The sequence below is a fragment of the Delphinus delphis genome, chromosome 4 (genome assembly GCF_949987515.2).
Source record: "Delphinus delphis chromosome 4, mDelDel1.2, whole genome shotgun sequence".
Taxonomy (NCBI): domain Eukaryota; kingdom Metazoa; phylum Chordata; class Mammalia; order Artiodactyla; family Delphinidae; genus Delphinus; species Delphinus delphis.
This window is the reverse complement of record NC_082686.1, coordinates 86,001,221-86,073,309: the sequence shown is the minus strand read 5'-3', so window position 1 is coordinate 86,073,309 and position 72,089 is coordinate 86,001,221. Positions and strand designations below refer to the sequence as shown.

The following is a 72,089-nucleotide window of genomic DNA, read 5'->3' as shown; positions in this document are numbered from 1 at the left end:
CTATTTTAACCTCAAGTTATCAAATCATTTTTTCGCTCTTAAGCTGACTTCCTTCACCATCTTCTTTAGGCAACTCATCATCTAATTCTTATTCCCATTCCACCTTAATTAGGTTGCTAATGGTATTAAGATGTAATATAGCAGTTAAGGGCATAAACTTTAGAATCAGAAAAACTGACTTTAAATTCTAACTTGATCCTTTATTTGTTATATGGTCTTTGGTGAGTTAATTAACACCTCTGAGCTTTAGTTTTCTCTTTTGTGAAATGAATAATAATGGCCACCTCTAAGGGCTAATGAGAGGATTAAATGAAGCAATATATGTAAAGATGCTGAGTACACTGGCATGTAATGAGTGCTCAGTTACTATCAATAAACTCTAGAAGAGTATTACTGTTAGAATCAATATTTTAATTTAAGTATGAGACAATTATTTGAAATCATTATGGGCATTTTGTGCTTCCTTTTAAACTACTCATCACGATTCATTGTTGGATCATGGAATCAATTCAGTGGATCATTATTAACATTTTAAAAACTATAAAACAGAGTAATAAGGAATAGACCAAGGTACTTTGTACTAAGAAGGATTTATTTAAATGTTTGAGAAAGATTGGCCTAAATGTTGATGGGAGGGAAGCATGCTATTTGAAGTTTCGTAGTGTTTCTCTCCTTTTAAGTAAAAGAACAGTTATGGAAAAATAAAGATGATATAAATAATTGTATATGTTTCTCAAATTCTTTGCTACAATAATAAATTATAATGAAAGTCTAGGGTCAAGTCCATGTTTACAATAGGTTAACTCCTACTTTTCAGGACTACCAAAGTCCAAAAAGGAACTTTTTGGAGTTCATTGCATCCTAGCTCATCTTTTATACCTAGGAATAAAATTCTGAAGTATTAAAAACAAGTTTAGTTTATAAAAATGTCTTTAACAATATTTTTATATTTTAAAAGAATCAGGGAATTCCCTGGCTGTCCAGTTGTTAGGACTCCGTGCTTCCACTGCCTGGGACCTGGGTTTGATCCCTGATCGGGGAACTAAGATCCCACAAGCCCTGCAGTCTGGCTAAAAATTAAAAATTAAAAAAATAAAAAATGAAAGAATCAGATATATTTTTATTACCCAGACCTTGGTTTTTAAATACAATTCCCTAGTGAAAGGAACCAGGTTTCCTTGGAGAAATAGCTGGTTTTCCACAACCATCTGGGGGAATGGAAAGTATAAGAAGAACCTAGAAAAATTTGTGCAAGAAAATACAGATTGCTCAAATATTGATGAGCCACATTAAAAGAACTCACAAGCCAGTTTGAAGAGGTTCCCATTGGTTAAATCTAGGACAAATTATGAATCAAAAAAATATTGGAAAAATATTATCCTTAGGCTGGGATACAGAAAATATAAAATAAGCGTGAAACATCTTATAGTAATATATTTTGATAAAACTATGTGCTCTCCAGCCTGAGTTTCTGGTCTTACGAGAGCCACATCTTTGTTTATTCTACCTTTAATGGATTCCCATTGTCCTTAATATAAAATTTACAGCTCGGTGCTCTGTGACCGCCTGGAGGGGTGGGATAGGGAGGGTGGGAGGAAGGGAAACGCAGGAGGGAAGAGATATGGGAACATATGTATATGTATAACTGATTCACTTTGTTATAAAGCAGAAACTAACACACCATTGTAAAGCAATTATATCCCAATAAAGATGTTAAAAAAAAATTTAAATCCCTTGGTTGTTTGCCAGGGATCTCTAGCCAAGTTCATCTTTTGCCACATCTCCCCTGTGCTCTGTGCTCCAGTCATTCTCCCCTTTAGAAGCCTTCACACAATCTTTTTTTCTCTGACTAGTATACTGTCCCCTTTACTACTGTCCCCCTTCTACCTAGTTAAATCTGGAAAAAACTTTTTCAGATTTCAGCACAGTGGTGCTCCTTCAGAGAGGTGAATTGACTATATAGGGTAACCACAATAGAATTGGGCCTGCCATAGAGAGTTCGCTTGCCTTCTGGTCCAATATGCTTTCACAGTTTTCTTTCATATTAAATTACTTTATGAATTTAACTCCAAATAAATGCAGGAAAAAAAAGCAACATTCCAATAACCCTAACAAATTAAACTTTTTTCATTTGTTTAAGCTCGTCTTATTCTTATCTATTTGTGCATGTACATTTTACATAGTTGTCATAATTGTGCAGATCAACTTTTATATTCTGCTTTAGTTTTTATTCACATATTTTAAGCATTTTCCATGATGTTTCATAGGTTAGGTATTTATTTTTATTATTCTTATCTCCTGCATTCATTCATCATTAGAACCCACAATATTTTGAGTACTAGGCATGCTAATGTGCAGAAGCAGAAGTAAATCATTGCTCTAGGGGAGTTTATGTCTAGTTTACATTAGTCAGACATTTTGCTTTCTATCTTTTATTAATATTATTATTATTAGTCTATATTAATAAGATAATATATTCTCCCGTGCTTTGTGAATTAGGCTAAGTAGCCTCTTTTCCCAAATAGTCCCATTGATAAATTGCACTGACTGTTACTCTAATTTCTCCTCATAAACTTTCCCTAGGAAATCTCATCTGCTTTCCTGACCTTAAATGCTAAACATTCACCGGAGTCTCCCCAAACTTAATCTCTACTCTATACTTCTACTAAAATCTTCACTGAATGTTTTGAAGACACCTCAAATGCAATTATTTCTCCAACAGAACTCCTTATCTCCCTCCACAAATCTTCCATTATGTTCTAAATTAATGGTATCATTAGGTACCCAATTGTCCAAGTAAAAACTTAAATTTATCCTTGAGTCTCTCCTCATTTCTCATCATATATCTAGCTACTAGGTCCCATTTCTTCAACATTTTAAACATCTCAATTTTATCTCTTTTTCTCCACTCTCATCACTTTAGTTCATGTTCTACTTATCTCTCCTCTATGCTTACAATAGACTTTTAAATGGTTTCTGCTTTCTCTGCTGCGGTTTTTAAATCTTTCTTCCTCTTTACTGATAAAAATTCTCTTTCTAAACCCCAAATGTGGTCAAGTGATCTCCCTACTTCTAAACTTGCAATGGTTTGTTCATTATCTGACACCATCACCATAATTTGTTGAGTACCTGGTATATATATCCTAGGCCTTCTTCTAAGTACTTTATATATATTATTTCATTTAATCCTCACATCAGCCTTTTTGGAGTGGTCACTATTTTCATCCCAGTTTTATGAATGAGAAGACCAGGGCACAGAGAATTTAAATAATTTTCCCAAGTTTACAGCAGTAAGTGGCAAAGCCAGCAGTTTGAATCTGGAGTCATTGCTCTTAATATTACATTACAGCTGCCTTTCAGAAATACAATAATCCCAAACCTCTTAATGTGGCTTACATTATTCTTCCCAGTTGGATCCAAAACCCATCCATCCATTCATTAATATTTATTAAGTACCAAATGTAATTGGAAATTTAAAAAAAAAACTTCCTTCAAAGAGTTTATGTGTTGGTGGAAAATAATATGAGGAAAATATTAAAGGGAAAATTTTGCAATTAAGTAGTATAACTCAATGAAATAGAAATAGTCTTAATTCTATGTGAACAGAGTGAAAAGCTTCAACTGGGCTGAATTTTCCTTCTTCATACTTTGGTCATTATTCTTGGTTTTGGGGTTTGGAATGAGTCCGTGGGTTTGGAATGAGTCCTTCCTTGACTATATGACAAACTATAGTTTCTTCAAGATGCCACTAAATTGGGCTTCCCTGGTGGCCCAGTGGTTGGGACTCCGTGCTTCCAATGCAGGGGGCACGGTTTCAATCCCTGGTGGGGGAAGTTCCACATGCCGTGAGGTGTGGCCAAAAAAAAAAAAAGAAAAAAGATGCCACTAAATTGTCTCTGCCCTATTGGAACATACTGGATTCTCAGCACAGAATTGGCATTCCTCCTTCGTCCATCTTACATGGTACAGAGTAATACTAGATAGTCTGTTGAATTCTCATTGCTTATTTATGGGGCTGTCCCCCACCTCAACCCCAGACTCTAAACAAAGATCAGTCTTATTTTTCTTTGTATTCCTTTTTATTACATCTAGCACTGGGTATATACTATCAATAATTGTTTAAACCATAAAAAAAAATGACAGCAGTCAATACTGTTTACTACGTGCCTGGTTTTCTTTTAACATGGATAAATGGATAGATGAATGAATGAATAAATGAGAGAAATAGTCTGGAGAGAGGCTGACTGGTTAAAGCCGTGCTTCACCGATTCTCAGAGTCACCACTAGCTTCTGCTCTCTTTGCATTGTAGTAGGCAGAATTCCAAGATGGCCTTCATGATTCTTGCTCCCTGGTTATTCATGTTCTGTGTAGCTTGAACCTGTAACTTGCTGCTAACCAATAGAATATGGCAAAGGTATAGATTTGCAGATGCAATTAAGGTTTTGTATAAATTGACTTCAATTAATCAAGAGATATTATCCTGGGTGGGCCTAACCTAATCAGGTGAGCCCTTTAAAAGAGAGTCTGAGACTATGAGGGTTAATTTTATGTGTCAACTTGGCTAACCTATGGTGCCCAGTTGTTCAGTCAAACACCAGTCTAGATGTGGCTGTGAACGTTTTTTAAAGATGTGATTAACATTTAAATGTTAGTAGATTTTGAGTAAAGCAGATTACTCTCTGAGATGTGTTTTTTCCAACACGAACAATTCTCCAATTCTCAGTGGACAGTGACTGGGTGTCCTACGAATTTAACTCAGTTCTGACACTACCTGGAGGTAGCATCGGATCCCATAGGTTAAAGGTTCAGTCCCACAAGTCTGCCCTCACTTCAGATGCCAATCTCAAAGTCCAGGTTGTCACCTGTGCTTCTGACCAACCTATAAATTGGAGAGTCCCACAACCCCCTCCTCAAGTTTGATTAATTCACTAGAGCAGCTCACAGAAACATTTACTTATGTTTACTAGTTTATTATAAAGGATATTAAAAAGGGTACAGATGAATAGTCACGTGAAGAGGTACAAAGCGTAAGGTCTGGGAAGGTCCCAACTGCAGGAGCTTCTGTCCTTAGGGAACTAGGATTCTCCACACTCCCAGTGATTTCAGACACACGCAACAGTAAGTGGCAGCTTGCAGCAAGCAGCCCTGAGCAGTAGCTGGAAGCAAGATCTTAGTTCCCAGTCTGGGAGTCCTAACTGCTAGACCACAGAGGTCAGCGGCTAGGACCTAAACCCCCAGTTCTTGCCTGCCTTGTCGGGAAAGAATTCAGGTGAGGAGGCAGAAGCTAAAGAGAAAAGTAAAAAGTTTATTGGAAAAGCAGAGTACATGCAGAAAGAGGTACAGGCGAACTCAGAGAGAGAGTCTCGCCTTTGGAAAGTTTCAATCCTTCATAAGGGGGCAGTTGTCCAGGTCTTTGTCTTCCTTCTGGGCAATCATCTTGCTTTGTCCCCCCTGGCTAATTTGTCTCAGGACCCTCCCCTTAGGTGCACACACACCTCTCAGCCAAGATGGATCTCGATGCAAAGGAGTCTGGGGGAGTCAAGACTCATGGCCTGGTGTTGTTCCCTGACTTTTGAGCCCCAAGGAGCCTTTCTGTGCACGTGTAGTGTTTCCCTTGCCCCAAGGAGGGGAGAAGCGGAGATCCCTTGATCCTTTACTCAAACAAGGTTTTTCCCCTCTTTGTTCTTGCCATGACTGTTACCTTAAGGCATCCACAATAGATGAAGTTTGGCTATTTACCCCTGTCCCTGTGGTAGCTTCCATTTCACAGAGTAAACAGGAGGCTGATTTTAAATGTCTTAACCTGGAGCCCATCTAACTCCTGTCTCAGGAAATGTAAATAGGAGACTAGTTTTTAAGTGTCTGGCCTGAAGCCCCCTTTTTCCTGCCCTATGAAATGTAAACTGGAGGCCAGGTGTAAATGCTTAACCTGCAGCCCATCTATCTCCTGCCTCACCAGCAGGCAGATGTGTTCACCAACCAGGATAACCATCAAATGTCTCTGTTCAAGAATTTTTACAGTTTTAATTTCCAGCCTCCCTGTTCCTCCTTTCTCTTTCCCAGAGGTCAGGGGTGGGGCTGAAAATTCCAACCCTCTGTTCAGATCCCTTTGTCTTTCTGGCAACCAGCCCCATCCTGAGGCTATCTAGGAGCCCCACCCTAAGTCAACTCATTAGCAAATACGCTGGTGTTACATCTCCTTAATGAATAACCAAAGACATTCAAACCACTCAAGTTGATGTGGCAGTCTTGAGTCTGAGGGCAGCCTGGAGACAGAATTCCTTCCTTTTGGGGAAACCTCAGTCTTTTAAGACCTCAACTGATTGGAGGAGATCCACCCACAGGAGGGAGGGTGTGGTATAATACATATTGTGAAAGAAATTATGCTGTTTTAAGCCTCTAAATCTGTGGTAATTTGTTTTTTATGAAGCAAGAGAAAAATAATACAAATTTTAAATAACTTACCATGCTCAAGTAAGGATCCTGGTGATTGATATTTTGATTATTGTGGTTTTTTTTTTTTTTGGAGGGACATGTCATTTCATTTCAAAAATTACAGTTTTTAAAAAATTATAAAAGGTAATACAGGCACTTGAAAAAATATATATAAAAGAAGCCAATTCCCCCTCCTCTCACAAATAAACAGTTCTGCAGCTTATTTCTCTTAATGAGATATGTGGAAGTTTTCCATCTTTGCGCATATAGATGTACTACTTATTTCAAAGGTTCCCAAACATTCTTGGTTCATTGCATTCTCAGTAACTCAGTAGTCACTACACTGCCCAAATAAATACCTAATGATTCTGTTTATTAAGTAGTTAGATCTAAAAACTTAAGAAGCATTTATGTCATAACAACTCAACATATATGTGAAAAATAAATAAGTATAAGCTAGTAGAAAGAATACTTTAATCTCATTCTTAAATAATCCAATTTCTAGCTAATGGGATGTGCCTATCCATTGGTCACTACACACCTCTCTTGGAATCACAGAGAACATTACCACCCTCATTTCCTGTTTCATATTGATTTTTGCTTTATTGTTACATTAATTGCTAAAAGCCCATGCTTGCAAAGATGCGAAATCACCAAATGGAATGTAGCATGACTTAATGTTGAAACTGAAGTACCTTGAAATAGCAGTGTGCACAATGTCCAACAGGTGTCAAGCATCACTGTGTTTACCTAAAAAATATAAAATATCTTCAGGCACTCCTGTGAATTCACTGCCATGTCCTGGTGCCTTTTGTTGCTCAATTTGGGAACTCTGGCTGTATCCCATTCCTTTTAATGGGTGCATGTTAATCAATTTTATGGATTAAGTTGTTTTAATTACTGTTCTATTAAGGGTTAACTAAGGTTTTGCTGGCTTTTATTTCTTTTCCTCTTTCATTTATTTTTTTCTTAATTGTTTTTGTGAGTTCCTTCCATCTATGAAAATTCCTTTATGAACAATCCTGCAACCTTATTGAGTACATCTGTAGAATAAATTCCTATAAATTGAATTGCTGGCTTAAATGTTATGATTAATTTAAATATTAATACCATTAAAAATATGTTTCTGAAGAGGTTTAACCAATTTACATATTTGTGTATCGACATGGCATTTTCCAAATTTTTTCTAACACTTGTTTCATGAATCTTTTAAACCTTTATCATTCAAAGAGGGAAAAAGTGGTATCTAAATGACTTTTTTTTCCTTTGCCCACGCTGCAGGCTTGTGGGATCTTAGTTCCCCAACCAGGGATTGAACCTGGGCCCTCAGCAGTGAAAGCACAGAGCCCTAACCACTGGACCGCCAGGGAATTCCGAAATGATGTTTCAATATGTATTTCTCTGTTGGGAGTTTTAGTTGTGAGCATTTTTACTATGTTTTTATTTATATTTAGTTTTATGTCAACTGCTCATGTTCTTTGTCCATTTTTCTGTGGGATTATTTATGTTTCCTTATGACTTATAAGAGATCTTGGGAATTCGCTGGCAGTCAAGTGGTCAGGACTCCACGCTTTCACCACCGAGGGCCTGGGTTCAATCCCTGGTGGGGGAACTAAGATCCTGCAAGCGGCGTGGCCAAAAAAGAAAAAAAAATCTTTAATAAAGAACTTAGTCATTTTTACTCCTGGCTAACTTTGACTCTGTTTTCGGTAACTTTTTTTTCCTTTGAGAAGTTTTAAGTGTTTATGTACTCAAATTTACAGTTTTTCCCCATTGGCTTCTGGGCATTTTGTAATGGCAGAAGCAATTAAACAATAGTTTAAAATTTATCTATATTTACTTGTACTATTTTCATGACTATTTTGCACTTAATTCTTTGTTTCAACTGGAATTAATTTTGATGTAAGTAGTAAAGTAGGGAACTGCATTTGTCAGATTAATTAATGCTACCTGCTATATTAAATAACCTTAAAATCTTTGTGGCATAACATTAATAAAAATTTCTTTCTTGCTCACACAGAGTCCAAACCAGAAAATGACAGACTTCATTTGAACTTCAAATGGGCAATCCATGCTCTTATCTCTTATTAATTATTTTTCAAGTGGGTATGTAATCTAGTCTTTTTTGCTCTAAGTTCAATTTCACATTAGTTTAGGGCCTAGGGTGGAACGAGGTTCAGTTTCTGAGCAAAATAAAACCAGAATGGTCCCTTCCTTTCTTTTTCTCTTTTTCTTTCTTTTCTTAAATATTTATTTATTTATTTATATTATTTATTTGGTTGTGCCGGGTCTTTGTTGTGGCAGGTGGGCTCCTTAGTTGTGGCTTGCTGGCTCTTTAGTTGTGGCATGGGAACTTTTACTTGCAGCATGCACGTGGGATCTAGTTCCCTGACCAGGGATTGAACCCGGGCCCCCTGCATTGGGAGCACAGAGTCTTCATCACTGCGTCACCAGAGAAGTCCCTGGTATGGTTTCCTTCTTCCTTCATCCTGGGTTGCCTATCTCATAGGGACTCTACAATATCAAGACAACTAAACTCAACAGTTTGGTTTAATGTAATTTTCTTTTATATTAATTCTTATACTCAAAGTCTGATAATATATTGTGATTAAAAAAATCAAAGATACCTATAGAACAAAAGTTGAAATATTTTAAATTATGACTCCAGAGTCTTTTATCAGCTATTTATAAAACAGGGCACAATTTGTTTTGGAAACTGTTGGTTAAAATATTAAGAGTTATTTTTATGGGCTTCCTTGGTGGCGCAGTGGTTGAGAGTCCGCCTGCCGATGCAGGGGACATGGGTTCGTGCCCTGATCCGCGAAGATCCCACATGCCGCGGAGCGGCTGGGCCCGTGAGCCATGGCCGCTGAGCCTGCGCGTCCGGAGCCTGTGCTCCGCAATGGGAGAGGCCACAACAGTGAGAGGCCCGTGTACCGCAAAAAAAAAAAAATAAATAAATAAATAAAAATTAAAAGTTATTTTAGACTTTCTAAATCTCTCTTTCTTGAGGAAGAAAAACTCCTATAGTCTCTATTTAGTCAAGTTAAAATTATTTTCAAGTGAACAACTTCGAGAAGATGTAAAATGATGATAGCATGTTTCCATATCACATTTCATGAAGACAACTCAAACTAAATATAGTGCCACAAAATTGATCGAAATCTTAAGTTCTTAGTGTTCCAGTAGCTGTGTGTACAAAGTTTCATTATGTGTGTATTTAATTATATTTTTAAGGAACATTTTCCTATTTAATTTATAATTTTAAAAATAAGAAATACTTTTCAACGTAGAAAATTTGTAAAACATAGAAAACATGAAGAAAAATAATCATTCATAATGCAACTGCCTGAAGATAACCACTGTTAACATTTTGGTAAACATCTTTATATTTTCATGCAATATATGTATATATTTTCTGTACAAAATTGATTCCATATACAGTATTTGACGGTCTTCCTTTTATAGTTACATTATAGACATTTACTCATATAATATTCCTCTAAAACTTTATCTCTAACAGCTGTGGAATATCCATGGTATAGTTTTTAAAAAATGAAAATACTTTTTTTTCCTGAGAATCAAGTGATATGTTCATTCCAAAAAATTTAGACAGTGCAAAAAAAAAATAAAATTCATGTCAACCATAAGTCCACCTTCTAGAAATATACAACTATTAATATGAATTTCCAAGCCATATGTATATGTATTGAATCTGTGCCTTCCCGCAGTGGAAGCGCAGAGTCCTAACCACTGAACCGCCAGGGAAGTCCTGCAGACACATTATTTTAAAGGTGATTACGTTTGCTGTTTTGTGACTTTTCCTTTCTTTAAAAGTTTTACTTATTTCCCAGTTTCATTGAGATATAATTGACATTCTTTTCCTTTTAATAATGAATGTCTTTTCAAGATGATGAATATAGATCTATAACAAAATTTTAAAATTTGTGTAATATTCTATTATGAGTATAACATGGGGGCAGCAAACAGGGTCGGGAGGTAGGCTTTGAAAATGGAAATGTGGGGGACATAAATCTAGTTCTGCTAACTTAAAACTTATGAGGTCTTAGGTAAATGACTGGTTGTGAGACAGGCTGGGTCCTGGGCCCCTTTGCTGGGACCTGGGCCCCTTTGCTGCAGTGCTTGCACCTGGACACACTGCTCCTCGAGCAACAAAATACAAAGAAAGTCTATGGGACTAAAAATAACTGCAGGCATGCACAGTTAGGGCAAATCCTGGACAAAAGATACAGAGACCAACATCCCAACTAACACTTTTGAAGAGCTTGGAGCAAAAGCAGGGTACTGAGCATGCCCCATGCACCACCTAAGGGGTGGGCAAACCAACTAAGGCACCCCTCTGGCCTGAGCCCTGGACACACCCCTACCCTCACCCCATATAAAGAACAAGCTTGCCTCCCCCTCCCCTCAGGGAATGAGCAAAAAAGGGAACGTGTTGTTTGTTCTCGATCCCCCTTGCTGCAGCAGGGGCCCCAATAAAGCCTTGCCTGGGTTTCTTTTCTGACCTCATCAATTTCTGTTGATTAAGGAGGCCAAGAACCCTGGTCGGTAACAGTTGCTGCAAATCTCAATTGCTTAATGGAAATCATAAGGTCTACCTAGCAGGAGTAGTAAAGTGTTGGTGGGAAGGGGTTTGGTGGGGGGAGGGGGGTTGTCCAAACTCAAAATGTTTTTAGCATGCAAGACCTGAAGAGGACCAATCTTCATTCTTCAAAGTTAAGATAATTTGGCCTTGTTCCAAACGGAACTATCACAGCCCTACCCAAAGTCACTCACATTGAGAAACAAATGCGAAGGCCAAGGAAGGAAGAAGAAAGGAAGGAAGAGAAGGGAAGAAGGAAGGAAGATCTGTAAAACAAAGTAGGACACTCATACATTGCTGGTGGGAATGCAAATGGTGTGGCTGCTTTGGAAAAGAGTCTGGCAATTCTTCAAAAGCTTAAACATGGAGTTGCCATGAGTCAGCAATTCCAATTCCAAGTGTATACCCAAGAGCAGTTAAAAGATCTGTCTATACAATAACTTGTGTTGGAATCTTCATATCGGCATTATTCCTAACAGCTAAAAAAGTGGAAACGAACCAACTGGCCATCAACAGATGAATGAATAAGTAAAATGATGTGGTATATCATACAATGGTATTTTTGATAATAAAAAGGAATGAATAGTGGTATATGCTACAACATGGCTGACTCTTGAAAATACTATGTTAACTGAAAGAAGCTAGTCATAAAAGACCACGTATTATATGATTCCATTTGTATGAAATGTCTAGACTAGGCAAATCTATAGAGACAAAAAGCAGACTAGCGGTTGCCTAGGGCTTTGGGAGTTGGGCTGAAATGGGGAGTGACTATCAACAGGTGAAAGGGTTTTTTGCGGGAGTGGTGAAAATGTTCTCAAATTGATTGTGGAGATGATTGCACAACTGTGTGAATATACTAAAAACCATTGAACTGTATGCCTTAAATGGATGAATTGTATGGTGCGTGAATTATATCTCAATAAAGCTGTTGGAAAAAAAGCAAACTAGGGCATTGTAGTTCTGAAGGATCATAATAAGATGGTATATAAAGTGTTGGACACGTGAAGCCCTTAGTAAATGGTGGCTATTACTCATTGATGGGTTAGTGTGTTTGCGTTTTCCTCACAGTGATGAACATTTTATAAAGAACATTCTGTACATAGCAATATGGTGCACTTTTGAAGCCTCCATTTCCTTTCCTAACCTTTGAAGATGTAGAAGTGCTGATGGAACGTTATGTACATTTTTAAAGGACACCCCCCCCCCCCGCCCCCTTTCCCCAGAAAGGCTAGGGCTAGGCCAGTGGGCATTTCCTTGAGGCGGTAGAGTGCCAGCAAAGCATCCTTTTCCAGAGTTTTTCTGTCAAAACGGTAAGACAACACACAGAAAAGAATACTTCCACTATTATTTCCAAATGGCTTGCTTTGGGAAAAACTTTTATTGTTAAAACAAATATTCAAAGTATCTCAATCATAACGCTTACGGTATTGCTGCAGGTTCTGGTAGAAAAGCCAAATTGGTTCTGCTCTTATCCTGTTTCTGGAAGTTCGCGTGCACTGCAGCAGGGGAAAACTTGCTCTCCCTCTCTCTCGTTTCCCTGATTACCTTCTAACAATGATATTACCCCCTACATTTTGCTGCGGCTTGGAAACACAGCTAAGTTGAACTGGACGTAATTAGTTTGACTTTTTAAACAGCTAAAGTGGTAACAGGTGAGGAGAGAGCGGGGCCGAACAGTGTGGAGTCAGGTGGAGGCCACCGATTTTTTTTTAAGACCGAGGCGAGAGAATTTAGAGCCCACTGTACATCCATTTTTAGGCTCCCTCTTTCCCCCAAAGTTTGTGCCAGTGGGCGTCTGAAGCCCCCAGAGGGGGGCTTCTCTGGGTGGGGAAGCTACTTCAGGGTTACCAGAACCTCAAGGAAGTTTCAGGGCAGGATGCCCGAAACCGGCAGAACGCAGAAGCGTGGGACACGCGGCGCCCGCTGGGCCAGTTTAGTCCCGGCTGGCTGGAGGCCCGCACAGGCTGGGGCTGGTAAGCTGCGGGCACTGGGGGGCGGGAACGTAGGGGCGGGTCAACAAGGTCGGGCAATTGTGTCGGGAGGCGAACAGAACGTTGCGGCGGCGGGCGGAGCCGGGGGCTAGCGATGTAAGGAGCGGGGGGATCCCACTGGGAGAATCAGGACTGCGCAGTGAGACCCCAAGGCTGTGGAGCGGGGGATCCCAGTCCCCGCCCCGTTTTCCCCGTCCCTCCCCCTGCCTCCTTCACGCCCCTCCCCCTCCTCCTCTCTGGTTGGAAAGTTTCTAGAATCTCTTCCCAGCGGCCTTTGCGGTTCCAACATGGCGGAGCTGACGGTGGAGGTTCGCGGCTCCAACGGGGCTTTCTACAAGGTACCGACCCTTTTGCCGCTTTGTCGGGTCTTCTGGGGCCTGGGGCCGGTTTGAGGGAGGGTTGGTGGTCCTGGAGAGTGAGGTTTGGGGTCGAAAATGGCGGCTAGGCCAAAGCCCGAGGCCGCTAGGTTCATCGCTTCTCCCCCCTCCACCCGCGGTTTAACGGTCTCGGGGGCCCGGGCTCCGTTATGTTTTGAAACAACACGTCGGATATCTTTTGCGTATTCCTATTTATTAATCTTCTTCTTGGATGCTTGTGTGGCCCTTGGCGGGCCGGTGAGGAGAAGCCGAATGGCGGCAGGGAGCTCCCTGGTAGCAGGCCCGAGCTCCGGGAGGTTGGGGGCAGTCGTGAAAGGAGGTGGTGGGATTGTGTGGTCACAGCCGCTCCCCCGCCCCTCGGACTGGGCCGAGCGGGAGCGCCTCGGCCCGCTGCTCCGACCCCTCCCCACCCCCTTGGGGGGGGGGCGCCTCGCGGAATCTTAGGAATTCACCTTTGTACTAGGGTTTCGGGCTAATAAACTTCTGTGTCTGAAGGGGGAGCGGGTGCCGGATTGAGGGTTAGGATCGAAGAGAAAACTAGAAAATCTTGAAATGTGGCGGGTAGAAATATTTTTTGCGGCCTGGGAAATTGGGCGGCGCCTTAGCTCCTCTATTACGGAAGAAAAGGCGAGAGTTCTAGGCTTTAAGATTTAAAATGTGAAATGGATTAAGGAGACACAGGTGGGGAGGTGACTAGTTTCTTTATCAGTTAGTACCCAGTGTTTGGGGAAGGTGTTGACCCCCCCTCGAGGTTTTTTGTTTCCATCGGGTGGAAGGAGGTGCATTACTGTGGGATCGGATCTGGAAAACGGAAGAGGAATTCGAGAGTAGAGAAATTTAGTAGGGGCTTCCAATGTAGGGGTGACATAGATGAAAATGAAATCCTTGCAGTTTAGTTTTGCCATTATAACGGTCCTTTCTCCCGATTCTCCCTTTCTCCCAAAGTATGCCACGAGGTTACAAGATCAATACAAAATCTCCCCAGCTGTTGTCTGTCAGTCAGTGTCACTAAGCCAGCATCTCAAATGTTTGAGAGTCCTGGCTATTTTTATGAAGGGCCTTCTCCTAATACAGGAGTAGTATTGTGAGTACGCAGAATGTATTCTCACTGGGTTTCGTTTCAGCGTGCCTTTTATCCCGCACAGAATTTTTTTTACTACGTGGTCATAATTCCTAGTTTCAGCGTTGCTTTTCCTTTCCTAGTTTGCTAATTAGCTATGTGGAATTGGTTTAGTTATCACTTGGTAATAGCATGGTGGGGAATCACAGTTGGCTCTGAAGGATCTCCGTAAGTATTTACAAGTTTAAATCTTAAGGTGGTTAGCATGAAGTAAAAACTGGGACTGCTTGGTGGAAAGGAGTCCTTTAATCCTTTAATGTGTGACTGGTTACATTATCAGTCTAGGTTTACAACTAGGTGTCAGAGAAAAGACTTGAGTAAAATTTGAGTAGATAATTAACTTCTGTTCTTTATTTAAGATTTTCTTTGATGTGGACCGTATTTTAAAAGTCTTTATTGAATTTGTTACAACTCTTGCTTCTGTTTTATGCTTTGGTTTTTTTGGCTGAGAGGCATGTGGGATCTTAGTTCCCCTACCAGGGATCCGGCCCATACCGCCTGCATGGAAGGCGAAGTCTTAACCACTGCACTTCCACGGAAGTCCCCTTCTGTTCTTAAACCTAATGGCTGCCTTCTCTGAACGACAGCAGATACAATTGTGGCACAATGCACAAAGAATGGGCTTATACTTTTTCTTGTCAAGGGTAGATAAGGTTCATCATATTTGTATCATTTTTACTATTTGGCTATTCAGTTCTTGTGTAATGGAGGTATGCATTTTTTCCTGGCATATCGAAATACAGAAAAGATTATTTTGCCTTAACAAATTATTTTCAGCATGTTGATGGTAGATACAACACCCATTTCTTTTTATCCAAGTATATTTTATTTATGTTGTTCACCTGCTATACATTTATTATTTTTTTTAATTCATAAGGTTGAATAAGATCGTCAGTTTGAATGTTTTAGTAAAGATTGTTTACCATCTTACTTCGGTTTCCCAAAGTTTTTTTGTTGTTTTATTTTGCTTTTGGCAATTCACGAATCAAATGCCGCCATTTTGGAACTCCAAAGTATTTTGTTGTTGATACCTATCCATACTCTACAAAATCTGCTTGATTCTTAGACTTTGATTCCATTACCCATTTTTGTCTAACAAAGTAAAGAAAGGTGGTTTTTTGGCAGAGGTTGGGAAGGACCCTAGTCACGTTGTCTCTACTGAGATAGCACTTGAACGTTTGGAATTTTATGTCCTGCCATATTCCATTTGTACATGCACTATGTGTAAACTACGGTCTTCGAACTCTGAAATAGTGAGCATGATGAAGTGGAAGGAGCCGTGCATTTGAAGTTAAACACATGGGAATTCTAGGTCTGTACATACTTAAGCTTACTTAACATTGTCTAGCAATGCACCCTTGACCAAATATCCCTGGGCTATAGTCTTTTGTATAAAATGAGGCTTTTGAAGTAGTTCAGTAGTCTACAGTATTTTTTTTTTTTTTTGCGTTACGCGGGCCTCTCACTGTTGTGGCCTCTCCCGTTACGGAGCACAGGCTCCGGACGCGCAGACTCAGCGGCCATGGCTCATGGGCCCAGCCGCTCCGAGGCATGTGGGATCCTCCCGGACCGGGGCACGAACCCGCGTCCCCTGCATCGGCAGGCGGACTCTCAACCAATGCGCCACCAGAGAAGCCCTACAGTATTTTTTATCTCATGAAACTGTCCGCTTGGAAAAAATATTGGGTCACCGCAGAAGCAGTTTTATTAATTTAATTACATGAATTTTTTGAGATTAATTTGCATATGGTAAAGTGCATCTTTTTTGTCATACAGTTATGTGAGCTTTGATAAATGCTAACAGTTGTGTAACCACTACCACTAGCATGGAGGGATAGAATAGTTCCACCATCCCCTTAATTTCTATCCTGCCCCTTTGCAGTCATCCTCTCTCCACACCCTCAGAACCTGGGGTGGTTTCTGTCCCCATAGTTTTGCCTTTTCCAGAATGTCCTAAACATAATCATACAGATACTGTGTAGAGTTTTCAGTTTGGCTTTTGTTTAGTGTGGAAGTAATTTTATTTTAAGTAATTTTTTTTTAATTTAAAAAATAATACATGGTCAGTGAGGGATTTTAGAAACTATCAGAAAAAACCAGAAGTTGCCTTGAGATAACAGCAGGTAACATTTTGGTGTAAACAGCAGGTAACATTTTGGTGTATTCTTTTCTTTCAGTGGTGGTTTTCAATATACAGGTGATTGTGATTTTCCTCATTTTCTCCCCTTTTCTCTGCCCTGCCTACCCCCAACACACTTGGCTGTAAATGCGAATTGCCATTGAAGAATTTCAAAGTCATGGGATTAGTAGCCAGTATCATCATGCTTGAGGCAGTGCGCTGTAGATATTGATTAAAGATTTTTAGTGGAACTGAAACTTAATTGCACAAAATAATTGGAACCGGTGAAGAAGATTCAACCCCAAAATAGGATAGTTTCTTTTTTCCCCCCAAATATTTACGCAAATGATTGCATACTAAATACTTTGTTCTGCATCCTGCACTTTTACTTAACAGTGGATCTATGGTAGTTAAAGACATGAAAACTTGATATACTCTTGTTTGAAGCCAGATAACTCTATAGGGGTTGGGAAGAATGGGAAATATGGTAATTAAGCACTTGATGGGGGATGTAATTTTATATAAAAATTCGCTTTTATAGCCTTTTTTATCTGGAGTGAGGCATCATAGGGTTTATACTACTGGTCATTTAAGATGCCTTTTTTCTTTTTGTTTCCTTTTTAAAGCTTTCAGATGGAATTTACATTCTCTTGTAGTGTATTTACAGAGTTGTGTAACCATTACCACAATCTTATTTTAGAACATTTTCGTTAACCCCAAAAACGCCTTGTGCCCATTTGGGGTCATTAAAGTGCTTTTTAACTGATGTATATGATTTTAAGCTTTGTAATAGCATTGCAGCTTGCATAGCCATGAGCAGAATATAATTTTAAATAGAAGTTGAAAGTAAGTCACTCAATTTCTGGCTCTTGGAGAGGAAAGTTTCCATGGTGTTCCAGGGAAATGTGTGATCTCTAAGATGGCTGAATGAATTTTCAGGCCTTCTCTGTAGAAGATAGAATTACTTTTAGAGCTCCGTGATTTCTGGTTTTGACTGTGTAATTGATCAACTATAGAACATTTTAAAGTGCTATAATATTTGCAAAATTTCCTTTTTGCTTTAGTTTAATATTTAAATGAAATTTAAGAGTAAATTATGTAATAGGTTTATTATTGCTAATGATGATGGTCTGTAGAGTTACAGTAAAGGAGTTGTGTTTTGAAAATGTACTGACTTCAGGTTAGTGTAGAATATTGTTGATTTCTTTGTGGAGATTAGTAATTGAGGAAAAGATGGTTGCTCTCTTACTGGGGACACTATGAAGTTAAGAACATACAGTTCCAGATGTTACGAAGCTGTTTTTGTACATGTTTTAAAATGCAGTTTTTTAAATATGTAAAAGAACTAGGATTTAACTAAGTGAAAAGGCCACTTAATATTTTTTTTTTTTTTTTTTGGTGGTACGCGGGCCTCTCACTGCTGTGGCCTCTCCCGTTGCGGAGCACAGGCTCCGGACGCGCAGGCTCAGCAGCCATGGCTCATGGGCCCAGCCGCTCCACGGCATGTGGGATCTTCCCAGACCGGGGCACGATCCCGTGTCCCCTGCATCAGCAGGCGGACTCTCAACCACTGCGCCACCAGGGAAGCCCTAATTTTTAAAAATTAAATTTAAATACTTTTCCTGTGAAGTTTTGTTTTTGTATTACAAGAACAATGTGTAATTAATGAAAAATCTGAAAACACAAAAGCAAAGAAAGAAAACTGTAATCTCGGCACTTTCCTGGTGGCGCAGTGGTTAAGAATCCACCTGCCGATGCAGGGGACACGAGTTTGAGCCCTGGTCCAGGAAGATCCCACATGCCGCGACACAACTATTGAGCCTGCACTCTAGAGCCTGTGAGCCATAACTACTGAGCCCATGTGCCACAACTACTGAAGCCCACGCCTGTGCTCCGCAACAAGAGAAGCCACTGCAATGAGAAGCCTGTGCGCTGCAACTAGAGAAAGCCCGCGTGCAGCAACGAAGACCCAACACAACCCAAAATAAATAAATTTATTTAAAAAAACAAAACAAACCGTAATCTTACCTATCTAGAGAATTTGTTGTCAAGGCCTTGGCTTTACTTACAGAAAACATACTTTTTCCATATTTTTCTTTCTATGCATCTTTATATTTTTTATATCTTCAGATATTTGTGTGTATTCTGCGAGTAAAATAATAGTTTACTATTATCTGTTTACTGTGTATTCTTTGAGGCTTGTACATGTATTTCCTGATTTTGTTCTCTCAGGGACTGCATGAGGTATGTGTTTTTATCCTCATTTTACATATTAGGAAACTGACAATAATGATTAAATAACGTCCCAATTACACTGTAGCTGAAATGAGATTTAACGCCAGGGCTTCTCACTTCCAGTTGCCTAGTTCAGCATAGCATGAGAGGTTCGCCAAAGGAAGTCTCACGGCAGTAAGCTTATGTTTTAGCTAGGAAGACACGGCAGACACTTGACAGGATAATAACAACTCAAGAACTGAATTCTCTACCACAGTGTTAAGGATGTAGCAGACTTGCTTTTTTGTAGTTGAAGAGCAGTATGCATTCTATGATTGACCCCTAATTCTCGTACTAGCTAGTTTGTTAGGGCTTAGGTTTTTCATCCGCAGTATGAGGCACTTGGATTTCTTTTGACAGTTTATCAAGTGGTGGAATCTGCTAGGTTGTTAGTTCACTAAGGTCCTATCTAGCTCTAACAACAATAACAGCTATTATCTACTGAGCACTCAGACTATCAGACTGTGTAGGTACTTTACATGAATTTATCTTACTTAGTCCTCTCAGTCACAGTGAAAGAGATAATGTTACCCCAGTTGAGGAAAGTGAGGCTAAGCGAATCTATCCATAAAATTAATAGGCTGATTCAAGATTCATAATGATGTTTTGGACTTCAGAGAGCCTGATCTCTAACCATTATGTGATTTTTTTTTCCAAGTACGAATATATGGCTTATCAAATTATTAATTATAAATTCTGATCAATACAGTGGGAGTCAAGAGGACTGAATTGGGAGGATTCCTGGAGAAATGATTTGAGCTTTGCTTCACATTACAGAAATCTGCCCTTTCCGATGGTAGCCACTCATCATGGGGCTGAAATATACTAGCCTGAATTGAGATGTGCTTTAATTGTAAAAGTTATACTAGATTTCAAAGACTTAGTATGAAAAAAGGAATGTAAGACTGCAGTTTTAAATTTTTGATTACATGTTGAAATAATATTTTGGATATATAGGGTTAAAATTATTAAAATTAACTTCACCTGTTTCTTTTTACTTATTTTAATATACTTAGAAATTTTAAAACTAGACATATGGCTCAAATTATAATTTGTGCTGGATAGTTGTGATTTATACCATCCTTAATTGCTAGCTTTATAGTGTTTGTTATATGTAAGGTATTTTGGGAAATGTTTGAAATGCTTTTTTATATGTGTATATGTATGAAACGTCCTGTTCAAATTTTAAGGTGTGACACAGTTATCAAAAGGCTTGAGAATATTCTTTGGCAGATGTTTAGCTAATAGTAGTAAATTCTATTGTGACGCTGGTGTAAAATTTTCTAGGACCAAATCTAAATTTTCTAGGACCAAATGTAGAATAGCTTGAGCAAAACAAAATTAAGTAATGCAAAGCATTACTTTTGTTATTTAATCTGTACGTGTAATATCTATTTACACGGACAACAATCTCTTCAATTTATTTTTCCTTACATTAAAGAGGCTGATAGCCATGGCAAAGTCGAACCAAAGTTAAATCTAAGTTAAATGTTAGTTGTTATAACTTGTCTTCCATACTCTAGCCTCAGCATTTTTTGCTTAGCTTTTTTGGGAGCATGAGTAGAGGTCTCCCCAGTAATAACTATGAAATTTATAGTTGTTGTTGGCAAAGCAACATGGCATTTCCCTGTTAGTATTTCTTCAGAATCAGGAATCTCATTTTTCGGGTTCCTATCTCCGTGCCTTTCTTATTCTGGCTAATTAATAATAGTAAAACTTCTTGGGACTTCTTGGCGGTCCAGCGGTTAAGACTCTGTGCTCCCAATGCAGGGGGCAGGGGTTCAGTCCGTGGTCGGGGAACTAAGATCCTGATGCTGCACAGCGTGGCCAAAAAAAAAAAAAAAAAAAAAGTAGAACTTTTCTTGCTTCATAGCTTTTTGCTTTAATAGTTTTCCAGGTTATTTTCAAGTCTTAAGTTTTCCAGTGACTTGATATGTATAGTTCATTAGTAGACCTTCAGTACATATTTGTTGAATGAACAAATGGATCAGTCATTCTTGGTTTCTAGACACTCTTTTGACTTGTTAATATTTGTATAAATGCATATATACAAAACTAAATTATTTGTGATTTTGATTCAAGCTGAACTTAAATTTTTTTTTGAGGGGTTATACATTGATCCTGGTCAAGCTCAGATATGTCCCAGAACTTAATGCATATGTAGAATTATAGAGAACTTCAACTCAGCTCTTGGCAACAGGAAAGTCATTATAGTTTTGTGTGGCCATTTGAAACCTCTGAGTCTTTCTATTTCAGGAACTGTTGGATATTATAAACTTGTGAAATTAATAAGCCAAGAACATTACTAGTATGTAAGCATTAGTAGATATTTATGTATTCTTATGAAATCCTCACATTTTCATTGTCATTTTTTATTCAGAACAGTTAAATGTTCAGTACCAAGGGATGCTGAAGGCTTGCCTTGAGTAACTTTTTTCCTTAAAAGAACATACTCCGTAATGATGCAATAATTTCTGTAATACATAATGTAATTAGTAAATTTGTGGATTTTATTTGTAGAACATGTGTCCATTGATTGGAAATAATTTCCGGACATAGATGTAGGTCCTTTAAAATAAAAGTGTGTATTGTTTGAAGTTAAGAAAATTTTTGATTGCAGCAGTCTTTTTTGGGGTACGCAGGCCTCTCCCTGCTGTGGCCTCTCCTGTTGCGGAGCACAGGCTCCGGACGCGCAGGCTCAGCGGCCATGGCTCATGGGCCCAGTCGCTCTGCGGCATGTGGGATCTTCCCGGAGCGGGGCACGAACCCATGTCCGCTGCATCGGCAGGCAGACTCTCAACCACTGCGCCACCAAGGAAGCCCGATTGCAGCAGTCTTGAATGTGCTCGTTACTGGAATCAAATAACAACCCAGATCTTTTAGATGTTGTATGTAAACATCAAACAAACGAGTTTATTACTTAGAATGTGGATTTGAGGTCACTAGAGATGGAAAAATTAAAAAGATGTGGGGAGTGGTAATGTCTGTATATATGTGCTGTATGGAAATAGTGCAGATTGACAGAGTATTAAGGATAATCTCAACTCTTTAAAAATATTTATACATGCATATGCAAGTGTATAATTTTATACATATGTATAAGCATATACAGACTTGCTTTATTGTAAATTTTTTTCTTTTTCCCTTGGTTTCCCTTTTCCACATGATCTCTCATTCACAATCCATTTAGGTAGCCTGTTTATAGCCAAGTATACATTGTGCCAGATTTTTCTTCATACTCATGGAATGTACATAGATGCACATTCAGATACAAACGTAGGTGTTTTTCAGTATTGCTCTATAGAAATAAGATAATCTACATCTTGGCCATTTTCTGTTGGAGTGTAATTTATTTTTTAATGGTTACATATTTCACCATAAGAATTACTGTGAAATCCAGCCATTCCCTAGTTAATAGACATTTTGTTTTCAGTTTTTTTTCTGCTCCATGTGTGTTTCCATTGGATAGGTTTCAAAGAGCGAGATAGCTTGGTGGAAGGGAACTTTTACCTGTTAACTCTAATAAATGTTAACAGATTGCATTCTGAAAGACTTAACACTTTGTATTTTCTCAATTGATGAATGTCAGCTTTTTTTTTTTATTACATCCTTGCCAGAAATAGGCATTATAATCTTTGATTTTTGTGAATCTCTTGGATGTAAAGGTTGCAACTTTGATTTGCAAATCCCCACATGGGAATTTTAATGTTTGTTGGCCATTTGGATTTGCTTTTCCATAAATTACTTGTTTATCCCCATTTTCCTTCTGGGATGTCCTTTTTTGCTTTTTGAGATTTCTTAGGACTCATTATATGAATACCCCCTCCCCATCTATAATTTAACTCTCTGGTATCCTGGGCCATAGAGAAGTTCTGTTTTTTACATACTGAAGTACTTTTTCCCTGTTAAGGGTTCAGGGTTTCCAGCCTGGTTAAGACAGCCTGTGTCCAGATTATACATACAGTTCCTTAGGTTTTCTTAAAGTGTTTTATTTGTTTATTTCATATTTACTACATCAAGTCTTATTTTGAATATCATAGGCAGTTGTGCTAGCACCATGTATTAAATAATAATTCTCTGTTTTAAAGTTTTTTTTTGTTTCGTTTTTGTTTGCACATGGGGAAATTAGGTACTGTACTCATCAGCCAGATCTTCCTCACTTCTAAGATTGGGATGGGAGGAAGTCCACCATCTAGGAGAGCTGGGTCCCATTCAGGATTGATAGAACCTTCTGAGAATTGCTCCAATTGCTCTCTGGGGTGCTCTGGGAAGACCATAAAGAGTTCCTAAAGGAGGATATTGTGACTTGCTTTTGGGCAAGTAAAGCCAGTTAAAAGAGTCTTATTTTCCTTACCTTACTGCTCTGGGCCCTCTCTTCTTTTACCTACTGCATAGTAAGTAGTGGATCTGAGACCAGTCTTAACAGTAAAACCAGTATATTGTATTGCTCAGTAAGTGTTTTTTTCCCTTTCCCTAATAAGGAGTTCTTTCTGTATCTGTTAAATGTATACACAGTCCAGAAACATAAAGTGTTTATTAAATTCTTTAAATTACTTGACATAAAAGTTCCAGGAAGATTAACCGTAGTATTTTGGGGGGAGGAGTGGCTTTAAGTATTCTTGGCACACCTTTGAGTGCCTAGGAATTACCTTAGTTTAAGAAGCTTCAACTCCTTCAGTTTGCAGACTGAGACTCGTGTAAAATTGCTTAGGTCTGGGAGTCCCTAAGTCAGTTTTCTCAACCTTATAGTTTCTCATCTGAACTATAAAGCTGAGGAACACCGTTTTCTCAATTCTTCCAAGGATTGTGCATGGCTAGTACTATTCTAGATGCATGGGGGAGAAGTTCATTACACACAATGAATGACTTAGTTATTGGGCTGTATTCTCATAGAACCCTGATTAAGAAATAGTTTGCTGTATTCACTTTTTTTTTTTAATCCTGTAAAATGGATCATACATGTGTAGAGTGCAAAAGCAGGACAGCAGATGATACTGACTGTTGACATGTTGATTGATTTTAGGTATAAAAGTAAGCCATGGGTAGAGATGTGTAATTGGAAGTTGGGTTTTAGAGTCCAGGGAACAGGTTATTTTTCCATATGTAGATTTGGGAAATCAGTGGAAGAGCCATACAATTTCATTGTATTTAAAATGGCATCCAAAAAAAAAATAAAAAAATAAAATGGCATCAGTTGTAAGAGGCACTAAAAAAGAAGAAATGTTGCCAGTTGATTTATGAGTGGTAGTTTTATCTTTTAAAATTCTTTTCTATATCACCTGAAAGATTATTTTTAAACAGTTGCATACATAAGGAAAATAGAAGCAAAGTAAATTGGCTAAAACATTTTCAGGTTCAGATGATTGTGTTTCTTCTCACAATATCTTCCTCAGTGCCATGGAGAGCATTGATGTTGCAAGCATACTTTAAAAGAGCTCTCCTCTATTATCTCCAGGATTTTCTTCCAAGAATTTTCACCCACTCTGCAAGTTTTGATGCTGGTGCTTTCTTGATTTTATCAGAAGGTGTCAACAGAACAACCTTCTGGTAAGAAACCTAAATCCTTCCTAAAATGTTACTTCATTGGTTTGCTGAATGAACTATTGAGGGGTTGCAATCAAGTGCCACAGAAAATTGCAAGCAAACCAAGTTTGAGCATGCTTAACAGTGACATTTATATCCTGGCAGCCATTCAGCTATTGGCTATTCTAAGATGCCATCAATTGTAGGAAGCATCCTGATTGCAGGGATGCAAAATTGTTAGAATTGATGGGCTGGGAAAGTAGACTGGGGCCAGAGAATGAAACACTAAACAAACTGATAATTGATCAAAGAATAACAAGTCATCATCCATTTTGTCAGTTCTTGAAAAACAAAAACCTGAGGCGAATTTTGCATAAATTATGCTATTAACTTTTCTTTTCTCATGGGTTATAGTTTTGTAATTACATTTATCCACAGCAGCAAATTTTAACTGTGGAGTTTGGGAAAATGGAGAGTTTACCCAGTCAGAGGAAAGGCCCTACAGGATCTGACAAACTGATTCCAGTGCCTCTTAATGTTCTGAGAATTTATTTTAAACAGTTTATTTTTATTTATTTTTTAAAATTTTTATTTTATTGAAGTAGAGTTGATTTACAATGCGTTTCTGCTGTACAGCAGAGTGATTTGGTTATGCGTATATATATTTTTCATATTCTTTTCCATTATGGTTTATCACAGGACATTGGATATAGTTCCCTGTGCTATACAGTAGGACCTTGTTTATCCATTCTGTATAAAATAGTTTGCATCTGCTAATGTCAAACTCCCAATCCATCCCTCCCCCACCCCCCCTCCCCCTTGGCAACCACAAGTCTGTTCTCTATGTCAGTCAGTTTATTTTTAGAAATACAGCATTTTATCACAAATTTGCTTCAATAATTGATCCATCAACTGTAATGTCTTAATACATTGGAAAAGGGAACTAAAATATAGTTATTTGACTGTTGTGCCAAATAAATATAAAATTTTTAAATGTCATACCAGTGATCCTGAGAAAGACTTTAAAGAGAAAAACTGGAGTAGATCTTAAATTATATAAGAATACTTGATCAGGTTTGAAGGAGGCAGTAATGTGACTGTGAGAACTTTTTGCTTGCTTAGGAGAATAAATGTGAACTAGAGGTTTGATTCCTGTTGAATCCTTGCTTTTACCACTTGAGATAAGAGTCATTGAAAACATAGCCTCCATTTAGGAAGCTTGTTCTGTGTCTTGCTGGCCTTTTTTGCTCAGTCTATTGGCAATCAGTAAACTCTTCTAACAAGAATTTTGAGGTTTAAGAGTTACAGCTTTAGGGTGTAAGTGTTGGGTTTTTGGGTATGGGCTTCCACTTTAAACCTCATTTTGAGGATTCAGGCTGTCTGACTTCTGGTAGTAGTTTGCTGAGTATTAAGGTTTTTTTTATATAAATTTATTTATTTTTGGCTGTGTTGCGTCTTGGTTGCTTGCACAGGCTTTCTCTAGTTGCGGCGAGCAGGGGCTACTCTTCGTTGAGGTGTGTGGGCCTCTCATTGCGGTGGCTTCTCTTTTTGCAGAGCACAGGCTCTAGGCACATGGACTTCATTAGTTGCGGCGTGCGGGCTCAATAGTTGCGGCTCACGGGCTTAGTTGCTCCGCGGCATGTGGGATCTTTCCGGACCAGGGCTCGAACCCACGTCCCCTGCATTGGCAGGCGGATTCTTAACCACTGTGCCACCAGGGAAGTCCCAGTATTAAGTTTTTTTAAGTTTCTACTTCCCCCTTTGTAAGATATGTGAATTTAGTGTTGTAATGAATTGTAATAATGGGAGGTCATTAGTGGATTTTTGAAAAATCTGAAGTAGCAGATGAATTTGAAATGATACTTTTCAAAGGAATTTTTTTAGACTAGGATGATACGTTCCTAATGAGTTTAGTGGGAATGTTCTCAAAGGGATTCATGGATCTCTGTAGATTGCTCAGCCATCACTTAAGCAAAGCCTCTGATAAATTGATTAGTATATTAAACAAGGTAGCTGCCTTTCCAGTTGTAAATTAGATTTTGATATTTTGTTCTGGGACTTTGCCTTAAATAGGCTTTTTAGGAATGGTGCCTTATTTCTTCATAATAGTGTTGCTGCCAGACGTAACCTTTTAGAGTTTAAAACTGTGAATTAGCAAAAGCATTTTGTCATTTAATTGATAATGATTTAATTGAAAAGAGTTCCAGACAGAAGATGAGGTTTTATTTCTTTTTTTAAAACATACATTCATTTATTTTTTGGCTGTGTCGGGTCTTCGTTGTGGTCCCTGGGCTTCTCTCTAGTTGTGGTGCTCAGTAGTTGCCTGGTGTGGGCTTAGTTGCCCCGAGGCATGTGGGATTTTAGTTCCCAGACCAGGGATTGAACCATCATCCCCTGCATTGCAAGACCGATTCTTAACCACTGGACTACCAGGAAACTCCCAGAAGATGAGGTTTTAAATTCAGTGTTTACAACCTCCTAGGGAGTAAAACTTTGGGGCTATAATAGATGTATATAGTTTCAGCTTCTCTTTCTCTAAAATGAGGGATCTGGAAGGTCTGTAGAAGAAATAATGTTTCTCTTCGGAGTGGTTTTCCCACAGCCATCTGTTCTGACTTTTGACTGTATTTATAATCTCATTCTTTCAATTCTTGAAGTTCATTCATACCATGTGTATTATTGCTTATCAATAGGATTTTTTCTCCCTGTGACTACCCTCATCGAGTTGAAAAACATTCTTTTCAGCTGTAGTGTTCTGTAACTTCAAAAATGTGTGTTTAAGTTAGGCAGATATCTGGAATGCACCTTGTTCTTTCCACAGGCCATTGAAGCTCCCACCTCAAAATTGCCAAGCACCTTGTCTTTTTTGTCCTGATTATTGTAGCTTTAAAATAACTTTCAGTGTTTGGTACGGATAATGTTTTCTCATTATTCTCTACCCCCATTTAAAAGTTGCCTTACTGAATGCCTTCTTATTTGTTTTTAAGATAGGCTTTGATGTAATTTTATTAAGGTTAACTCCTATTCCCTCAACAGAATTACACATTCCTTTGTGTTTTAGTAGGAACCCATTGAGGGGCATGTTGAAAATTTTAAAATATCAAGAGTGCTTTACATTTCCCTAAATAGTCTATTTCTATTCATTAGTCAAGTTTCAGATGTCTGCACGTAGGTCGTGTACATTTTTTTGTTGTTGAGGGCATTTCTAGGACCTTGCTGTTAGTAGAATATTTTTTTGTCTGTTTTATTTTCCAGTGCTTATTTTTAGCTAGAAAAGCTAATTTGGTTAACTTGCCACCTTACTGAATCTTTGAGTTTTCTTTTTAAAGTTTTATTTTAGGCTAGATTGGTTTTGAAAAAAAAAAATTCTTCAGTTAGTGCTTCCAGGGCTCAGAGATTCCTGCTATTCCCTCTGTTCTTCCCTTACTCCTAGTTTACACATCATTTTTGGCATTCCTGGGTTTTTATTGTATGATGCTGTTTGTTATTTTGTCAGGGATAGCATTCTAAGATATTTTGATTACACTTTAAATATGTTAAAGTGCCTTGTTACTTATCTATAATTTTAAATTATAGTTAAGAGTTTCAAGTGTAAACATGTACCAGGCTTTGTGAATGAACAAATTAAGGGACCATTTTATGATGGCTTGGGCTTCCATGTTTGTAGGTGTATGGGGAGAAGAAAAAGAAATGTCAGAGTATTCTAAGAAATACGGGTTCTGGACCAGATGAGTATGAATAGGAAAAGAGACCAACTCCCCGAAGGTTGGACTAAGAAGAAAGACAGAAGTTATGGAGACTTAGTCATAAAGCCACCGCCCCCCTCCCGCCCTCCACCCACACCATGTGCAGGAAAATGCTGCCATTGTTATTTGGTGTCTCCTGACTCAAACATTTTGGCAAAGACATAACCCTGCCGTTTGCCATCTCTTGAGTATATAGGGACCTGCCATTGTTCTGGTGAATTGAAAAGTGTTGACTGTGTCCTGTATCAAATGCATCAATTTTATAGCAATCTGGCCATTAGAAACCTCTTATCCCTAGAATCTAGGGTTTGGGGATTAGAACATGTTTTCTGATTATTCACTACAGTCCAGATACTTTATTTGGGTGTCAAGTTTTTAGCTTGTTTAATCTGATGCCTGAAGATATTAGCAATAAGAGTAGGTTCCAGAGCTGTATTTTTTCTTAAAGTGTGTGAACAGTGTGTGCACCCAGACAAAGATGATGCTGATGTTTGTGGTGGATGTAAAGTGGGGGTGGGGAGCAGTTATAAGCACTGATTTTTAGATAGGAAAAAACCTTTTTATTATAACAAGGAGTAGAATTTCCCAGTGATTTGGAGCTCTCATTTGCACTTACGCTGTATAAATTATACAGAAATGATAAAGATTAATGAAACATTTCAAACTATGAAAATTGTTTGTGAAGGACTAGAAAATGTTAGTGAAAGTATAAATAATGACTAATCTGTGATGGAAAGATGTTTTACTCTGATATTCATGAATTTGGTAATTCTCAGGTTATGAAAATAGTCCTTACAAATGGCAAGGGTATAATAGAGATGGATTTGCTGGTAGCATAACTATGAAAGTGCTGACCAAAATGATTGCTGAAAGTAGATGTGCGGATGAACTAGTAGAAATAGAGAAACTGGCCAGGAAGTCATTGTTGTAGCATGATCAGATAATCACAACTTGAACTAGTTGGCAGCTCTTAGTTTTTAGCTTTGGGAGGAGAAAGAAGAACAAAAAATGTCTTCAGAATTGCAAGGCAAGAGCTACTTTAAATTTTCTGGCAGCCACTATATTTCTTTCATAAGTTTATTTTCGGCTGCTTCGGGTCTTCGTTGCTGCACACGGGCTTTCCTCTAGTTGCGGTGAGCGGGGGCTGCTCTTCCTTGCGGTGCACAGGCTTCTCATTGCAGTGGCTTCTCTTGTTGTGGAGCACAGACTCTAGGCACACGGGCTCAGTAGTTGTGGTGCACAGGCTTAGCTGTTCTGGCATGTGGGATCTTGCCAGACCAGGGAACGAACCCACATCCCCTGCATTGGCAGGCAGGTGGATTCTTAACCGCTGCGCCACCAGGGAAACCCCAACTATAGCATTCTTGAAAGTATCTTGAGTTTTAGACCTCACATGAAGATATATGCATTGAAATTTCCCATAATACACAAGTTGATCACAGGTATTTCTAGCTGGAGAGAGATCAAGGCCAAATTACAGAATCATAAAATTTAGTAGCAAATGTGGGAGGAGGGTACTGAGAGACTGGATACATGACTTATTTACATTCTGTGATTGGTGATTGAAAATAAAATGATTTTATTTTCAGCTTCATTGGTTACCTTTTCCTCTATAAGACTTTCTATATTCAGTTCCAAAGATTTTCTGGGGTGGCAGTGCTGATCTGTTTGCTTTTTGGTTTTTCCACCGTCAGTTTGTTTCTTAGTCTTTGGTTTGTTAATTTGCTTAAAATAATATCTGACACATAGTGTTTACATATTTGGGGAGGTAGATGAGGTAAACAGATGTACTCATTTTTGCCATGTTTTAACCAAGTACTGCAAGTATGTGTATTTAATTAGTTTATAGTGTACATTATGGAGTGTAGTATGATAAAGACGTTTCAGAAAAGTTTTTGCTGAGTACCAAGTGGTTCAGAGTGTGTAAGCATTTGGCTAAGGTGGAGAACATTGCTCTTCTGATTGACAGTAGTACAGTGTCATTTAATGTCATTTGTAATCATGAAAGAGAGAGGTTAAGTAATTGCCAAGGTCAAACAGCTCATGAATGATGGAGATGGAAATCAAACCCAGATTAGCCTATTCCAAGCTCTGGGTTATTATTAGTACTCCATGTCATTTTTGTAGCTCTAATATAGTGGTTTAGAGTTAATGTAACATTTAATTGAATATTTATTTCCTTTTAATTTCTTTATAGGGATTTATCAAAGATGTTCATGAAGACTCTCTCACAGTTGTTTTTGAGAACAAGTAAGTTATTTTTTTATTGATAGAGATCCTAATTTTGAAGATTGGTAGCGCCAAACTGTTTGCTTTTGGCTGTTTCTATTGCCAGTGGAAAATGAGTGTGCTTTTGGGTGGGGGTCTTTGGTTTGATTATCTTTGAGTTCAAATAATTTTAGTTCTTGGTGACTTCACCTGGTTTTCTGCTCACAATTCACTTGGCACTTCTTCCATGACCCCTTTCTTTGTCAAATCACATGTGGACGTGAATCAGTAAGTAGTTTTTGCAAAAATAGATGGCACGAATGGGATTATAATATGCTTCTTAAAAACGCAGAATTTTGAAATTATGCTGTAGATAAGTATTAGGCTGTCTTTAATTGCTTGATTATTCATAAGGAATAATAAAAAGTTGTATAGATATTGTAAAGGTTAGGTAAGTTGTGCTAAAAACGTTAAAGACTGTGTTCTGGGCTTGGTTAGGAAGGGTTATAAAGGAGCACTATATAATTGAAGGTCAGAAAAGAAAACTGGTTAACTTTCACTTTTATGCTGCTTCTGTAACTGCCTGAATAGATATCGGCCCAACAGCTGTTTCTTGTAGAAACAAGTGTTGAGATGATTTCTGTCTTTTAACAGCTGCCATTTAGACAGTAAAGATGAAAGAAAGCACTCAAATGTCTTACTTGTCTCCTTTTTTGCCCAGCGTTGGCACAGGGGAGCCATAGGAGTATTTTACGTGCTGCTCTACCTCCCAGGCATGTGAATGACCTATTAGAACTTAAAGTAGGAAAGCATTTTAGCTTTATCAACTTAGTTATAAAATACAACCCACAAAAAATTAAGCAACAGCTCAAGTAGTAGTTTTAACACATTCGTATTTGCTACAAAGATTAAAAGTAAGTTTTCTCTAGGTTTTAATTACAATGTATGTGTTCATTGTAGAAAAGAAATTCTATCTGTGTAAGAAAATTAAATCCTTTCATAATTTAGCTATTCAGAATAATTGAGTAGTTTTCTATATTTCTGTGAACATGTACACTAAGAAATTATGCAGCTTATATTTTATAATCTCTGAAATTGTGTTCCTTAATAAATCATTGAGTGGTAAAAGTGTTTGTAATAAGTTGATCCCACTATAGCAGTTCGTTACTCTGAACTTACCCTACTTCATTTGCAGAATAATGTATGTACTGTTACCTTAGGATGAGTAATTTGGAAGCAATGTATAATTGTCAATGATGTTAACTACACCAAGAGCCATGCAAAATCTGTTCTACCTCAGCAAACTACTTGGAAAAAGATTTAATACAGAGGTTGTTTTTCTTTGGGGACAGCTAAATGATTGATTTGAAAAATATACAGTACTAAGCATAGACTACATAGCTTCTGTATTAGGGGTATTAGAATAATGTATTTTAAAATTGTTAATTCCTTTTCTAATCCTTCAGTTGGCAACCGGAACGCCAGGTTCCATTTAATGAAGTTAGATTACCACCACCACCTGATATAAAAAAAGAAATTAGTGAAGGAGATGAAGTAGAGGTATGTATTTACAAGTTTATTTTCTTGTGTGCATACTTTTTTGTTTCAAATAAATATTCTTGTTGGAAAATCTGTTTAGCTGTTAGAGAATAAATCTAATTCCTTTTCTCCATTCTTTCTATTGGTAATGGCTGTGTAATGTAGCAATGCTTGAGTTTTGGAGCCAGAACTGGGATTAATGTCTCAATGCTACCATTTTTAGGTTTCTAGCCTTGGTCAAGTTTTTTTGTTTTTAATGACTAAAGTGAAAATAATGTGAGAACTAAAGACGATAGTGCATTTGAGTTTTGCACAGATTCTGGCGGAGACAACTATATGACGTTGGTCATTATTTTCCTTTTTTGCTGTTTTGCCTTGTGCTTTTTCCTCAGTATCTTTGTACAGTATTAGTAGCTATCCTTTATTGTAGTGATCATTAATATAGTTCCTGTGTAACAATATGAAATATTAGCATACTGCCTTTTTGAATATTCTAGAAATATTCAGAAAAATTTAAAAGGAAAAAACCAAAATCACTGTCCAGAGATAAAAACCACATTTCATGGTTTACATATTCTCAGGCTCTTCCTTTTTTCTCTTTTAAAAAAATAAAAATTTTACTGCTTCTTTGTATCTTGCTTTTTTCACACTTAGTAGGTCTTGAATGTCTGTCTTTTATATTTGTTTTTGATTAACATGCCTGCTGTTATGTAAAAAGAAACTTGGAAATAATTGTCAAATAGAAGCATAATGAGTTTGTTGGAGATAGAAAATTTGATTTTCGATTTTTAAGAAGCTGATACCTCCAAGGAGCTCAAATATGCTAAAATGTATTTCTCACAAGGAGTTGTCTTGATAGTGTTGAAAGAGATTTTCAAATCTCATTTGTACCTAATTTATGTAGGCTGGGGTAGGAGAACTGGGAACATGGGTCAATCTTTAATGATGAAACAGCTATCTAAAAACACTTAACAGTATGTACTTTGTGCCATACACTGTTCTGAGTGCTTTGCACATGAACTCATTTAGTTACTTGCCATTTTTATTCTTCATAATTTTTTTAATGGTAAATTTTCTTTTGAGTTAATTGTAGATGTTAGGCTAGAAAGTCAAATTGTAGGACTTTAACTCCTAACAACTTGAACTCACTTTCTAAAATTTTGCCTAGATTTTAATTCTTGCTCTAGGTAATTAGAGCAAGCATCCTTCTGCTTTTGCTAAATCAAAGCATGTTATAAACTTAATTGTGTCAGGGTGCCACATGTGTGGCGGTCATTTCTGTGAGTAGTGCTTTTCATATTTTAAAAATTGTTGTTCAGACAGTTATTGTTAATGTAAAGGCTCAGTTTAAAGGAAAAACTTGGAGCACTGAGGGTGTTGTTACAGTGTGCTTTTCCTCAGTCTCAATCTGGGAAGATCCTGTCCAGTTCCTGGACCATCTTTATGGCTCGCCTCCCCAGTTGTATACAAAACTTTATTGGATGATTTGGAAATTGATGATTACAGAGTGTTTTATTTCACTTTCTGTTTTATGGTTCAGTCTTGGTGAAATTTGTTCCTTAAAATTAATGAGAATCATGGTCTGGAATTAAGATACTACTGTTACTTTGTAATTTTTTTGTGCTTTTGAAATTTTTGAAAATTTATATAGAGAAGAAGTTTAAAATTAATCTTGCCACCTGTGGATTTCTTTTTTTGTTTTGCTTTTTTGCCAGCGTTAGGAATTTATTCTTATGCCATGGAATGAATGCTTAGGAATTATGGTTGTTAGTGCTTTATATTTTGAGCCAAATAACTTTATGTAAGCTCCCCACCCCCCAAATTCAAAGTAACAAAGCTTAATATAAAAAGTGAAATGATACAGTTACATAAAGTAAAAAGTGAACCTTTCCTCTTAGTGTAGGTATCTAGGTGTGCTTATCTGCCCACCCCAGCTTAAGTCTCATTTAAGAGATGTCTCTTTAGATTTTTTTCCTTTGAACTTATAAAGAATATGTGTGCTTTTTTAAGTTACAAAAATTGGGAATACATTTTATTTGTGATTTTTGTAGTCAGTTAATTAAGATACCATAGACATTTTCAAGTCTGCACATACAGATTTAACCTCATTTTTTCTCACCACCCCATGATACCTCTCCGTATAGGTGTATCATAATTAGAAGTTGTTGAAATTATTGAAAGTTGTTTTTTGCTTTTACCACCCCCCCCAAAAAAAGCAAGAGTTAATGTCCTTATGTAAATCATTTTCTGTTAGTATAAATCTTGGTGGTTCAATTGCTGAATCAAAGGCATGTATATTGAAAATTTTGATAATAGCAAAATATACCATTTTGTCCTCCAAAAATGCTTTTTGAATGACCACTTCATAGTTTTGCTAATACATTAAGGTGTTTGTTTCCTCATAGATTGACTGGCTGGATTATTATTAATCTCATCTGTAAGTTTTCATAAACATGATAGAAGGAAGCTGTTGTCTTCTCTGTTTTCTGAACCTTGATTACTAGTGATATGGAGTGTCTTTTAAATTAGTTTATTGGCTGTTAGCCCCTTGTTCTGTTTATTATCTATTTTATTTTTTGCCCATGTAGTTTTCGATGTTGGAAATGTGTACATTTTATGGGTAAGTTCCTGTTATATATTGTGTTTTCTCCCAGGCATTCTTTAAAAAGCTGTGCTTTAGTGGCTTTTGCCATTAAGAATTTATATTTTTACTTATTCAGATCTGCCAATTTTCCCAGATTCAGATCTGCCAGTTTTCCCAGTGTGGCCTCCAAGATAACCCATTTTAGTACTTCTACAGAGATGCCCCCCCCTTTTTTAAAGAGTATTTAGGTTTTTAATATAACTTGATTCTTTTTAGGGTAATTTATTGCATAGTATATTGATTTTTTTTTAATTAAGTCATTGGCTACTGTTCTTTTTGTGCTAGTCGTAAATACTATAATAGCAGTGATAACAGCTGACACTAACCCATATAATATATATATAACTAACTGGCTTTTTAAACACATTCTATCAGTTTGACATAATAGTCTCTTGAGGGCCTCTTCTAAACTCTATGACTACTTTAATTAACCTTTCCAAGGTTCATGTAGCCTGAAGGTTAGGAAGTTGAATAACCAGTGTAAGTTTTTGTCCTGAATGTTATTCTTTGTAATATGTCATGCTGTATTACAGGGTGTTGTCAATTTTGTGCCACATTCCCAACTCTTGTTCTTTTGCAGCTTCTAGGAACCCTTCCTCTTTGAAGAATGGAAAGGTGACTATGATTTGGCCATTAGTAATTGATTTAGAACAGAAATGATCCAGAAGGGAGCTTTTCATTAAGCTGTCCAGGCATTTATCTAAAGCTCAGCCATACAACAGAAGACCTAAATAGACATTTTTCCAGAAGACATACAGATGGCCAACGTACAGATGTTCAACATGTCTAATTATTAGAGAAATGCAAATCAAAACTACAATGAGATACCACCTCACACCAGTCAGAATGGCCATTATCAAAAAGTCTACAAATAATAAATGCTAGAGAGGGTGTGGAGAAAAGGAACCCCTCCTACACTGTTGGTGGGAATGTAAATTGGTGCAGCCACTATGGAAAACAGTATAGAGGCTTCTTTAAAAACTAAAAATAGAATTACCATATGATCCAACAATCCCATTCCTGGGCATATATCTGGAGAAAACTGATTTGAAAAGATATAGGCACCCCAGTGTTCACAGCAGCACTATTTACAATAGCCAAGACGTGGAAGCAACCTAAATGTCCATTGGCAGATGAGTAGATAAAGAAGATATGGTACACACACACACACACACACACACACACACACACACACAATGGGATATTACTAAGCCATAAAAAAGAATGAAAGAATGCTATTTGCAGCAACATGGATGGAGCTAGAGATAATCATACTGAGTGAAGTAAGCCAAAGACAAATGTTTTATGATATGACTTACTTTTTTAATATTTTGGCTGTGCCAGGCGGCGTGTGGGATCTTAGTTCCCCGACCAGGGATTGAACCCATGCCCTCTGAATTGGAAATGTGGAGTCTTAACCACTGGACCGCCAGGAAGTCCATATGATCTCACTTATATGTGGAATCTAAAATATGACATAAGTGAACTTATTTACTAAACAGACTCACAGACGTACAAAACAAAGTTGGGTTACCAAAGGGGAAGGGGTGGGGGATAAATTAGGAATTTGGGATTAACAGATACACACTACTATATATAAAATAAACAACAAGGACTTACTGTATAGCACAGAACTATATTCAATATTTTGTAATAGCCTATAATGGAAAAGAATCTGAAAAAGAACATATACACATATATATATGTATATATACACACACAGATATACACATATATATATACAAAACTGAATCACTTTGCTGTATACCTGAAACTAACACAATATTGTAAGTCAGCTATGCTTCTATTAAAAAATAATAATAACTAAAAAATTCAGCCATATGAACTTCCCATTCTTGTAGGTCAGGTATGGTTAAATATTGGCGATTTCACATGGCTTACTCTAAAATTTTATTACTTTACAAACATGTTTGGCTACTTCAGGCTTGCCCTTTCCAGCCAATTTATGAGACTTAGATGAAATTATAAAACATAAATTAGTGTCTGGTAGTGACCTCAAGAAGACGTTATATGGCTTATAATAGAAAGTTGGTTTTGAAAAGTCTAAGACTCAAAGGTTTATTTTTAAACCTAATTGGTGGCTTTGTGTTGATAAGAACTGGCATATATTTTCAAATCTTTAAAGTATTTAATATAATTAATTTTTTTTGATAAGTGTCTGCTTAATAGTTGATTTTGTTAACTAAAGATTGCTAAGAAAATTGGTAATTCCCTGGTGGTCCAGTGGTTAAGACTCTGTGCTTTCACTGCTGAGGGCCTGGGTTCGATCTCTGGTCAGGGAAATAAGATCCCACAGGCTAGCTGCATGGCATGACCAAAAAAGAAAGATTGCTAAGAAAATAATTCTCAGCTTGTAAAGTTGGAGATGATGGGAAAATGAAGAGTTCTTTAGATTCTCTTAAGCTGGATATATAGTATAATGTTCTGGGATATTGGAAGGGCAGTAGAAAGAGTTTTTACCCAGTGATTTCACATGTGAGGTGCCTTATTTTTTATTATAAGATGCCTACCTTATTCAGCAAGTTAGTAACACACACAAACGTGTTACGTAGGAAGCCTGATATCTCAAGCTAATAGATAATTTTATAAGACTTTTTACGTTTTTCCTCTTGGGCTTAACATATTTGATATATAAAAACTTTTTTTTTGAATTGTGAAGTCTTCTGGTTGAAATACGGATAGGCAAGTTTTTGTTCTTGTGACATACGCCTTTTCTTCCATCTTTTATGGCAGATAGACATTATGGTTCTGCATCTTTATAATTTAGTTATAATCTTGGGATAGGTCCCTTGAGAGAAATTTAATAAAGGGATTAAGAATAATTTGATGTAGAACACTCCCTTACCTGACAATTTCTTTTTTTAATTTGGCCATGCCACATGGCATGCAGGATCTTAGTTCCCTGACCAGGGATCAAACCCGAGTCCCCCTGCAGTGGAAGCACAGGGTCTTAAACCACTGGACTGCCAGGGAAGCCCCCTTACCGTACAGTTTTTTAATTTAGTATTTTACTTATAAGACAAATACAATATGCATGTATAATTTACATCTTACCTTTAAAAATGTATCAGTTTGATTCTTGCAACCAGTCTGAAAATTTTAGCTGTCTGTAGTTAGTCTTTCTCATAATACGAAGTCAGCATTGTTAGTCTTAGTGCTTGGGAATGCTCATATGTTAAAGAATAGGTGAACATATTCTTTATTACTTGTATCTTTTTCTTTTGGGGAATGGGCAGTTTCCAAGACTTATGAAACCCATTTGTTAAAGTATCAGCCACAAATACTAATGAGATAATAACTGTTGTGTAAGTAGATAAATCACATTAGTGTTTTCTAGATGTTAAGCTTGCTTTCCTAATGTACATTTTCTATTTCTTCATAGATTGTAATGAGATAAAATAGATATGAATAGTACTCAATAAATGTCTTCCATGTAGTTGTAAAACAGGTCATTATGATTAAGCATTCAGTTTAATGCTTAACATTATTTAGAATTAGGTAAAAACTGGTAGAAATTGTCTACTGGTGGTGTTCACATTATTTCTATTTGGTTATAACTTTGAAAGGCATCGTTGAACATTATTAACTTGAATGAAAAGCTGATAACATTAGGATCCAGACTGGAATTCCATTTAAGTCATAATTTGGTTGTGTGCTGGAATTTGGAGGCCAGTAAGGTTTGACTTGGATTCATTTGGTAGAAAGAATACTGAAATAGGCTTTTGGAATTTAATTCTTCCATGAAACTGGAGCCTTCTTCAATCTGGGTACTGTTGTGTTTTTAGGTCTCTCATGGGAACTCCTTAGTCTTTTTTTAAAGCTCTTTCTTGGATTTGAAGAAACTTAGAATGTTAGAGAAATGAGGGCCATTGCCTTAGAGTGTGAATTGCTTTCTTGGAATAGTTTGGGGATTTAAGTGAGTTGAAATCTGAAGTAAAGGAATTTCTGTGAGGTGCTTTTACTCCAATGATGTAGTCATAAATAAATTCAGTAATCTACATCTTGGACGTAGTATGCTAGGGCGCGGTTTTAACACTTGGTTATTAAAACGACTTTTTATTGTGTTGAGTACACTGTTCACTTTGTAAAGGATGTTATTTGACCCACAACACAAAAGTGGAGGCAAATTCATAGCATTTTGATTTGAGCCAGGAGCTTAGATTAATTTGGCTTTATGAGAGAGGCTTTGTCTTTCAGGGATCAGTTATTAATGAAGTTTACAGAGATGGATGTAAGTATAAAATGGAATCCAGCATTTTAATGTTCAGTGAGAACTAAAGCTGCAAGACAGTCCACAATGTTTTATTCTTTTTTGTAGGTAAACTTACATAGAAAGCCAGATTCCTAGACGGGTATTCTTTGGTGAAACAGAACAGGTAGTTTATTTTAAGACGCATTTTTCAGCATTCAAGCTTGAGGCACCCATCCACTGTAGATCAACAAGAGATATACCAGTCTGTTTAGCTGAACTGCCTTTCTAAGATAGTGCTTGGAAAGGGCACTTTCCTTCTTGTTCTCAGGGTTTTCTTTTTGTTTTTTTAATTCTCAGTATACTAGGGAAAATAGCACTTACCATTTGAGTCTAATGGGCCATTTTTATTGTTTTTTTATATTTTTAAGTCATTTTACATATAAATTTACAGAAGTAAGAATAAAAGGATGGTGAAGATAAACATTATTAGATATTTTAATAAGCATTTAAACAAAGAAATCCAAGTTTTTATTTCATGTTTTCCTGGTTTTTGACGATACATGTACCTAAAATGAGCAAAGTTTTCTGAATATTAACTTATTGCTCATCAGCTATCATGCATAAACCCAGAACATACCCATCTTGTAAATGCTGATATCAGATTTAAAGTCCATCTCTGGTATGTTCTAGTTTATCATTTCTTCTGTTTCATCTTACACACTTGAATTATCAGAATGCAGTGGTTTAAGAATACAGTTGACTCTTGAACAACATGGGTTTGAACTGCATGGGTCCATGTATACTCGGATCCCCCCCGTGCGGCTTGTGGAAGTCTTAGTTCCCTGACCAGAGATTGAACATGGGCCCTCAGCAGTGAAAGTGTAGAGTCTTGACCACTGGGCCACCAGGGAATTCCCACTCAGATTATTTTCAGTGGAAAGTGCTACAGTACTGCATGATCAGTGGTTGGTTGAGTTTGCAGATGTGGAACTGCATATACAGAAGGCCGTCTGTGTTACGCTCAGCTTTCAACTGCATGGAGGGTTGATACCCTTAACCCCTTTGTTGTTCAAGGGTCGATTGTATTTTGGAACTTCTGATGGCTTCTAATTTTATCGAATAGAATGTTAGCATCTTTGCCCTATAATTACACCACTCTCATATTTAACCAATTGGATTGACTAATGTGCATTTCTTCGTCATCTGTTTCTTTCTAGTCACAGAAGATGGCAGAGTATTTTAGGATGTAGGAAAAATAAGGTTCCTGGATTCTGTCTTAGATTTATGTAAGGGTTCATTGGATGCTTAATAACAATTGCAAGACAGAATGAGTTTTATTCTATTCTAAAAAAAAAAGGTAAAAATTTCTTTTATTTTGGAAGATTTGAAGAAAGAATAGAGTCAAGAAATAGTTAGATTTACTCATAAGAAATGCAGAAGCTAAAATTGAGTTCACTGGAGCTTCATTGGTATATAGGCGCTTTTTTTCCCTCAGCTTTTCTCTAATCATGGTATGCAGTAAAGTTGATCATGAAGTTTTGGCTTATTTATTTTTAGTTCCAGTATTCCACCACTTCGAAGATTACTCATTATCATCTTGATAGAAGCTTCAGGCTTTCCAAAACTGTTTGCCTATCAGTAGTTGTTTACATTATTTCACAAATGGCTGTTAACATGTATTGATTGGTAGATTTCTCTGTCCACCTGTGTAGGGGCAACCTTAGTTTAATCAAGATTTTTGTGAGTGTTTCTTAGTCATCTCTTCCCAGCCCCCCCCCCACTTTCTCATGTATTGAAAATATATCAAACAAACTGCTGTGTCGTAAGAAATAACTCTAATTCTCAATGGAAACTTTTCTAATGTATTATATTTCAAAATACTTGATAATTATAGAATACGTAAGATACAGGGTTTGTTTTGCATAGGAGGTTTTGTAAGGTATGTACTCTGCTAGATGGACTAAATGTGTGTATAATTTTTTTGTTAGACTTTTAGTACATTTAAGTTCCTCAGCAAGGGATTTAAATGTCATACCTTGAAGGAATTTTAAAATAGGAAGAAATCTTAAAAACTTTCTAAAAACAGTTCTTAATTTCAGCATTTTATAAATACTGATAACAGATTTAAAATACATCTTATTAAGGTTCTAGCTTATCCTTACTTCTGATACTTGAATCATCAGAATGCCATGCTCGAAGATGAACAGTGCTGACAGAAACTGAAAGACCTATGTTTTACACTATATAAAACTGTCTTGTAAGAAGCATTTCTTTAAAATAATACTTATTGGGACTTCCCTGGTGGCACAGTGGTTAAGAATCCGCCTGCCAATGCAGGGGACACGGGTTCCATCCCTGGTCCAGGAAGATCCCACATGCTACGGAGCAACTAAGCCCGTGCGCCACAACTACTGAGCCTGCGCTCTAGAGCCCGCGAGCCACAGCTACCAAGCCTCCGCGCCTAGAGCCCGTGCTCCGCAGCAAGAGAAGCCATTGCAATGAGAAGGCTGCGTACCGCAATGAAGAGTAGCTCCTGCTTGCCACAACTACAGAAAGCCTGTGCAGCAACGAAGACCCAATGCAGCCAAAATAAATAAATAAATAAATACATAAATCTCTTTAAAAAATAATAATATTTATGTTTAGTAAACCCTCTTGAATTTGGAATTCGATTTCCAAGGAGCCAAATTGCCCAAAGAGGGTTCAGTTTTATTTTTCAGTAGTAAAATTTAAGCGTATATAACTTTTATTAAATCATGTTTAGTACATCAGTTTCATTTTGTTCAGAATATTTTTTTTTGATTAATTTATTTTGGGCTGTGTTGGGTCTTTGTTGCTGTGCGCGGGCTTTCTCTAGTTGCGGTGAGCAGGGGCTATTCTTTGTATTATTCTTCACAATAAAATTTTTGATTCTTGATTTTAATGGAAGTTTGCACTTCATTGTCTATAGTGTTGAAATCTTTTTGGATGAAGGAATAAGGGTATTTTTTTTCTTGTCAGGTGTATTCAAGAGCAAATGATCAAGAACCATGTGGATGGTGGTTGGCTAAAGTTCGAATGATGAAAGGAGAAGTAAGTGATGTTGAAACTTGCTTTGTGACTGATTTTCAAGGAAATACCTCCACTCTTGGTTCTGTAAATGTTACTCTAACTCTTAGTTGTTAAAAGCCTACTTCAGAAATAGTTAATCATGCCTTTCAAAAAGTCATGAGACCAGTAATTTATATTTGTGTTCTGGATTTGCAAACACCAAAGCTGCTCTCCAGAGGTATAAATAACGCAGGTGTGTGAGGACCACCATAGTTCATGCTTGTAAGAATGTATAATCTAGTTTGGGCAAATCAGATTGATGTAACTAAGCTGTGCTTTAGTATTTGTGCCACAAGGGGGAGGGTCTACTGGTTAAGCTGAGCAAGGTAATTAGAACTTCATTTAAAGCTCATTATTTTTGTTCAGATGGGATTTTTAAAATATTTTGATGTCTTTTAGTTTTATGTCATTGAATATGCTGCTTGTGATGCCACTTACAATGAAATAGTCACATTTGAACGACTTCGGCCTGTCAATCAAAATAAAACTGTCAAAAAAAATACCTTCTTTAAATGCACAGTGGATGTTCCTGAGGATTTGAGAGAGGCGTGAGTAATTTTGTTTACTGTTGAATTGATTTGTGAATCAAGAGGATTTTTCAGTGCTACAAAGAACTTTTTTCCCCAGACGCCCAGTCAAAAACTGTGATAGAAAATCTTTTTAACAAACAAAAGTTTTAATGGGTGGTGTTAAAATGAAATACTGAGTTTTCATTATAATTGCCTTCTAAATTTAACCTATTATTTAGGTCTTACCCATGAATTACTTTCTCCCTAGGTGTGCTAATGAAAATGCACATAAAGATTTTAAGAAAGCAGTAGGAGCATGCAGAATTTTTTACCATCCAGAAACCACACAGCTAATGATACTGGTAAGGTAACTCCATATTTTAAGGTAGATAATGAATATTGTACAGATTTTATAAATATTTCAGAAGATAAAAGCTAACTTGTTTTATAGTGACCTTATTAAAATACAGTGTGGGAGAAATTTTTTTGCAGTTATAAAGTTAATTTGTAAATTTCTCCTGGAGTAAGGAGGAAAAATCAATATAATATTCTTTACATCATAAAATCCTTAATATATGGGATCCTGGATTCTACCTGCGCCCCCCAATCATAATTTGAAGAGCAGATCTAAGTAATATGGAAATTAAGAAAGCAAAGTAAGATTAACTTGTGGCGAGGGGCGGTGCATGTTAGGTGAGGAGAGAAGTATAGTAGACGAAAATCAAGAAAGGCCTTATGTGGAAGGTTGTGTTTGTATTACCTTGAAAAAGGATTTAAGTTTTTGAGTGATTAACTTGTGTGTTTATAGTCTGCCAGTGAAGCAACTGTTAAGAGAGTAAATATTTTGAGTGACATGCATTTGCGAAGTATTCGTACGAAGTTGATGCTTATGTCCAGAAATGAAGAGGCCACTAAGCATTTAGAAGTAAGTGGGTTTACTTGTAAAAGGTTTTTTGCGTGTCCCATTTAGTTTCATGAGTATATTATTCAAGTTCCATGGCTGAAACTACTTGACTGTTAGGTAAGGCAACTTGGGACCTGTTTTATGGCTAATAACTGGAGTCATTGTGTCCTTAGAAGAATTACTTTTTTCTATTACTTTTGTCAAACATAGCCTTTTGTCTGCTAAATTCCTGTTATTTGTTAGAACTTGGATGACAGGTGCCAAAGAGCTTAAAAACTCCCTAGGGATTTCCAGTAGAACTTTATTGCTGGTTTTTACTGTCCTGTATCAGTCACAATGCATTTCCTTAGTAACTGGTTCACTATAACAACAACTGGGTAAGAAGAGAGGAGGATACGTGGCTTATAGTTTTAAAAAAGAGCCTGTCATTGCTTCTCTCCATCCTAAGGTATTCCTGTTTTCTCCTCTTCTTCGCTGCCATACTATTAGGAGATGTGTTCCCCCCACCCCCTCCCACACGCACTTGTGCACACACGCTGTCTTAGAGAAATTGGGGTACGTTTATCTTTAGGATAAGTACACGAATGCCCTTATTACTTTAAAAGTTCCAAACAAGGGATATGTGAATGAGTTTTGAAACATAAATCATCTGAATTGGAGAGCTTCCTGTATCAGTAATTCTGGAAAATTGTTTTAGAATTACTGTTTTCTGTGACCATGATTAAATAGATGGGTCGACCTTTTTTCCCCTTCCATTATATGACCCCAAATGAATTTCCTTTATTCCTTTTTTTCTTAGTTCTTTTTCTTTTTTAAAAAAAATTATAGTGAAATAAACATAAGATTTACCATCCTAACCATTTTTAAGTGTGCAGTTGATAGTGTTGAGAAGTGTATTCACATTGTTGATCAACCGATCTTCAGAACCTTTTCATCTTGCAAAAGTGAAACTCTGTGTCCATTAAACAACTTCCCATTTCCCCTTCCTCCCAGCCCCAGCTCACCACCGTTCTACTTTGTTTCTATAAATTTGAGTACTCTAAATACCTTTCGTAAGTGGAATCATGTAGTATTTGTCTTTTTGTGAGTGGCTTATTTCACTAAGCATAATGTCCTCAATGTTTGTCCATGTCATAGCATGTATCAGAATTTCCTTTTTAAGGCTGAATAATTCTGGTTTTACTCACATAATCACATTTTGTTTATCATTCATCATTCAGTGGACAGGTGGGTTGCTTTTTCCTCTTGACTGTTGTGAATAATACTATGAACATGGGTGTACAAAAATTTTTTTTGATCTTTTATAATAAAGTATAATTTGCCTCTTTTACTAGTGCACAAAGCAACTTGCAGCAGCTTTTCATGAGGAATTTGTTGTGAGAGAAGATTTGATGGGCCTGGCAATAGGAACACATGGTAGTAACATACAACAAGCTAGAAAGGTTCCTGGAGTTACAGCTATTGAGCTAGATGAAGATACTGGAACATTTAGAATCTACGGCGAGGTAAGCTGTTTGCCCCCCACCTTGGGTAACTTTCCTATAACATATTACCTATTGTCTGGAATTTCAGTTTCCGAAGGGTGAAACGCTTTAAATTAATCAGCCTGGCAATCGTTGCATGTATGTAGGTGGATTAAAGGTTGTGTTTAATGTGTACTCTTCTCAAAAGTTAGTTAATCAGCTGCTTCTGAATTTTACTGTTTTATGTGCATTACAGATAATTTATTCAAATATTTTTTGAGTGCTTACTGTCGGGCACTGGCAGTTATAAATAGCATATAATAGAATAGCTTTTGTAGAACTTGAATTTGAATAATATTTTGTCACTGGTTAATTGTGACATCTGTGTGGACAGGAAAATAATTGGAAAAATAAATCAGACTTTTCTTCATTGAGACCATCCTTCACATTAGAGAAAATGAGTTTTTTGGGGGTGATAATTTCAAGTCTTGACTTTTCATTTGAGTCATATAGTAAATCTTACTAGAGGCCTGATTTTTACTTCTGAAACTGTTAGAAGTGGGCAGTATAACAAAGTAATTTAGATGAAAGGCTTTGGAGCCATACTGCCTGAATTGGAATTTTGTCTCTACCACTTTGAGGGGGCTTGGAGAAAGTTACTCAGCTTCCCTGCGTAATTTTCTGAATTGTAAAATGAGAATATTAATAGTGCTTACCTTACAGTTTATGAGGATTAAATATGGTTTAAAATTTTTTGCTGTGTATAATACAGGGAGCACACAACATACTTGACCTGTGGTTATTAAAGGACAAACATTAGAAGTGGAAGTTAACTGTTACTAGACTATAAATTCCTTTTGGTGAAGACACCCCCGCCCCCATCTTCTGGTCTTTTAAAATCATAACCATTAGCAATTAGGAATTTTAATGATGTTATCAGTAGGTAATTTTTTTTTAAATGCATCTGCAGAAACAACCTTTTAAATCATTTCTTACGTTGAGAATGAAAAAACAATGCAGATAGTACAGACAACATGAACAATTTTTTTTTTTTTTTTTTTGCGGTGTGTGGGCCTCTCACTGTTGTGGCCTCTCCCGTTGCGGAGCACAGGCTCCGGACGCACAGGCCCAGTGGCCATGGCTCACAGGTCCAGCTGCTCCGCGGCATGTGGGATCCTCCCGGACTGGGGCACGAACCCGCGCCCCCTACATCAGCAGGCGGACTCTCAACCACTGCGCCACCAGGGAAGCCCTGAACAATTTTTTTTTTTAACATTCACCTGGAGAATTCAGCATAGGAGTGTGGGCCAGATGTATTTAGGATTGGGTTAAATTTGGCTAATGTAAGTAAGTTAAACTCTCTTAATTTTCTCAGGAGCTTAAAAGGGACCTTAGAGATGTCTAACATATTTTGGTTGTAAAAGACTCTTTCCTAGCTGTTCAGTGATTACTGTGACTTTTTTTGGAAAAATACTTCATGAATTATTTGACTTGAAATGTCACTCTGGTGGTCTGAGCAGAATCTTGTACTAGAGCGTAATAATTCAGTTTTTCTTATTTTATTTTTGTTGTGGATTGTGGGTTTCTTCAAGGTTGAATTTCATGTTTGTTTCCCCTCTCTCCCCACCAGAGTGCTGATGCTGTAAAAAAGGCTAGAGGTTTTTTGGAATTTGTGGAGGATTTTATTCAGGTTCCTAGGAATCTTGTTGGTAAGTACTTCTGCTAAATGTTAAATAAGTTAAATGTTACTTAATTACGTACAGTGACTTAATTGAAAATTAGAGTTTTCTGATATCTTAAAGTTATGTAGAGTATTATTTTTATAACAGTTTGTCATTATAGTTTTTCTTAAGCCTTTTCATCCTTTGGCCTCTTTCTTAATATTTTCATTTGCTTGATGTCTTTATCATTCATATATCCATCAAAATTGTCATAGTACTTTTTGAGAAGGTATTTGTGGTAATTTTTTTCTTCTGTTTAATGTAGAAGAAAAAGTAAGAATGGACTAACAATAGGGTAATAAACTTCTACACAGTAGGCCTCGAGTAAGTAATAGTTGTTGCAAAGGCATAGAATAAAGTTTAAGAAGTCATAGGCAGGAGAGAAGGATGGTGATGATGATATGAGGGGAGGTTTCACTATTAAGTTTTTGACACTTAGTGAAAACTGCTGTGCCCATGGGTTATTAAGTTAAGTGGCGATTTTTGAATTTGAAGGTGCAGTTAAATGAGAATTATAGCTTGGGATTAGTTGTTTAACAGCTTTGTTATTATCCTCTACATCTGTGCTGTCTTTTAAAATGCTGTTTGAGACATATGGGAGAAGCTTTGGTCACATGTTAAATACTTAGTGATTATCCTAAAAGTTTGACATAAATAAAGCATCAACATGATGTAGCAAAATTTACTAGGGGAATGGTTTTTTATGATTTTTTTGGTCATCTATTGAATCTCATTAGTTTTTTGACCTTAAATAGTTAGAGCCCCTTGGGCTCCATTTATATATAGTTACGCCTATAGGAAGATTCTATACATGTTTTACTTGTCAAATTCCGTAAAACATTAGTAGGTGAAAATTAAAAAAAAAAATACTTCCACTATTAAAAAAGATGTTTGTTTTGGCCAGTAAAAAGTAGTGCACTTGGGATAATAGTGTACAACGCAAGAATTTGGATAGTTTCATGGTGTTCAACTATATAAAAATCTTTTCACTTCTGCCCAAACGTTTGGATGGGTATGATATATACTACCAGTTAAGAAAGCTCCACTTAATCTGTTCTTAGAAACCACTGTTCACTGTACACTGAATTGCTGGAGATTATGAGTTGAGAGGTTACAATTAAATGTAAGTCTCAGGAATTGTACATAATTATAATAAATGTTAAGATAACAAAAAGTTACCAAATGTTTATTGTTGCCTAATGAAATTGCCTTTGACAAGAAAGCTGCTTTTGAAAATGATCCCCCTTGTTGTTTATATAATACTCTATTATTGACAGCTATCAGTACTAACATTTTGGTTGCTGCTTTTACAGAACATAATTTAACTTAAGATTTCTTCACTTGTAAAAATGATTTGGAGGTGAGTGTGTCCAAGGGAGTCAGGGTTCTTTCCAGCCCAACAATTCTATAGAAGATAGCCTTGGTCTTGTAGAATTTGTGGTAGTGTTAATTTTAAGTAAAAATTCCTGATACTTCAGAAATAAGGAAATTGGGTGTATTTGTAGCTCTCAGATTTTTCTCTTTATTCATTTATCTGTGCAGTGATGTGAGTACCTGTCATGTCTCTTTTTTTCCTCCACCCTGGCTTGGTTGGCTTTGGTGATTTGGGTTGTTTGTTTACTGTTTAGAAAATAAATATTAGCAACTATTATGCGTTGGTGAAATACTCAGAAGTAAGGACTTCAGTTGGTTGGTGTGTATAATAGTAGTACTACATCTTCCTCCAAAATGTTTTCTGGTTGAAGCAGTGTTTTGAAAAATAGTACCTTCTTAGTCCAAGTGAAAGAGAAAAAAAAGAGGACTGAGACATAAATGGGAATGAGGACTACTTGGTAGGTAAGTTTCAGAGAGGATTTCTGCACATATTCAGGTTCCAAGGGTTCTAGACTTGTTGACCATTCCCACCCTTCCCAAATCGAAAGTATTACATGAACATTGATTTGAAAATTAATTGAAACTTTTCACCTCCTGGAAGCCTTCCTTAATCACTTCTCTACTCTGTCCCTTCAGCATTTATGCTCAGTGCTCAAATTATACTACAGGTCTGCTTCAGTTTGTCAATATGCTTTGGAATTTAAACTGTGGAAATGATCAGTTAAAATACTGAAGGTCTCTGGTGGGACTAAATAAAACTTGCAGGTAGGTCCTTGCCACAGACCCCAGAAGGGTGATGGATATTCACTCACCACTGGTATAGTTCACAAGAAGGAAGGGGTAAAGATTTGGGGGAGGGGGTATGATATATCAATCTGATTTTTGTTTTTTCGAAAAGATATTTGCTTATTTTTAGCAGGGTCAAGGATGGAGTTGCTGCTTGAGCTTCACTGTGTTAACATGAAGGTTGCTTTTATATGCTGCTGCTAGGGCTGCTCAGAGAAGACATACATCATGTGACTTCCCTGTCCTACTCCTTTGTTTTTTCTTTTTACCTGTTAATTGCTGGTGCTTTTAAATTTAGGGTTATTGGGCAAGGAGGTTTGAAAATCCTATAGTAGTGTCTGCTGTATTGACCGGCTTATTGTTGCCATTGTTTCCTTATTTATCTCCTTCCCCCCTTATTTATTCTTTATTGAGAACTGTTCTCTCAAGCATGCAATAGGAGAAACTTACATTTTAACCTCTTTCAACCAAAATGAATTTATTGTGGAAATAGATTGCTGATATAGTATAAAATTTTAATTAATTGAGGATTTGGACTTAACAAATAAGATGTTGCTGTTAACTTAGGATACATCTATTCCATACACTGGTAGTTACTTGAACATTTACTTCTGTTACCAGGTAACACTACCCAGTATTGCTTTGTTACTTTATGGGTGTATGTTAGCTTTATAACAAGTGAGTTCCTAAGGGGAAGAGCATCTTCGTGTCCTCCTTTTAGTTTCTCCTCTAATTATTGGATACTCAATAACTACTATGTGACAGACTTACAAGTTAAGTGTGGAGAAGGTAAATAATTTGAATTTATGTCATTTTACAGTATTTCGTATCTAGGAAGACAGCAAACCATATACATGTTGTATGTAGTTGTACACTTCTGCAGTACTTTAAAAACTTACAGGTGTAAAATGTAATACTTGTTAAATGTCAACATTTTATTTTGGTGAAGAGAATATTCATTTTAAAAGAATCTTGAAGTCACAGGTGTCTTTTGAACAAGTAGGAACTTAAAAGCCAGATTGATGACTTTGTTAGTTGTTTGAATAATAATATATGTAATATGTCATAAATGTAAACAAATTGATGTGATTAATGCCAAAATAAAAGTTTTCTTTTTGCCTTCATTTATATATCCAAGTTTTTGAAATAAATGGATATGACTTGATATTTTAAAAATAATATAGAACATATTAAAAAATACTTAGACATTGAAAATGGCTTACATTGTGAGTGGCACTGTCAATCTCAGTTAACAGTAGTTGCCTTGGGAGTAGTGAAGTGAAGTTTTCATACCAAGGATAAAGTTCCTCAGTGGTCTTTAGGGTGAGTTAATTGAGAGTAAGAAGATGAAGTTTTGCTTGGTTTTTATAATTTGATAGTAAGTCAAATTATTTGGGCTGGTGTTGAAATGATAAGCAGTGTTGGTTTTTAACTTACCATTATATATGTTTTCTCCTATTAAAGGAAAAGTAATTGGGAAGAATGGCAAAGTTATTCAAGAAATAGTAGACAAATCTGGTGTGGTTCGGGTGAGAATTGAAGGAGACAATGAAAATAAACTACCTAGAGAAGATGTAAGTATTTAAAACATAATTTGCTTGTGTCGTGTGTCTCCCTCCTCCCCCCCCCCCCCGCCCCCCATTCTTTTTCTGGTTGACTTACAGTACTATTTTTTATATTTTGAAAATTGTTTTAGGAAAGTTATATCCGGTGAACTGCTTATGCTCTGCAGCAGATTTTTCTTTTTTAAAAAGTTCTGTTCCTTACAATGTTGCTTAACACACTTAGAAAACAAGTCATCTTTCAGTTGTTGGCCTTGGGCTCTTGGTTGGTTTCTCAGTATGTCAGTAAAAAAGCCAGTTTTGGGGGGAGAAATAAAAAAGACTGATAATCCTAACAGTTCTTTTTTTTTGTACTTAGAGTGTAAAGAATTTGATATTCTAAACAAAACAGTCGGCTGTGAAGGAATTCTTGATATGTAACACTTCCTTGACTTTTTTTTTAGAATTTGTAAGCCCTAACCATTTTTTAATTGAAATCTTTAAGCTTTATGTTACTAGTAATTCTGATACCAACTTTCTGAAATTTCTTTTTCAGTCTTTTTCTTACATGTTGATGTCTTGTCCACAGTGCTGTATTTTTCCTTCTCATCCACCACTGTAAGCATCTCTCACCTTTGTGGCTCCAGTGGTCAACTCTGTATAAGTTGCATGTCTGAACATAAGGCAAGGATTTTCCCCCATATTATCTCCCAGAAAGCAGTACATTCACACCTTCCTCAGTTTTGCACGATAACTAGAGAGTTTGTTTGCCTATCGGGCAGAGTAAGTTTTTTTTAAAATAAATAAATAAATAGACAGAGACACACACACACACACACAGAGAAAGTTGTAGATTTTGGCTCAGATAAATAGCCTCACAGCTGGTATTTGATGTTGTAAAGATGCCTATGAAAGATACCATTTTCTTTATTCCTTTTAATTAGTTAGAATGTGGAGGTAAAATACACACTTAAAAACAAATGAGAGAAAAGAAATGTCTTACTATTATACAAATGAGTACTTGTGGATTGATTTCATCCTACACTGCTTCAAAAACTGCTGTGAACCTCAAGTAATTTTAACTTATTCTTAAGCAAACACCATGCACCAAATGGGGGGGAAACCCCATTTTTTATTGAATTTAAGATGAGGATTAAAATTGAGGGTGTCATACTGTTATAATTGGCACTGTCCCCATTTATACTTACTATATAAAATAATGGTGATCCATTTGGCATACAACCACTGCCTAAAATTGATCTGAAGATCAAGGTGTTTACTGGGCAGGGTCATTAATGACTCAATTATTAATTTCTTAGCTTGATACTAATATCTAGTCTTCCCTTAGCTTGACTTATTCCCAGTTGCTTTCTAGTATTTACTATCTTGTTGCAAGCTAATTCTTCTAGGCCCTCCTTCATAAATTAAGAAGTTATTGTACTTTCCTTTGTTTGTAGTTTTGGTCATTGTTACCTCCATTTCTGTGCCAGAGTTAAGAAATTTAAATGCTAAAAGATACCAAGCACATTATGTAAATTATGAAGCAAGTTGGGATGTACAAGATAGGAAAGGGAGGGCACACTGTGCCTTTCTATAAAAGAAACATGCTGCTCACGTTTAATCTGGTTGCTGTGTAGGAATGCATGTATTATGTGTTGCTGTTTCTTCCAATATTTTAAAGAAAAGCTGGAAACCTAAACAGTACACAAAATTTTTCAATTTTCCAAACATTGCATGTGAAAACAAATCTGAAGGTTGATATTGGCTTATTTGGGGCCACCATTTCACAATTTAAGCTGTCTAGGGGCATTCCCTGGCGGTCCGGTGTTTAGGACTCTGCACTTTCACTGCTGTGGGCCTGGGTTCTATCCCTCATTGGGGAACTAAGATCTCGCAAGCTGTGTGTCGTGGCCAAAAAGAAAGAAAGAAAAAAAAGCTGTCTAAATCCCCTGGAGACTCAGTTTATAACTTGTTTACTCTGAAGTCTTCGGTGACTCACCTCTAGCCCAATATGACCTTTCCACCTGTATACCATAGCTTTTATTGTCTATATAATTGTGTATTTAATGATTTTCTTTAAGTCTTTTATTTTGTTTTCTGGTTTATCTTATGTCTCTAAGCCAGGTTATGGAGCTCCTTGAAGTCAAGAAATCAAATCTGAATTCTCATATTCTCCCTTCTTCCCTAGCATAATGAACTGTATAGAGTAGGCACCTGGTAAATATTTAAAGTCAGTTAATTAAGGTTTTTTAAGATTAGATTTGAGTTTTTAATTGTAAAAGAAACACGGTTTATGTAAAGGTTAGAATAGCACAGAAAGGTATGGTGTAAAAAAATAAATTATATTTATGTCCTGTCCATGTCTTTCTCTTTCCATCATGTCTAATAGATTTTAGACTTGTCAGGTTGCCTTTTTGTGTCTTCTGCTCTTAAAAATAATGTTGCAGCAAAGATCCCTTGTGACTGAAGAGTAAATTCCTGGAAGTGCATTTGTTAGATCAAAGGCTATATGGCATTTAAATTTTTAGATCTTGTTAGTTTTCCCACACATTCCTCCACCAGTATAGAAAATGTCTGTATTCCACATATTTGCCAATACTGAGTTTTATCACAGTTTAATTAGTGCCATTCCAGAAGATGTACATATTATCTTTCCATTTGCTTGAAAGACATTTTCTATAAACAGATTGTCCTTTGCATATTTTTTGTCATTTTTTATTACTGAAGTGTGTAAGCTTTTGCATTTTGAGTAAGTTAGTCTCTTTATGTATGTGGCAAATATTTTTGCCTTCTGACTTCTGCAGTTTTGTGTCATGTTTGGCAGGTCATAGATTGTTCAGAAGTGCATTTCTAGTTTTTTCCCTCCAGTTTTTTTTTTTTTTTTTGGTGTAATGTTATCAGGAGCAGGATCAGCGTTATTTTTTTCTGAGTGCTAGTTTATCTCAGTGTCACCTGTTAACTATAAATAATCAGTTTAAAAAATATTTTTAAATCTAGAAATTTCACTGAAATAACTTAGATGTAAACTCATATATTCAGTAATAATCATTTACTCTTTACTCCAGTTTTTTTGTTTTAATGGGTTATAATACCTATTAAAATAGTCGGTAAAATACGTGCAGTTAAGGATGCCTTTTTACTGCTCCTTTTCTTTGGAGGTAACTATTGGTTACTATCTCCAGTTGGGGGTCAAGGCATTCTATTTCTCTTAATCCTTGCAGATCAGCTGTTCGGAAAGACTTTACCGTTTTTATCTACTTGTAAAATTCTATTTATTTTTAATATTGGCTTTAAATGACAATAATACTCTTATGAATTCCCCTAAATTTCCACATCTGGGATGGCATAATTCACATTCTACCTAATATTCCTGTGCTTTTAAAGTTCATATCATTAATGCTGTACAATGAGATTATTACAGGAAGGTTTATTATCTTTTCTGAGATTGTGATTACCTTTAGAACAGGGACTTTATTTATCCTATTCCTTAGCATAGGTTCTGGCAGTTAACACGTGGATGTTGTTTAGAATTAAGTAACTGGATATGAAATTGGCTGGGAGCAAATAGTTTTCTCAGCTGTAGAATTGGGATATTTCTTAAAGTGAATTTTTAATGAACATTAAATAATGAACGTAAATAATATAGTCCCAGAAATACAGTATGTGATTAAAACTTTTTAGATCTCTTTTTTTCCCCTCCCCTGTGTCTTTTATTCACTTTATATCCTCTGTTTTCTGCATGTGAATTTTTGAGGACACTGTCAAGACTTTCTCACTTCCTAATAAGCTTAAGTTAGAGTCCCTTGTTTCATGCCTTCCTAGTTGTAATTACTTCCTTATAGTCACTCGCTTTAAGCTCCATGATAGCTGTGCTCTGTACTGTAGCCTTAGCACCTGCCCTGGTCCATTTCTTCTTTTTGATCTCCCATACTAAAATTCAATTAAATTTTTAAAAAATTATTTTGGGGCTTCCCTGGTGGCGCAGTGGTTGGGAGTCCGCCTGCCGATGCAGGGGACACGGGTTCGTGCCCCGGTCCGGGAAGATCCCACACACTGCGGAGCGGCTGGGCCCCGTGAGCCATGGCAGCTGAGCCTGCGCGTCCGGAGCCTGTGCTCCGCAACGGGAGAGGCCACAACAGTGAGGGGCCCGCGTACCACAAAAAAAAAAAAAAAAAATTATTTTGAAAATAAGTCACATAGTAGTTTCTTACATAGAATAAAAAGTTAAGCCACACTTAATTCCATATTTAGAATCCAAAGTTAAGCCAGTTTGTTTAGATAACTGTTAGGAACTATTCTGTAAAATTAAGAAAATGAGGAAAGACACTGTGATTGGGTGTTTACTTAGGATCTGTTCATTGCTCTTAGCCAGTAGGAAGCTGGAAGTTTACTTCTATAAAGGAAAAAAAAATTATCTTACTCTCCTCCTCACTTTTTTAAACCTTCCTCTTTTGAAATTCAGCTAAGTAAACCAGGTCTGGGTTAATCCTTTCATTTGTTTTAATAACTGGTGACTACTTGCCCATATCAGTAATTTCTTTACATTGTGTAAATATTGAGAGTCTGTAGATGATGCTTCTATTAATGATCACGAAGTACTCCTTCCATTACATACATGTTGAAAGTTTTGCTATCTGAGCACATAATATAGGGATAACCTGGCTAATGGGTTTTATTACGTTTTTAAGGAAAGCACTACTAAAGTGATATATCTAGTCTGAAAATTCATGCCAGTTTGATGGTAAATTTCTTTAAAAGTTGGTTTATATACTTAAAAGATTAGATTGAATTAGAAATTAGAAAACATAAATATTAAATACTGAGGATGTTGTGTTTTCTTACAGGGGATGGTTCCATTTGTATTTGTTGGCACTAAAGAAAGCATTGGAAATGTGCAAGTTCTTTTAGAGTATCATATTGCTTATCTAAAGGTTTGTATAGTGTTCATATCATGTTGCTCCACACGTTTAACTTTATATTTGTAATAAATTTTAAGTCTTTAAATATTTTTGTTAATTCAGCTTCATATTTGCCCTTTCTTTCTGCGTGAGAATATTAAAAGTCCTTTGCTGTAGTAAAATGATTGGCCTCGTGTACATTTTTTCTCTTTCCCTCTGTACTTTTACATTTCTTTCCGTACTGTTTAAGACATGGTCACTCTTGTGTTTGATGCAGATAGGACACAGAACCAGGAATGAAGGTGGGCTTTCTTGGTAACTGATATTCTCTGAATCATGTGTACTACCCCCATAGATATCAGTTGATAATCCTTAACCATTGTTTTTAATATAGTCTGTCTGGGTTGATGAATAAAGAGAAAAGGTTTTAGAAAAGAAATTCCGTATAAGTTGGAATTGTCATTTTCTACTCTTCTTATTCCTGCTGCTTTTTTCTTGTTTATAGTATCTCAACTGCTCTGTCTCTAGTTATGGTTTCCTTTTAGTCACTCATATCGTTGGCTGCTGTGTTAATATTTTGAAAGCACCCCTGATAATGTCATTCCTTTTTTTAAAACTCATCTTTCCAATACTCTGCCTTTTAGCCAAGAGCTTTCTCTAGACACCTTACCTTCACATCCTGTAATGACCTCATTCTCTGAATGACCAAGTCTGCCAGTTCATCTAGGTCACAACTCAAGTGTCATTATTTTGATAGGAAAGTAGGTTATTAATAGTACCTGTCATAAATGGTACCTTACCTCATTTAGCAGAGTTTTTACTCCTGGAAGGCTAGATCTGGTAATTTTATGTAATTATTAGCTGTTTAACTAGGTTATTTCAGCACTTGTCTGTTGAACATCCCCTAGATTATTCTAATGCTTGTGTGTAAACATTCCCTTGAAGGAGAAGAGTCATTGTCTTTTTATTTTGCATACCTGTAGCACTTAGCATGGTTGGCACATGATGCTAAGGCATTTGTAAATGCTTGGTGAATTGAATTAGCAAATGACCTTGTAAGTTGTGTTCACTAGGAATACAGTTATACTTTGCTGAATAACTGCCCAAGATCACAAGCTTCTTTCATTTGTAGGACTGGAATATAGCTCAAGCTCTGGGCTTTAAGAAGACAAACACATGTAAGATTTATCCTTTTTTGTTTTGGTTATAGGAAGTAGAACAGCTAAGAATGGAACGCCTGCAGATTGATGAACAGCTACGACAGATTGGTATGGGTTTCAGACCTTCTTCCACCAGAGGGCCTGAAAAAGAGAAAGGATATGCCACTGATGAAAGTACCGTCTCTTCTGTACAAGGTTCTAGGTCTTATAGTGGAAGAGGCAGAGGTCGTCGGGGCCCTAATTACACCTCCGGTTATGGTAAAAAAAAAATTTTTTTTTTTGGTAGTGGTTTCGGTGGTCCAATACATTTTGCTTATTATTGTTTTTGGGTTGTTTTTAGGATTTATTTTTTATTTCATTTTATTTATTTATTTATTTATATGGCTGCGTTGGGTCTTCATTGCTGTGCGTGGGCTTTTTTCTAGTTGCAGCGAGCGGGGGCTGCTTTTCATTGTGGTGCGCAGGCTTCTCATTGTGGTGGCTTCTCTTGTTGCGGAGCATGGGCTCTAGGCGTGTGGGCTTCAGTAGTTGTGGCGCACGGGCTCAGTACTTGTGGCTTGTGGGCTCTAGAGCGCAGCAGGCTCAGTAGTTTTGGTGCGTGGGATTAGTTGCTCCGTGGCATGTGGGGTCTTCCCAGACCAGGGTTCGTACCCGTGTCCCTGCATTGACAGGCGGATTCTTAACCACTGTGCCACCGGGGAAGTCCTGCTTATTATTGTTTAGTTCATCACTTTATCTTGGCTTTGAGGGCAGGAGATAGTTCTGAGGTACATGTTTTGATAGTGACAGCATGCTTTATATTAATGACAGTAAAAGGTTTATAGTGTTCAAGTAAAAGGTTTGTGTGTAATGAAATGAAACATGTTTTTGTTAAGTTTATAGCTCATGATCATGTTTGTTCTAAATATTTAGAATAAATATATATGCAACTTGTTTTCTCAGGTATTTTCCCTGTACAATTATATATATTTTCCAATAAAAACCTAGTGATGGTGGTGATATTACTAGGATTTATCTTTTGCCTACCCTCTAGGAAAAGTAAAAATGAAAAAATATGCTTATCACTGTGCCATGATTACATATAGCAAATCTGTACTGGTTTTTAAAATATACTATATTGGTTCATTTGGCAGTTTTGAATATTAATATCTCACATCTGGAATTATTTTGTGAAATACAGCATTTCAATAATATGAGAGCTTTAAAAGTTAGAACCTAGTTAACATTTTATAAATGAACATTTTTTAAAATGTGTTTCACTGAGAGGATGGGGCTTAACCTATATAGGAAGGAACCAGTGGATCGTGATTGTCAGCAATTCTCTAATCCTAAATTTCTCAGTTTGTCTTCAACTTTGGAGTTGTTCCATTTTTCTGCATTTGGACTTGGATCTTAGCAGTGACCTGATTTTTTTCTTCCCTTCTCTCTTTCCTTCTCTCTTCTCTTCTCTCTTCTCTACTCCCCTATGCTCATCCTAACTGCTTTGGGAAAAAGTTTCATAAACCTTTTCCAGAATAGAAGGCATTTAGGGAAAACAAATACATGAAAGCTTTACAGTGTGCAGATTCCACTTCCACATTTCGTGTTTAACCAAAGGATCATCTGATGATGCCAGAGTTATATTAGATTTGTACTGTTTTTCATTTGTTGTAGAGTTGGATGGTCAAGTTTCCCTTCCCCTTTTTTCATTATTTTAAGGTTAACCCTGTATTGAAGCCTGAAAAGAAGAATTCTAGTTACTGTGTTCAGTATGTGAAGGACTGAGAATTGAGAACTATTAAAATCCTGAAAGCACATTTAATACAAAAGACAATCAGTAGTTAAATAGAAATTAAGTACATATTGAATGATTTTAGAGGTACAAATTACTAGTACAAATAATCAGATTTGGTTTTTTGGTTGATGAATTCATTGAACAATTTTATAAGCCTCTGGGAAGTCCACTTATTGATGAGAGGTCACTCTTTGGCAAAATGCTTTTGTTGACAGAAATAAATGAGAATGGTGGAGAAATATCATTTGGATTGAAGAAAGCTATGCAGATTGTTCAGTAGATGGCACTCTTACCTCTGAATCTTTGCCAACTAGTAACATTGTATTTCTTGAAATAGCTGTTGAACTTAAAGTAGGCTCCAGAGAAATAAAAATTATTTGAATTTGGTTGTAGATGTTCTTGTTCAGTTAATAGCAGAAGGTTTTTTAGGTGGTGAATATATATATATATATATAAGCTGTATAAGAATTTAACATCTCTGAAGTTATATGTGTTACAATGGATGATGTCTTACAACTTTAATTGGCAGCATTTTCTTTAAATGGCACACAAAATATGACTTAATGTTGGATTTGATAAAATGTGGGGCTTTAGCTGTTAATATTAAGTTCAGCATATGTGTTCATTTAAAAGGATGTGAACAGGGGCTTCCCTGGTGGCGCAGTGGTTAAGAGTCCGCCTGCAGATGCAGGGGACATGGGTTCGTGCCCCGGTTCGGGAAGATCCCACATGCCACGGAGCGGCTAGGCCCATGAGCCATGACCGCTGAGCCTGTGCGTCCGGAGCCTGTGCTCCACAACGGGAGAGGCCACAACAGTGAGAGGCCCGCTTACCGCAAAAAAAAAAAAAATCTATAGTTTAAAAGGATGTGAACCATCTTCATAAGGTGATTTTAGAAGTTTTAGGGGAAAATATGAGTTAAAATTCTGTTAAAAACAGGTCTTTTTATTTGTTGGAGCCATTACAAATTGAACTGGTTTCATGGATCATTTATAAAGCCTCCCCCCACCCTGACTTTTTGGATTCATGAAATTATATTTTACAGAATTGAGATTGGAATGATTGCAATGATTTTAACAGTATTTTTCTGTTGATTATGCAACAAATCATAATTTCAGAGGCTTTTACAATACTATTATCTCATAGTTCTGTAGGTCAGAAATCTGACATGAGTGTCATTGGGCTAAAATCTAAGTGTTGGCATGTCTGTATTTCCTTTTGGAGGCTCTAGGGAAAAATTTGTTCCTTTGACACTTCCAGCTTATAGAGACAATCTCTGTTCCTTGGCTTATTGACCGCTTCCTCCGTCTGATAAAGCCAGTAATTACAGAGAGTCCTTATGCTGCCATCTCTGGTTCTCTGTAGTTGAGAATGGTTCTCTACTTTTTAAAGATCCATGTGATTAATTTGGCCTTACCTGGATGATCTAGGATAATCCTCCCACCTCAATATCCTTAACCTTAATTACATCTGCAGAGTTCCTTATGCCATCTCAGAAATGTTTAATATGAAGGAAGTGGAACACTAGCCAGTTCATTAGCTTTTTTTGTTTTTGACCTTAATAGCTGTCTTTATCTACTGAAATCTATTTATGATTTAGACACCCTCTTTGAGTATCTTGAGTATTAGATTTAGGTTAAACCTAAGAAAATTTGTTTGCTTATGATACTGAGTTAAATACTACACTGTATTTCTAAAGGTAATTTGAAAGGAACTTCTGTTAAAAAATGAGATACTCATCTAACTTCAAATTTTGGTAATGTTTTCAGGCAGGATATATAGCTTTGTAAATAAATCCCAAAGTTCTGATACATTCCAAGGTTTTTTTTGATTGTTTTGTTTTGTTTTTTTAGCTACTCATGAAATGATAAACTACCCTTATTCCACCAGACCATGACATCAGTTAACAAAGTTCTTTTTTGTCATTTGGAAAAATAAGTGTTTTAATTCATTCTCTACTATGAGACTCATTTCTTAACAAAGATTCGAATGTCACTACTAGAAGCGTGCTATATTTTTCTTAAAATGTATGTCTGACGTATCCATTCTTATATAATGACTAGCTATATCTATATTTAATGGCATATGGAGAAAAAAAGATGATAGAAGACTTATCTTTAAAGGAGAAAGGAAGTTGGTAGGCTTGTTTTTAAACTTTACGTTTTAATCCCTGTACTTTAGTATGTAGCATTTTGTGTATCTGAAGAGCTCTTGTGTTTTGCTTTTATCATTAAACGACTATGGAGTTAATATAGTGTATTTCTAGTTTATCTTTCTTATTTGGGAGTTCAGCATAGGAACTTCAAAATCATGCAGCAAATTCACATCTCAAGAGAAAATTGATATGCATGTTGCTGGGCTTCTGGGGGCATTTAGAGATATAAGACAGAGCTCTCCCCTTTATTATATTGTAGACCAAGTGGGAAGTAAATCCACACTGGAGAAAATAGAAAACAACACATGACAGTACTTCATGATAGATACACATTAAGGAAATAAGGGGAGAGGTCTGTTTTTAGTTATATTGGTTGGAAGCTACAGACATTGAACTGGGCCCTTAAGGAGATAGATTTGCATGTATAGGTTTCCCACACTATCAGAAAGTAGAGTTTTCCTGTGAAACCTTTTGTAAGCTGAAATGGCATAAAGTGAAGAAGCAATTACCTTAGGACACATCTTGCTAATAGATGCACAAAATAACGTGAGATAAAGCACAGATGCTCACCGACACAGTTCAAAACTATGTTGGCTTGATGCTGAGTTTAGTTCCTGAGGAAGGAGCTGGGGTGTGCTGCTGTCACTGTTTGGGGTGCTTGCTGCCTCTATAAATGGCTTGCTGCAAAGCAAATGCCGAAGGCTATTTTCTCTTCATGCCTTTTTTTCCTAAAGCAGAAATCCTCTTTGATTTCTTTTGGTTAGCGAAAACAGGTATTTGTGGAGGTCTTTTGTAAAAGCAAAACGGTGTAAAATGGGCTTCCCTGGTGGCGCAGTGGTTAAGAATCCGCCTGCCAATGCAGGGGACATGGGTTTGAGCCCTGGTCCAGAGACATCCCACATGCCGCGGAGCAAAGAAGCCCGTGTGCCACAACTACTGAGCCTGCGCTCTAGAGCTCACGTGCCACAACTGCTGAAGCCCGCGTGCCTAGAGCCTGTGCTCCACAACAGGAGAAGCCACTGTAATGAGAAGTCCACGCACTGCAATGAAGAGTAGCCCCTGCTCGCTGCAACCAGAGAAAGCCCGTGCACAGCAACAAAGACCCAATGCAGCCAGGGAAAAAAAAAAAGGTGTAAAACGAACTTTTGAAAAGCATAGGATACCTCTATGCTAAGAGGAAAGGATGAAAAAATGCCATCCCAGAACTAACAAAGAATAGAAGTGGGAATGAGTATGATAGTGATTGGGTCATATAAATTTGACACATTAATTGTGTTATAATAATAATGATGTAAGCTTTCATAGAATCTTTGCAGTGTTTACATTTTTAAAAGGTCACTATTGAATTTGGCCATTGGGATGTTAGAAAAAGTCCATAAACTTTTAAAGTCATGCTGAAGTTTTGTTTCACTGATAATGGCTTCAACTCCATTGATTGTCAGGTTGAAGCTGTCTTTTCTTAGAGTAACCTAAAATTTGTTCAGTGATTTCAAACGCTGTATTCTTCAAACTTAAGACATTATTGTGCGAAAAACATAATTTTATGTAGAGCTACTAAAAATACACTCCCAGTTCATGAGACCATCAATTATAAGAAATATTCTTATTTCAGAGATGTTAAATGTGAAAAAAAGGTGCTGCCTAGAATCAGTGAAATAATGGTAGAATACAGTATGCAGATAAAGTACTCATTCTTCTAAATATGATTAAATTTGCTTTTAAATATTGGATAGTGGTTATTTCTTATTATATTGGGTTGCCAAACAGTTCGTTTGCTTAGTGAATGCATTGTGCAATAAAATTCTTGGTGAAAATGAAAAATGTGTCTTTTATTTTTACTTAAAACCAAATGAACTGTTTGGCCAACCCAATACTAACAATTTGTTAAAAACCTAAAAATGGGCAAAATTTAAAAAATATTTCCCTATATTAAGTGCATTTTCATATTGTATATGTGTAACGTTTTGTATGTTCTTTGCAAAATTCTATTGGCCATGTTTCTGCGCATCCAAACAGTTCAATTTTTAATCTATCTGACTAGGTAAATACTTTATTACTAGTATACAATATTAACATTCAATTATTTCTTAGTTAATAAATTTCAAATTCATTAACATTTTTATTTCTCTTTCTTTGGAGCAGCCAATCAGTAGGGTTAAACAGTGATTAGCAGGAAATAATGTTGAAAAATTTCACTTTTTTCTTTAATAGAAATATAGTTGGCTTATGTTTTCTTCTTTCCCAAGGTACAAACTCTGAGCTGTCTAACCCATCTGAAACTGAATCTGAGCGTAAAGACGAGCTAAGTGATTGGTCATTGGCGGGAGAAGATGACCGAGAGAGCCGGCATCAGCGTGACAGCAGGAGACGCCCAGGAGGAAGAGGCAGAAGTGTTTCAGGGGGTCGAGGTCGTGGTGGACCACGTGGTGGCAAATCTTCCATCAGTTCTGGTAGTCTTTTATATACTATGTCAGAATCCTTTCTTGGTAAACAGTATAATTTCATATACGTTAATTCATTTACCAGGGCCACTCATTTTTGGAAGTTTCTCTTTTAACTGAGGAAAATAGTAGAATATATATATACACACACATACACATAGCAACATAAGGAAAAGCACTATAGAGTGTTTCTCAGTGAAAGTTTAGCTAGAATATTCAGAATGTTCTTGCTTAGTATAATGGGCTGGGGGGAGAATTGAGAATTGTCAGGGATCCATGGACTAGATCCATAGCATATTATTGTATGGCAACTTTTAATAAAACCACTCTTAATAAATTTTTAAAAAAGGCTGGATCAAATCACACCTTTTACGGGACTTTAAAGTACTCTCTAGTTCTAGTGATATTCTTCAAGTCCCAAAGTTCAGTTTACAGACTTCCAGGGAAATAGTTTTTTATATTTTAGTATATTGTTCACTCTTATCAAGGTTTATAAAATTATAGTATGCTGAATTACAAAGTAAATGTACTTTACCTAGTGTTTATGATTAATGGATAAACTTAGTGTCTTTTGCAAAGATGCTAGCTTGCTAGCTGTTACCAAAGGAAACTTAGAAAGGAAAAATCGTGATTAGGTGAATTTCTTCTATAATTTGATTGATGGAAGCAATAAATGCACATAGGTAAGATGGGTATTTTTTTTTCTTATAAATTATATCTTAAAACCTTTCCTTTCCCACCCTCACCCCACCTTACTCCACCTTCACTCTTTCTTTCTGGAGATGGGAGTACTACTCAACATTCATTTCCACATTTTCCTATAACCAGTTAGAATTTCAAATTTTTTAGTATGCTTTTTTGTGTAGACTTGTTTTGCTTGCTTCAGTTCATAGTAAGAGATTTCTATTATGTCATGGAGTGCAGGTGTTGAGTATTATTTGGAAATAGTTCATTAACATTGGCACAAAGAAGCAGCAACCACATTGAACTCAGTTATGGAGACAAAAAGCTGTTTCGTGGAATTGATTCATTTTAGCTGAATATTTGTTTTCATTTTTATTTCTCTAGCCTCTGGGCAGGATTAGCTAGGAATGTGAATGTAAAAAGTAGCATGTAATAATATACTAGTTCCTAATAACGTTTTCAAAACAAGTCAAAGAGAAATGGTAGAAAGCCAAGTTGTCTGCCCTTCTTCTGTTTTAATATTTCATTGCCATTTAAAGGTTTTTATATTTGTTGTTTTTCAGGTAAAATAGTGATACAGAAAACATTTTATCTGAAGACAGAGAGGGTATATTTTTACCTGGGGAAAATTGAAGTTTCTTATCATTAATTGATATAGTTCAATATAGGTCGGAGTATTCCTAATAACTGCAGCTCTCTTAAACAAATATTTCTTGCCTCTGACATGCATATAGTGCTCAAAGATCCAGACAGCAATCCATACAGCTTACTTGATAATACAGAATCAGATCAGACTGCAGACACTGATGCCAGCGAATCTCATCACAGTACTAACCGTCGTAGGCGGTCTCGTAGACGAAGGACTGATGAAGATGCTGTTCTGATGGATGGGATGACTGAATCTGATACAGCTTCAGTTAATGAAAATGGGCTAGGTATGTAAGCACTTAGGGAAAAGATACATATTATTGTATAATATTGTTAATGTATGAAGCTTTTTTTAAAAAAAAATCCCAAACATATGCAATTCACAAGTTGAATTTTTCCTAGTGTTTACTTCAGACGAGGTAGATGGCTTTGTGTCTGTCTTAAATGTCTAGTTCTCAGATTTGTATAGCCAAATAATTTGAAACTGGGAGGGTTTATTAAAGTGCCCTTCAATACAAATATTCAAACTGCAAGGCACTTAATACTCTTACTGTTCTAAACCAAAATTGGGCTTTCAGTTTGCCTCTTTAAATGTTATAAATGACACTAATGAAGGTGTGTATACTGAGTAGGAATTGATTTCCAGAGGGCTAAAATGTCATTAACTTTGGTAAAAAAAAGGAAAACTTTATTCCTGAATGATGGTAATTAAGTCTTAGAGTTTGTTTAATCAAGAGTTAAAACCCTCTTAATTTCTGGATGATAATTCCATATTTAATGTAGTAGGAATGTTTTAAACTACAAAAGTATTTTTCCTGTGAGTAATGTGTATTGTTTTATTTTTCCTGTTTAATTAAAAGGTTCTTTTCCCTTCTTTAAATCTTTGAAGGAAAGAAGTTTTTTGTTTTTTTATTTTTTTTGCTTTGTTTTTTGCTTTGTTTTTGTCAGAATAGTTCATGGTGAACTTTGCAATTACAGATGATAGTGAAAAAAAACCCCAGCGACGCAATCGTAGCCGCAGGCGTCGTTTCAGGGGTCAGGCAGAAGATAGACAGCCAGGTAACTTGCGTGGACCTGTTGCCAACACCAGGTTACAAGCATGAAAAAAAAATGTCATGTGTCTGCTTTCTAAATATATTATACTTACATGTACACCTGTGCATATACATTCAAGATGTGCATTGCATAAATTGTTTACTCAACTAATACGACTACTACTCTTAAGAAAATGCATTCTTCCTTCACACCGTAAATGTGTAGTAAACCCGTCTAATTGAACTAATGTTGTGTCTCAATTTTTTTACATGGAAATACTGTTGAGAATACCGTTATTTTGTCCACTTGGCAGATTCTGCATTCTTGAGTTGGGGCCTGCCATCCCAGGAACTATGTTGTAGATTGTGATTGAGGTTGATTGGCAAAACTGGGCAGCTTTTGCATGGTGCCTGCTTGCTATAACTGGGTTCAGCACCTCATTTTTGTGGGGTTTCTCATACCCACAGTTTAAAAAAAAAGTATAAATGAAAAAAATACTTGAAAGTGTCTTTTTCCTAGTAAGAGGAATGCATGTTATGTTTTTGTTTATTGTAGTGTGATGCCTTTTCCCTTACACCTACTAACTATTCAAATTAATAGTACTTACTTAGTTTTAGAATGTTAATTTAAGTAGATATAATTTTTAGTAACTTCAAAGAAACTTGTTTGCTGTGTCTATACTATCTTGAACATAATTCCATTTCCTTTGTATGGAGAATCACATGTATATTTACAATGAAGAAACTGTGTGCACCAGAAATAAACCCCTTTTAAACTAATCAATTTTGCATTCTTTCCAAAGCAAATTCTTGTGTTTTCCCCAAATAAAGAATGTAAATTCCAGTATCTTTATTTAGAATTTTAAGTTTAGTGGTTGTGGAGACATTTGAGAAAACTGGTTAAGGGTATTAGTTTCCATTCTTGGGGGAAAAAAAGTTGATGTTTTAAAGATAGTTGTAAATTTAAAAGGAATTAAATATTGTCAAAATAGGTTCCAGGAAATGTTACTGTTTTCTCTTCTTTTCTCTCTCTTTAGTGTTAGAAATATCTTTTAGATGAAGAGATTGTATTTATTTTGTTTTTTGAAGCTGGCATAGCAGTGTGTACACTTTTTGGCTGTACTTTACAAATAAGGAAATTTAAGCTGTTAGTAGGTTGGGCTTGAGATAGAATAAATTACAACATAATTTATTAACTAGGTGGATGGTGGTTCATTACTAAGTCAAAGGACATAAAGGGAATAACGTAAAACCTTTGATAAAGAAGAGGAAGAGATTTCTGCATGGTATTAATTGAAACTTGAGTAATTTAGAGTTTTAAATAATTAAGCAATGATTTGTGTTCTTTACTGCATTTATTCCTATTTTACTCTGTTCTTCGGAAGTACTAATTTCCTCTTTAGAACTCATTGCCTTTCTCAGCGTGCCCCCTGCCCCCCAAACGAACACACACACGCGCGCACACACACACACACACACAATAGGTGGAAAAAGCACATCATTTTCTCCTTTGCCCCTGGAAGGAGTTCTACGAAGGCAGCTTCTATCCAAAGTTAATGTCAACATTCTCTGAAATAAACAAATATTTGCTCAGAATTTCTTGTTGCCCTTAGTATAAATTAAGCAGTGAGTATTCTTTACTAAGAAAAGAATGACAGTATACTGGTGTCCAGTGGATTAACTTTGGAGCCCTTAAATTCTAGAGTCCAAATTATGCTGCACAAATTGCCTCAGTTTTTTTCTAGATATTGTAAATACTTATTAATCTGTTTTGAACTTTTAAGTGGCTTTTATTTTAAAGACTGGCTATAAACAGGTTTTTCTTTGAATTAACTGAGGTTATTTTTAGTTTTACCTCCCTTTGGTAGGGGAGGGGCACTGATAAATTTTTACCTTTCCAGCTAAGTGCCTATTAATTGATAAACTGTATCAAAGTATACTATTCTCTGTACATAGTGGATGAAGAGTTCTAAGAATTGTCACGTGTTCAAATTTAGCAGTATGCATGTCTATGCATCAGGGTTTCCAGGTAGCTGAGTTCTTCCAGGTGTCACTGAGGGCTCAACCATGGAAACAGAATGAATTCATTAAGGTGCTCTCCAAACTAGAATAGGATGCTTTTGCTTCTGTGTATGTAGATATAATGATGAAGTGGATTTGATAGTATCCCTCTCCCCAATTTTGGAAACTATTATTAAATGTATTTATAAATTTATTTACAGTGAATTTAAATGACCATTTATAAAGCTCCAAAATGAGTACATTGAGTTTCTTATAATTTGGAGGGAAAGAGACAGTTTTAGACATGAAACATCTTTATTTAGCGGTGTTTCTAAAGATGTGTATTAGTTCTGAATTAAGTTGTTTCCTTGGGATTTAAAAAGATTCATTTTAATAGTTCTATCTATATCAGAATCCTTTCTTGGTAAACAGTATAATTTTAGAAAGTTCTTGAAAGTTCTAGAAAGTTCTTGGATCTTATAAAGAAAGGTGTTAGCATGTTAATTCATGATTAAGAAAAATGAATTGTAAATACAATCCAGCTTTTTATTATATTAAAATGATTTATTTTCATATAATTTGAACCTGATGGACTAGCTCTTCCTGTACATAGTGACTTTAAATTCTAAATTTACCCGAGTTTTAATTCTTTCGTAATTTACCTGCTTCCATAATTTAAAGTACACCGTATTCCACATAATCAGGGATTTTCCTTCATCAGTTTCTGAGGGAAAGTAAATACTTTGAAAGGAAGAGGGTGATTATTTTGATATTTCTTCAAATCAGTGAATTCTAAGTTGCAGGTCCTTGAAGAGAAAGTTCTGCAGTGTGAGGCCAGTCCAGTGTACTAGCAGACCAGAGGTAGTTTGTTGCAGTTGGGTTGGCAGTAGGGTGTTAGTGTGGGTTAGTCTTTTCGCCTTTGCGTTAGTCTTTTCCCTGTATCCCTACTGCCATTGTAAACACAAACACCTTTTCAGTCAGTCGCTTGAAAGATTGGCAAGATGGGGAAAGGGAGTGGTTACTGAATTAATGGTGGACCTTTTCCCACCGTGATCAATGGCCACATTTTTAGGTTGGTGTTCTGTCATCTTTAGTTTGCTTGCAGTTTTTTTAGATTACTCAGAATGGTTTCTAGTGTGAAATGTGAAAAAGGAACCATAAAATACACTTGGATATCTTACTGTGCTTTTAAAGAAAATGTTAAAAAAAAAAAAACCAGAACAACTAATTTCTGAGTAAATCTTTTACATCTTTGATGAAAATTTCAAATTGAAGCATGCTACACCACGATTTGACCCAGTTTGCCCCATTTTTTCCCCCACTGATAAGTGCAAACACTGGGCTTACAATGCTGCATTCTCTATTCTTGGTTGTGGATTTCTATGTCAGACTTACCCCACAACTGTAGACTAACCAGAAGCAAATGGCTGGACTCTTGTTGAAGAGGACTTTAATCTAGGCTTCCTTGCCTCTCCAGCTTGAAATCTTCTGTAGTCAGCACTAAACCACAGGCACATTTTTCAGGGTTAGTTTTTGGTTGGAGGTGGTACCCAGCTTAAGAAAATTTTGAATTGGGTAACCCACCATTAATTTATTTTAAAAGTAAAATTACTCTTTATCCATAAATAAACTTTAGAAGTACTTTTTCAACACCTGTAATTTTTTTCTCATCTTCAACAGTCACAGTTGCAGATTATATTTCTAGAGCTGAGTCTCAGAGCAGACAAAGAAACCTCCCAAGGGAAACTTTGGCTAAAAACAAGAAAGAAATGGTAAGGAGAATTTAACCTGTAGGTTTTGGTGTTTTTGTTTTTGTTTTCGGTATGGTTTAGTTTTATTTTCACTTCTTAACTTACTTGTATGATCACTTGTTTCCCCAATTAGACCAGTAATATTTTAGTTAAAGACTACTCTTGATTTTGTTTTTGGCCCCAGGTAACTGAAGATATGCATGCTTGAGCCTGAAATACTTTTCATTTAGAACTCTAAATAGCATTCGTAAAATTCAGTCTGCCCAAAGATACTGGGCATAGAGACTGTTGCCTTAATTTGGGGAACAATAGGCTGAATATACCTCTTCTCAGTGGTGGATAAAGACCTTTAAGTTTCAATTCTTTTAAATATTTTAAGGGATTTGATATGTAAATGTGAGTTCCAAAAAAAAGGTGAGTAAGTAGGTGGTTATTTGCGTTACTTAGGGTATTAATGTTTATATCTTTTATATGGTGAGCTTTCCAGTGGTTAAAATGAAATTAGGTGCAAGTTTTCAGTAAACAGGTACAGATTCTTCCTGTGGTTTATGCACCGCTAGATACTAGAGATAAAGAGTTGAAAAGCCCAGAGAGGTGGAGTACATTGGTATTTGTTTTGAATTTTAAGAATGTTTTAATTCTTTGATCCATTGTGGTATGTGAAAACTAAAATTATTTATTAGCTAATTAATGTTTATGTAGCTATTGTCCTCCTCAGCTATAGATTTCATTTATAAAGAAGTTGAAAAAGTTGTCTCCCTTTGGCAGGCAAAAGATGTGATTGAAGAGCATGGTCCTTCAGAAAAGGCAATAAATGGCCCAACTAGTGCTTCTGGCGATGAAATTTCTAAGCTACAGCGTACTCCAGGAGAAGAAAAGATTAATACCTTAAAAGAAGAAAATACTCAAGAAGCAGCAGTCCTGAATGGTGTTTCATAAACTGAAGAAGTTCCTAGTTTACAGTTCTTTTACATTACATTTTACAATAGTGCTTGTACAAGCTTGCCAAAGATAGAATATGGATCGCCAGTCTTTACATCGCACTTTCAGTTCCTCCATTTGGAATTCAGAAAGGGGAGGGATCCTGAAGAAATCATATGTTAAACATACTTTGACACCTACTGTGTTATAAAATATATCATCAGATGTGCCTTGAGAATAGTATATGTAACATTAAAAAAAGTTGCTGGCTATAGGAAATGTTATTTTGTTTTCAAAATATGGCAGAGATGGGGGGAGGTGGGTGGGGGGTGGGATCCCTAAGGGAATATTCTTTATGAAAGCATTAGCTGCTTTTGTTACATTTTTAATAATATGCAACCACTTCTTCACCTGAGGAAAACTAGAGTGAAATGCAGTCTAAGATATTTTGCACTGAATTGTAATTTCTTCATTAGTTTAGTCTGGAAACTGGTCTGTTTTAATGTGTTTTTAAAATGCTGTATGTAGAGGAAAATCTGCAGGCCACTGGAATACATTTGTTAAATTCTCATCTGCAGGGACACTGGGTGATATTGGCAGTGACTGTTCTACATTGAGGCTTTGTTTGGTTTATTTATTAAAGTGTACAGTATTTAAAAAATCAAACATAGCTTTAGTTAAAACACTAAGCTGAATTAGTCATGTCCATTCAGACATAACCTGAACTACTGAAAAGATCAATTTCCAGAAGGTTTATTCTGTATAAACTACATGTTAGTCTTCAGTAGAGTATCTTTTCCTTTTCTTTTTTCCCCCTTTTTCTTTTTTTTCCCTTTTTTTTTTTTTTTTTGATTTTGGTTGTTTGATGTGCAATATGTTTTTGTATGCAGGTAGTAAATAAACTTTGATCTTCCATTTGCTGATTTTTAACTTTCTACTTTTTATACCAACTGTTGAAAAGTAGTTGGACCTACTTAAAGGCCTAGAGTAGTATTCTGATTGCTTTTTAAGATGCATTTATACTTGCTCATAAGTAGTAAAATATTAGCTGGTCAATTTATCATTTTGTAGTGAATCCTCTGAAATCTTAGTACTTAAAAAAATTTAGTGTGTTAGAATAGAATGGTTTAGGGAATTGATCAGAGATTTGATATTAGGAAAGTCTTTGTAACAAAATTCTAATCATAGGCAACTTTTGGAAGGCATTGGGGTAAAATCCAGAATTTTACTTTTGCCTTTGATTCTTTATTAAAGTTATTTTTATAAAGAAGTATAATGAGCAGTTTTTAAATAAGGAATGTCACGAATTTGATTTTTGGTTCTCAAGGAAATAATTTTAAAGGTTCTTATACTAATGAATGGATTTTTGGTAAATATTTTAGCCAGATGTCTTAATTTTAGGAAGATACAAACTTAAACGAAGTGTGTTGCAAGGTGATATCAAGTAGTTGTGGGTTTATGGGAGTTGCTCTACAATATTATATAAAGACTACTGAGCAAGAAGAAAGCTCTTTCACTTGGCATCTGAAAAGTATTTTATGTGCATAATTTATGTTAATTTACGTGCATAAAAAAGCTAAGTGATTTTAATTTATGGCTGAAGGACAATTCAGGTTATAGTTAAAAATATTTGCCAGGTCAGTGTATGTAAAACCCTAGCCCTGAAATTTATTACTGTTGAGGTTAAAGTTGTGATGATATTACATGCTTTTTCCTAAAACCCTGATAACTGAAAATTTTAAGGTGTAGTGTGAATAGTGCAGTCCTTGAACATTGAATAAATAATACCAAGTAATTTCATATCTTAATAAAATTACCCACAAATGTCTTTTTTTTAATCCACCAAAGTCAGAAACATGTAAAATTGTTGGCCTTTTTATTCTTCTCTTCAGTAGTAGAGTTACAAATTAATTATAAGGTATGAGAAGAATTTTCATTAATCCCCAAATCGGTAAATATGGTATAAAGAAAATACGATTTTTCATTTTCTTCCAGGTAGAATATTCAGTAAAATCCTCCTGTAAAGACTGTTTCAGTGGGAACGGAAGAAACAAAATCATCTTAAGTGGGTTTAGCCCAGGGAGTTTTTTTAGAACTAATAACCTGATTCTAGGAAATAAGTATTAAGATTTCATTATTTACAAATGACTAATCCCAATGTCCTTTAGAAATATGTGCTGCAGAATCATGATAGGCCTTTTATCTTTTTTTTTTTTAATAGCACATGCTCAGATTCAGAACTGAAAAGCCCACTCCCAAAGGTAACTATTCCTGATAGAGGTAGCCTTCCAAACTTAGTTTGAGAGGAGTGCATCTTTTTTGGCTACAAGTTACATGGAATGTTGCTATGGGAAAACTTGCCAGCCCCCCAGCCCCGCCCCCCCAAAGGTTTTGTGCAGCTTAAGTATTGTTTCAGCATACATATATGAAATCGTATA

General features: G+C 36.3%; 1 protein-coding gene across 5 annotated transcripts; it reads left to right on the top strand.

Moving 5' to 3' along the window:
• Nucleotides 1–13,282: 13,282 nt before the first annotated feature.
• Nucleotides 13,283–69,930, top strand: FXR1 (FMR1 autosomal homolog 1). 5 transcript variants are annotated; one of them, XM_060011072.1, is made up of 18 exons: nt 13,283–13,371; nt 30,390–30,442; nt 31,867–31,960; nt 41,797–41,868; nt 42,286–42,434; nt 42,664–42,757; nt 43,204–43,320; nt 44,634–44,804; nt 46,393–46,471; nt 50,108–50,217; nt 55,029–55,115; nt 56,293–56,350; nt 56,438–56,500; nt 62,418–62,621; nt 64,031–64,231; nt 64,923–65,003; nt 68,660–68,751; nt 69,499–69,930. In XM_060011072.1, exons 1-18 carry the CDS (start codon nt 13,321–13,323, stop codon nt 69,667–69,669), a joined length of 1,947 nt encoding a protein of 648 aa, XP_059867055.1. In that variant the 5' UTR covers nt 13,283–13,320; the 3' UTR covers nt 69,670–69,930. The 5 variants fall into 5 exon arrangements, with proteins under 5 accessions (XP_059867055.1, XP_059867053.1, XP_059867057.1 ...); XM_060011070.1 differs by having other exon boundaries at nt 56,293–56,500; XM_060011073.1 differs by lacking the exon at nt 64,923–65,003 and having other exon boundaries at nt 13,284–13,371.
• Nucleotides 69,931–72,089: the final 2,159 nt, after the last annotated feature.

What these genes read in the sequence shown, in the direction of transcription:
- FXR1 (XM_060011070.1), top strand. Translation starts at nt 13,321, where the DNA reads ATGGCGGAGCTGACGGTGGAGGTTCGCGGCTCCAACGGGGCTTTCTAC. An exon ending in AGGCCACTAAGCATTTAGAA is followed by an intron (nt 43,321 to 44,633) that starts GTAAGTGGGTTT and finishes CTCTTTTACTAG; the next exon opens with TGCACAAAGCAACTTGCAGC. An exon ending in CTAAAAACAAGAAAGAAATG is followed by an intron (nt 68,752 to 69,498) that starts GTAAGGAGAATT and finishes TCCCTTTGGCAG; the next exon opens with GCAAAAGATGTGATTGAAGA.